Source organism: Cetorhinus maximus, chromosome 1 (assembly GCF_964194155.1).
Source record: "Cetorhinus maximus chromosome 1, sCetMax3.hap1.1, whole genome shotgun sequence".
Lineage (NCBI taxonomy): Eukaryota > Metazoa > Chordata > Chondrichthyes > Lamniformes > Cetorhinidae > Cetorhinus > Cetorhinus maximus.
Genome location: NC_135879.1, coordinates 205,567,742 through 205,639,830, shown reverse-complemented (window position 1 = coordinate 205,639,830; position 72,089 = coordinate 205,567,742).

Here is a 72,089-nt window from a genome sequence, read left to right as displayed (position 1 = left end):
TTTCGCGAAGAACTTTGGAGATGGGCCTAAATGGCTGTCAGGTGAAGTCAGTGCAGTGACAGTACCCCTGTCCAACCATATATCAGCTGGAGGTCGGATAATCAAGAGACATGTAGATCACCTCAGGAAACAGGAAACAGATCCACAAGAAAAGGTGCGCCAAGTGTGGAGTTTACACCACAGGTAGAAGGAACTCAACTTGCTTTGGAAATACCTGCAGAACCCGTTAAGCCTGAGAGAGTTAAAGAGGCGAATTTACAGGTTCCTACTGGGGAGCCAAGTAGACAGATAACTCCTGAGAGGGAGGCCTCAGATAGACCATCCAAAGCCGTAGAACTACGACTGTTCACGTTTGAAAAAGCCTCCTAAGAGACTACATTTGTAAATAGTTCATTTTTGTAAATGGTTAATATATTGTAAAATGTGCTTTCAAGTAAAGGGAGAGGGATGTGGTAATCTGAGGTGTAATACATCTTTAAGAGACTATGAGCAGATTGACCACATGACTGTGAGACTTAATAGTTGAAATCCCCTCAATCACCTTTGTTCTTATATAACGTGGTGATGTTTGTGTCACACATAGGCTGTGGGACAGAGCCTTCCCTCCAGTAGAGGAGGAGGTGGTCATGAAGGTATGGCAGCAGGTGGGGCTTTCCATAATTGAGTAGTTCAGCTGGTAGTCTGTCCTTTCCAGGTACTTTTGTTGCTGCAATGGAGCCAGTGGCCTTTTCAAGATCAAGGAATGAGGGTTCTGCATCCTTTCGATGTTCACCTTGTCAAGGCTGTTAAGGATCTTGTATGTTTCAATCAAATCACCCCTCACTCTCCTAAACTCCCAGTGGAAACAAGCCCAGTCTGTCCAACCCTTCCTCATAAGACAGCATATGGCCCACAAAACTTTGAGCACATGGGGCAGGATGTTCCAGGAGGCAGTGGGATCCTGAGTGCAGGGTTTGCTGCCTTTTCTTTCCTTCTCTGCCTCATCATTAAGACATTTTGACTCAAGGCAGCTTGTCACCATTTTGAATGATTAATAGCAAGCTCCTCCCAGTCGTTATTGTCAATTCTGCCACACTTCAAGGAGAGCTTCAAAGTGTTTTCTTTGTCCTCCCCTGAAACATTGAAAGTTGAAAGAACAGGCCCTGGTGAGGAAGATACTTCTCAGCCATCCAAAGAGTGTCCAATCCATTGAAGCTGATTTTGCAGGAGTTTTGCCTGAATACTTATGGAGCCCACTTCATGAGGAACACTATTGTTTGGTCAATGTTTATTCCATTGAATCCAGAGGATGTGGCAAAGGCTGATGGAATTTCTTTAGCATTCTTACATGTCACCAATATATAGTTCAAGTCTTGCTACAGTATAGGAGTGTGGTAATGCAACAGTTTTTTTTTATTCATGGGGGTCACTGGTTAGGTCAGCATTTATTGCCCATCCCTAATTGCCCTTGAGAAACTGAGTGGCTTCCTAGGCCATTTAAGAGTCAGAAGCATTGCAGTGGATCTGGAATCACATAAGAGCCCAGACCAGATAAGGACATTAGTGAACCAGATGAGTTTTTACAACAATGGTCATCATTAGACTTTTAATTCCAGATTTTTATTGAATTCAAATTCTACCATCTGCTGCGGTGAGATCTGAACCCAAGTCCCCAGATCATTACTCTGGGATCTCTAGATTACTAGCCCAATGACAATACCACGAGGCCACAGCACTAGGACTTTTGCTGACTTGTGGGAGTCTTTATTGTCAAACAGTCACTGCCATAGTTTATAGAAGGCACAGCTGATCCAGTGTTGAATCTCCTTGTTCATGGTGGCCTTCTGAGATAGGTGGCTGCCAAGGTATAGGAAGTACTCAATACATTTCAGAGTCTCTCCTTTAATATTTATGAGAAGTGGAATATTTTGATGACTAGGTCTGGGTTGATATAGGAGTTTTGCTTTGGCAACATTAAAAGACAGGCATAGTCTCTCATGTGCAGCATTAAAGGGATCAAGAGTGGCCTGCAAATCTGGTGCAACAACACTGTAGTCATCCGCAAACTATAGATCATGTATGTCTATGTTGGTCAGTTTAGTTTTGGCATGGAGGTGAATGAGGTTAAAGAGTTCTCCATCTGGTGGTATTTACTGCTGACAGCAGAGGGCAGTTGAATTTTGTAAGGTGAATAGCCACTGCCAGATAGCCCCCCATTATTTACAATCTATCACACAGATTTGCTTGAACGCAGACCAGGTTTTAAAGGCATCTGTTTTAGATCTCTCATTCAAGACAGTTGCAGTCATATCATCATGAAGCAATTGCAAGATTGTGATGAAGTTTCTTGAACATCCAAATCTTTGGAACACAATGAGCAGAGCCTTAGAGATTTACTGAGTCAAATACTTTAGTCAGGTCGATGGTGTTGCTCTTGGACTTGTCTGGCAACAAAGGCCATTTCAGAGGTTCCTCTGAGGCCTAAAGCCACTCCACGGGCAGAATCTTTAGGTCGGCAGGCCCGTGCCTGACCCAATTGGACACAAAATTAAGCAAGATGACATCAGGCGAGTGTCTTGACGTCATCCCGTGCTCGCATGTTATTTCAGTCAGCGGGTGAGTGCAAAAGTTGGAAGAGCACCCACCGACAATTAAAAGGCCAACTAGTGCAATTGAAGTTGCAATTGTCTCCAATTTTTCATGGTCTGTCCAACCTTATGTGGATGGGCAGTTTGGCCAGGCGAAGTTTCCATTTTTCATGAAACCTCATCCAAGGGCAGGATGAGGTTTCGGTTAATAACTTTTTAAAAAATCTATGGAGAGCATTTTTATCATGTATATGTTCAGGTGACTGATCGTGATGCTTGGACACTTTTTTCCTGATTTTAAAAACTTTATTTAATTGTTTTCAAGTCTTCAGGTCCCTGAGGCAGCTCTCTGCCTTCATGGAGCTTTCATTCAGCGCTCGCCCGCGCTTACGTCAGCACCCGCCATCTTCCAGCCCTCCTCCCGCCCCCACCCCGAGCATTTCAGCACACGCTTCATGCTGGCTGGTCGTTAATTAGTCAGCCCGGATGAAATCATGGTCGGGGGCCAATCATGCTCGGCGATTCATCCCCCAGCCAATCCCGGATCTGCCCATCGCGCCCAGCTGCTGACCTAAAACTTCTGCCCTATGTCTCTGGGAGGGTTTCCTCAGCCACAGGAAGTAGGTGAGGAGAATGCTTGTTAGGATTTTCCCTGCTTTGGACTTCAATAGTTTCTACAGCATGACTTAATCTCCCTTCTTGAAGATAGCTACAATTGTCACATTCCTGAAGTTGGATGGGGTTGATGGGGCGTTGGTGGGGCAGTGGGAGAGCGGGGCAATAGTTCTTTTTATTCCCAAATCTGTAGGATGAGTCTTGACGTGAGAAAAAACCCACCAGCTTTGAAGAGCTCAGCTGGAATACCATCTGGGCCACAGGCTTTGCTGTGTTTCATCCATTAGTTTGCTTGTCCAAGCTCTCACAAATATGGTGGTTCACCCATGGATTCTACAACAGGATGCTGGGGAATAGCCTGGAGAGGATCAGCTGCTGTTGTGGATTCACAGTTGAGGATTTGTTGTTCTTCTTCTTTGAGTGTTGACGGACAGCACTGTCATCCTTAAGAAGAGAAACGTCGTCATATGAGCAAAGAGGATCTTGTCCATTTGACCTTGGTCTATAGATGGTGCTGGCGGCTTCAAAAAACTTCGGCTCTCATGATGATCAGCATATTGTTGGATCTCTCTGGCTTCCTCTTCCCACCAAATGTCCTTTGTCTTCTGGATTTCTCTTTTGGATGGCAGCTTTGAGCTGTTGGAATGCTGCTTTCTTGACTTGTGACCTTGGGTTGTTCTGCCAGGCAATGAAGGCTATTCATTTCTGTTCTAGGAGGTCACACACTTCAACGTCAATTTCATGGAACCAGTCCTGGTGACAGCGATGCTCAAACCCAATGGTCTGGAATCTAGTACAGCAGATTTTATTTGATCCCACTGTTCTAGAATTGATTTGGATGTGTGAAGGTTTTCCAGATTTACACAGGGAAAAACAGATAGGAAAAACTATTGAGTCCACTCCAGACATTGGTGTCATGGCCAACCCTGGCATTAACACCCCCCAGAAGGATGATTGCTTCTTCTTTTGTGATGCCAGCGAGGACTTCATCAAGGTCAGAATAGAACTTTTCCTTTAAATCTCCAAGTCAAGGGTCAGGGCACAAACACGATGACAGTGGCATGCTGGGTTAAGGCTGAGCTGTAAATGAAGTGTCATGAGTTATACAACTGGGGAGTTCTGGCAGTGCATCCAAGATCCTATTCCGGAAGGCAAAACCGTTGCTTGAATCAGCACCCTTGGATTGGAGAGAGGAAAAAAATTACTGATTCTGGGTTCCAACCCAGAATTTTGTTGAAGTTTGGACAAAAGATAATTATGAACAGTCTCTAGGTTTATAATACTGATGAGACAACATCCTGCTTTTTGTCACTTTTGAGTTTGACACTAGCTGGCACATCACTGACAAGGTTGTAATAGCATCGCTCCCTTATCTGTAATAACTTGTCATGGAGCTGTCATGTTTGGTATGAATTAGGCTATTTTCCATTCTGTTGAATGTATCAGTGATTAGTTTTGTAACTTTTTCAGTCATTATCTTTCTTAAATGCAAAAACCTAAAAATGTTGTCTTTGATTAAGCTGTCTGCAGCAATTACCCTTAATTTCTCACCTTCACACCTTTTGAATGAGTCAATTAATCATGCGTAAGAGAACTAGCAACCTGCTAAGTGCTTTCAATTTGCATTGTTAGCTGCATTATTGGGCATTTGTGACTGCACTAACCCAGGGCTCATGACTGGGACCGTCACAATTACTAATTTACATACCTGACCTGTATTCAGAAACTCGATGCAAAGTGGTCAAAATTTGTGGATGGCACCAAGCTAGGAGCAGCAGTGGAATTGGGAGAAGCAATGCAGAGCACAGAATGAGTTGGACATGATATATAGGTGGACAAATTGAATTTGTAATTTTATGCAGGCAAATATAAAATGCTGCGCACAGGAAGAACAAGCAGATAACATGAACAGGATGACCAACTCTTATGGAGAAAATTAAGGGGCAGCAGGAGGCAGGTACAGGAGGAGACCAGGTACTGTGTATCTGCGAAATTCAATGGTCCAAATTACAGGTCAAACAATGACCAGGCATCATGCAACCTGAGACACAGGGCAGTGGACTCAAGTACAAGACGATCCCATGATATAAGGGATGGCTGGTCACCATGGATATGAATGGCATTGAAATAGCTGAGGATGAAGCTGAAAAAGGGTAATTGGCTCAATGGATTTGACACTAAACATGCCTGATCAATACAGAGTGGCAACAATAAAGCCAAGAACGTGTTGAATTACATAACCAAAATAATAGAAAATAAGTCAGAGGAAGTGATCATCAAACTGTATGTGGTCTGCTCAGCTCACACCTTGAATATTGAAAGTCTGTTCAACATGTTGACAATTCTTTTGGTGAAAATGCATTTTCACAGAAAGGGTCTGAAAAGCATTCCAGCATCTGCAGTCTTTTGCTTTTTTTCTTCTCTAATTTGAACCTGTTTCCCTATCCCCAGTTCTAGTTGACAAACAATGAATGACTTCAAGCTCTGAAGACATTGCAGTGAGGAGCAAAGAGGCTGATCCTCAGAGTCAGGGGCTTGAATTATGTGGAAAGTTTGGTCTTTTAAGCCTAAGAGTTAATCTTATAGAGATGCATAAGATTGCTGCAGACAACCCAAAACGTTTTAAATTAAATTACAGGAGTAGAGCTAGAGACAAAGGAAGTTGAGTAACACAGATGTAGTAACGTATCTGTGCCTGTGGGAAATAACAGAATAGAAGTGAAGGAACTCAACTTGAGCAGTAAAATTATGTGGAATCCACTCACATGCATACTTTGGCTGTCGCTCTGGACTCAAGCCTATGACTTCAATTTCCTTTCTCCTCTAATTTTTACACTCCTACGTCCCTCTTTCCTGTTATCATGCCCCTTTTAATTTCTCCCCTCTTGGGTACTCTGCCTTGCCTGGAATCCTAATCCCTATGCTTCAGATCCAGAATTCCCTGCCTAAGACTCTCCACCACTCTTCTCTCTCTCTGTCTTCTCCTTTAAGACATTCCTTAAAACATTCTCCTTTGATCAAGTTTGTGATCACCTGTCCTAATATCTCACATGTCTCTGTGTCAAATGTAGTTTGATAATGCTCTTGTGAAGCACCTTGGGACATTTTGCTACACTAAAAGTGCTATATAAAAACAAGTTGTTGTTGTTGTTGAGTTTGCATTCAAACCAGAAAGAATATAAATAAATACATTTACTGCAAACAAGAAATAAAGAAAATGCTCCAAATACAAATTAATGCATTTATTAGATATTAATGCAAATAATAAATTGGTAGTAAATACCCCTAATAAACTTTTCTCATCTTACTTCTGCAAAGAATTAATGCAAATTGATGCTGAGGGAGACGGATAAAAGTTCAATTGAATTGATTTTGCCACACCCAAATTGCTTGCAATTCCTTTTAAGGTTCTATCCATTTTAATCAGTTTTTTCAGGATTTCTATACTGAGGATTGGAACATGCTTGCAGCATTGTTTGCTCTTAAGTTTTTCCAGATCAGTTGTAGCACAGAATAGCTATGCAGCAAAGGTCCCTCTACATGAGGGCAGCATGTGACCAAGGATGGCATCAAGGAGCCCTAGCAAAACTGGAATCAATGGGAATAAGGAGGGAAACTTTCCAATGGTTGGAGTCATACCTAACACAAAGAAAGATGGCTGTAGTTGTTGGAGGTCAATCATCTCTGTCCCAAGACATCACTGCAGGAATTCCTCAAGATAGTGTCCGAGGCCCAAACATTTGCAGCTGATTCATCAATGACCTTCTTGTTGTAAGGTTGTTTAGTGTCTCACTAAGAGATCTGGAGACTTGTGTGGTTCAACATAACAATAAGCAGTTTAACACAATTATATACATATCTCCAAAGTATAGCCCTATCTAGGTGCTATCTTCACACTGACTTTCTCTCAGACTCTTCCAAGTACAGTCCACAATCATGTGACCTCTATGTCACAATATGGGCAGTACTGTCCTCCAGTCCCACATTAACCTTTGCTATGCCAAGCACCCTTATATTACACCTCCCCCGAAGTCGTTACCCAACATATTTACAATACAATCTTTCTATACATTCTACCCCTTCCTCCCCCTGCCCCCAAGTCTCTGACCTTATAAATTCAGGTGGCCTGAAGACTTGACTGTTCTTCCAGATCTCGTTCTTGTCATGTTTGGAGGAGCGGTGGGCTAAGCTGTTTTGGGCAAACCTTGTTGGTTCAGATTTGAAATCGTAGTGTTCTGTATTTCTAGCACGTGGTTGTCTCCATCTGATTCACTTTTTGTGCACCTTGGAGTTGAATTTCTCTTTGCCCACGGAACAGCTGCAGGACGTTCTTGTGGGGGAGGGCGAACAGCCAGAGATCGTGGTCCACATCGGTACTAACGGCATAGGTAGGAAAGGGGATGTGGTCCTGCAATCGGAATTTAGGGAGCTAAGTAGAAAATCAGCAAGCAGGACCTCTAAGTAGTAACCTCTGGATTACTCCCAGTGCCACATGCAAGTGGGTACAGAAGTAGGAAGATAAGACAGATGAACGCATGGCTGGAAAGATGGTGCAGGAAGGAGGGCTTTAGATTCCTAGGACCCTGGGACTGGCTCTGGGGAAGGTGGTACCTGTGCAAGCCGGACCGGCTGCATCTGAACAGAACTGGGCCTGAGTTCCTTGTGGGTCACTTTGTACTGCTGGGGAGGGTTTAAACTAACTCAGCAGGGGTGTGGGAACCAGGAGAGAATATAAGAAAGTAATGCCAGGATGCATGGAATGTTGGGAGAGGCAGATAGCACTAAAATAGAAAATAGTAAGTTAGTAGATGGAGTCTGAGTAAGGGAGCAAGTAATGAAATCGAAATCAAGGTTACACTGCATGTATGTGAATACACGGAGTATAGTTAATAAAACTGGGGAGTTACAGGCATTTGCTTCGCAATAACCTGCTCACTGATGCCCAGTTTGGGTTTTGCCAGGGCCACTCAGCTCCTGACCTCATTACAGCCTTGGTTAAACATGGACAAAAGAGCTGAACACCCAAGGTTAAGTGAGAGTGACTGCCCTTCACATCAAGGCAGCATTTGACAGAGTGTGGCATCAAGGAGCCCTAGCAAAACTGGAGTCAATGGGAATCTGGGGGAAAATTCTCTGCTGGTTGGAGTCATACCTAACACAAAGGAAGGTGGTTGTGATTGTTGGAGGTCAGTCATCTCAACTCCAGGACATCACCGCAGGAGTTCCTCAGGGTAGTGTCCTCGGCCCAACCATCTTCAGCTGCTTCATCAATGGCCTTCTTTCCAACATAAGGTCAGAAGTGGGGATGTTTGCTGATGATTGTACAATGTTCAGTACCATTCGTGACTCCTCAGGTACTGAAGCAGTCTATGTCAAAATGCAGCAACTGGACAATATCCAGGCTTGGGCTGACAAGTTTCAAGTAACATACGCACCACACAAATGTCAGTCGATGACTATCTCCAACAAGAGAGAATCCAACCATCGCCCTTTGATGTTCAACGGCATTACCATCACTGAATCCTCCATTATCCACATCCTGGGGATTACCATTGACCAGAAACTGAACTGAACTAACCATAGAAATACTGTGGCTACAAGAGCAGATCAGAGGCTGGGAATCGTGCAACAAGTAACCCACCTCCTGACTCCCCAAAACCTGCCCATCATCGACAAGGCACAAGTCAGGAGTGTGATGGAATACTCCCCACTTGCCTGGATGAGTGCAGCTCCCACAACATTCAAGAAGCTTGACTCCATCCAGGATAAAGCAGCCCACTTGATTGGCATCCCATCCACAAACATTCACTCCCTCCACCACCGACACACAGTAGCAGCAGTGTGTACCATCTACAAGATGCACTGCAGGAATTCACCAAGGCTCCATCGACAGCACCTTCCAAGCCCAAGACCATTACCATCTAGAAGGACAAGGGCAGCAGATAGGTGGGAACACCACCACCTGGAAGTTCCCCTCCAAGTCACTCACCATCCTGACTTGGAAATATATCACTGTTCCTTCACTGTCACTGGGTCAAAATCCTGAAACTCCCTTTCTAAACAGCACTTCCTAACTACACCACATGGACTGCAGCAGTTCAAGAAGACAACTCACCACCACCTTTTCAAGGGCAACTCCCGATAAATGCTGGCCCAGACAGCGAAACCCACATCCCATGATTGAATTTTTTAAAAAATTGCCTTGTAGGATTATGATATTGTGGTGATAACGGAGATCTGGCTTAACGAAAGGCAAATCTGGGTGTTAAATATTCCTGGCTATAAAGTGTTCAGAAAAGATAGGAAAGTGAAAAAAGGAGGAAGGGTGGCATTTTTGATTAAGGAGAGTATTACAGTACTGGATAAAGAGGATGTGTCGGAAGATTCAAGGGGAGAATCGATTTGGCAAGAGTTAAGGAATAAGAAGGGTGCAATTACATTTGTCGGTTTAGTATATAGGCCACCAGCTAGAGGGAAGGATATAGAGGAACAAATCAGCAAGGAAATTACAGGGAGGTATAAACATCGTAGAGTAGTTATAATGGGTGGACGCTCGTTGGAAACCGTGCACAGACCTGCAGGACGCATTTCAGGTGGTCGCACACCTGCTTCACATTCAGTAAATGGAATCACTTGTGGTTGATGTAGTTGACAGCGTGTTGTGACGCAGACCTGAGCGCCACGTGAGTGTAGTTGATGGCACCCTGCACCTGTGGGGAAACCCGAGATCTGGGCAAATCCAATCGCTTTTGCATCTTGGCTGTCCTGGACCCGGATGAAATGTACAAAGTTCTGTGCCCTCGCAAAGATGGCATCCTTGACCTCATGGATATATTTGCGGGTGGAGTCTTGTGATATCCCACAGAGGTCACCCATGGAGACCTGAAAGGAGCCACTGCGGTAGAAATTGAGTCACTTTCACGGCCACTGGCAGTGGATGCCCTCCATGTCCTCATGGCGCCAAATCCTGCAACAAGCGGCAGATGTGCTGGACAGTTCCCATGCGCAGCCTTTGGCGACACTGGTTCTCAGTCATCTGCAGGAATAAAAGGTGGCATCTATAGACCCTGGGTCTAGCTAGGTGCCGACCAGCAATGGCTCACTGTGGCTCTTCGGCAGTGTGTGCGGGAGCCCCAGCCACCCCATCTTCCTGAGGGTGCTGCTCCTCCCTCTGCGCAGTCTGCTCTCTCCTCGGTTGTCTTCACTCTCTGTAAGCCATGAGGCATACAGCTAGGTCACCTGGCTCCATGTTCCTGATGTATTCCTCCTGCAAGATGAAAGAAAGAGACACGTGGGTTAGCATGGGTGTACTAAGAACCTGTCTTGCTTAAGTCTGAAGACCCTTTAACGGATCCCGGAGAATGCTGGCAACCACTTGGATGGCTAGAGATTAATGCGCTGCATGGTTGCCCGAAACACCACCCACCTCTGCCCCACTCCACCTAACCGAGTGGCAGCTGCCTTGCCCACTGGACTGCATGCTGTTCTCTCAGCTCAGGCACAGGTATTCTCCTAACCTGCACTGCAAATCTGCACTGTTAGCTTGAGCCATGGGGGAGACTAGTCCAAACTGGGATGATAATATTGCAAGGGGCTGTGAGCGCCTCCACCAGTGACTGCTCCATGGCCAGCTTTAGCAAAAAGATTGTACAATATGCCCAGTCGTCCAACTGTTCTGCAGTCCACTAAAATGCTCATTAGTTTGCAGTCTGTGCCTGAGGGATGACATGCTCTGGAGCACTTGGTGGCACTTTCAGGCCTCAGTATTGCTTGAGTGGGCAGATAAGCTAGAGGCCCGACTCCAATCGTGTCAATGTGGCTGCATCTGAACTGTCTCAGCTGCAGAAGAATGGTCACTTTATACAAGGTTTTTCTAATGCGTGGCCGCTTCCCTTGCACTACCAGCAACCACAGGGCAGCCCTTGCCACCTCCCCAATGTGCCTCAACCTTGAAGTGCAACAGGCGACCCGAGAAAGCATTCCGCAACGTTACTGTGTAACCTCCAAATTCCCCTCAAAATGCAGTCTGCCAAGTGCAAGCCTTTTATATGCTGTTATGAAACACATCGGCTTGGGCAGATGATCCAACCAGTGGGGGGCACTGCGAGCTTGGCTTATAATAAAACGCAGATGTTTTACAATGAGGTTCCCAACGTCTGACGGCGGGAAACGCAGCCCACCTTCGGCAGGTGGAGTGGACGATCGCAAACTGGTTTCACAACGTTGTGAAAATGATTTTTAGCCTTCTCTCCATATTGTCCACTCACTCCACTGAACATGCCAATGTCAGTGGGCACAGAAATCCCGGCCATGGAGTGGACTTGAGCTTTCTTTCTCCATGGTGTCCACCATGATCTTCCTGGGAGCTGCAGGTATATCTCCCTCATGTCTGAATGTTCCTCATCCATGAGATCAACCTGCAGTTTGGCTTCCATTGCCACACCATGTTCATTTCTGCACCCTTGTGGCTCGCTGAGGTGTGCTCTGATGAGTTGGTGGTTGCTGCTCTCATGCTCCAGCATGGCCTTGCTGCTGTGTGTTTCAGGTGAAAACTGCAGCTTCATTGCCTTGGCTTTTGTTGGTTGTGAGGCAGCAACCATTGGACTGTGACGTTGGGGCTCATCGTTCTCCTGTGCATCTTGCCTGTTGGTGCTCATCTGAAGGTTTGACAGGTCCAACTGAAGGGGAGCTTCTGCCACTGTCTGCAAAAAGTTGGACTAATCGGCTCTGCAAAGAGTGAAGACAATTCAGAGCTCAAGTCCCAGTCGAGAGTCTCTGTACTGGTGGACCTTGTGGGAGCCTGTCATTCCATGTAGTTCATGAGAGACATCTTCTACCATTTTGAGGAGGTTAAGGGCAGCAAAGGTATCCCTGCCCAAGAGAGAAAAGGATTGGCTTCAGATGACATACAAAATCTTGAATATTTGCTTGTTGCCATACCAGAGCGGTTCTAGAATCATGCCTATGACCGGAAGTCGGATTCCTCCAGGGTCATAGAATGTTGTGTCTGACAGTCATAGCCACAAGTCTTTCAGCCATGGTTCCTTACCCAAGAAAACCATAACACTGGCCCCCATGTCTAATTCGAAATTGGTGAGGTGACCGTTTACAAAGATGTCAGCATTCCAAAAGGAGAATTCAGGATCCTTGATCTTATACAAGAAGCACGGCTGGGTTTCTTCTTGGTGTGGTACCTCAACCTCGTGGGCTGTTTTAGGATCATCTGCATGACTCGAGGTCCTAGACTTTCACAGTTTTCCAAAGTGTCCCAGCCGGTTACAGTTGAAGCACTGCGCAGAGATTGCTAGACGTTGCTCTCACCTGTGAGGTCTTTTGTCTCCATAACACTGACATGGTCTCCACCACCTTGTGGCCTGTTTGGGTATTGCTTTCCTTGGCCTGGAGTCTCCCTGCCCTTTTGTTGCTTAATGAGCTGGCCAGTCAGGGTTGCTCTATACCATGGTTTAACGTCGCCACATCAAATGGACTGGCGTTGTTGGCGGATTTCAGGCTGCCTGACTATTTTGCTGGCCTTTCCTAGGGTCAGATTTTCTTTTGCTTGTAGTCAGTCCAAATGGGCATCATCAGCCACCCTGACTACTATTTGATTTCTTATGAGCTCTGATTCAACATCGCTATAGTCACAACCTTCAGCCAACCTGTATAACTCATTTATGAAAGAGTCAGTGCGTTTTCCAGGCTGCTGGACTCGCTTGCTCGCTCTAAAATCTTATTACTTCTTAACTTAAATAGGTATCGAAGGGCTTCAGAACATCTTCAAACTTATCTGAAGATTCATTTATTCCTTGCCTCAAAATGATGTCATCAGCTATCAGACCTACTGAGCATAGTATTGTTGCGTATTCATTTGCTCAGCCTCTGTCTTCTTATCTAATCCTGAAGATAACATGGGCAGAATCTTTGGCTTGGCGAGTGGGGGCGGGGCCCGCTCGCCGAGGCATAAAATGACTTGCGGGGACGTCAGGCATGCGTCCCAACGTCACAGCGCATCGTTTAGATATTGCGTTAGGCGGACGCGTGCTGGAGGCAGCTGCGCACCCGCCGAACTGTCAAAGGCCTATTAAGGCCATTAAAAAACCAATTAAACTTGTTAGCAATGCAGCCCATTCAACCTTAAGGTTGACGGGCAGGCGACGAGCCCAGGCAGCCTTTACATTTTTCATGGAACCTCATCCACAGGTGAGATGAGGTTTCATGAACGTTTTTAAAGTGTTTTAAAAGTTTTTAATAAAATGAATGGACATTATCCATGGCTGTTTTTCAGCACAGAGGAATACAACTTTAAATGTTGTTTCGCTTTTAAGGATGGCACTGCAGCAGCCATTATTACAAGGCTTCTTCCCAAGCTTGTCGAGTTTTGGAGGGCTCCTGCTGCAATTGCGGGCCCAATTTCAAAGGGGTCAATTTTTTGCAGCAAATTTTTAAATTGAAGGTTTGAGCCCTTTAGGATGCTTTCAAAGTTAGCTGCACAGTGGATTTCCTTCTGCCCTTCAGCCTCCACATCTGCAATGGAGCTTCTTTTAAGGGGATCTCCAGTTGTGCCTTCAGTTCAGGTGCACATCAGTCAGGTCAGGATGCTGTTCCTTTAATTTTTCAGAATCTGGGGTCCTTCACCAGCTCCTCTGGGTTCTGGGTTTGTTCATTAGCTACCACCATGTTGTGAGATTGTTAGGTGTATCATTAAGAGGTCTGGAGGCTTGTGTGGTTGAATATATATAACATATATATAACATATAATATATATCTAAGTTATAGCCCTATCTAGGTGCTATCGTCATCCTGACTTCTCTCAGACTCCTCTACACACAGGCTACTATCATGTGATTCTCATAAGCTCTGAAGTGGGGCTGTTCACTGATGATTGTACAATGTTCAGCACCATTTGCAACTCCTCAGATACTGAAGCATCCATGTCCTCACCAAGATTCCTTAGACAGCACCTCCCAAACCCACGACTGCTACCATCTAGAAGGACAAGGGCAGCACACACATGGGACCACCGCCACCAGGAAGTTCACTTCCCAGCCACTCACCATCCTGCCTTGGAAATATATCACCGTTCCTTCACTGTTGCTTGGTCAAAATACTGGAACTCCCTCCCTAACAGTACTGTAGGTAGGTGGACTGTAGTGGTTCAAGAAGGCAGTTCACCACTACCTTCTCAAGGGAAATTAGGGATGGGCAATAAATGCTGGCCTAGCCAGAAATGCCCACATCCCACAAATGAATAAAAAAAATTATGCAGCAAGACCTGGATAACATTCAGGCTTGGGCTGGTAAGTGGCAACTATTTAAGTGGCAAGTATCATTAGCATCACACAAGTGCCAGGCAATGACTATCTCCAACAAGAGAAAGCCTAACCATATACCTTTGATACTCAATGACATTGCCATCGCTGAATCCCCCACTATCAACATCTTGGGGGTTACCATTGACCAGAAACTTAACTGGACCAGCCATATAAATACTGTGGCTACAAGAGCAGGTCAGAGGCCTCTTGACTCCCCAAAGCCTGTCCACCATCTACAAGGCACAAGTCAGGAGTGTAATGGAATCCTCTCCGCTTGCCTGGATGAGTGCAGCTCCAACAACACTCAAGAAGCTCGACACCATCCAGGACAAAGCAGCCCGCTTGATTGGCACCACGTTCACCACCTTCAACATTCACTCCCTCCACCGCCGACTGTAAGTGGCAGCACGGCAGCAACTCACCAAGGCTCCTTTGACAGCGCCTTCCAATTCCACGACCTCTACCACCTTGAAGGACAAGGGCAGCAGGAATACCACCACCTGCAAATTCCCCCAAGCCACACACTATCCTGCCTTGGAACTACATTGCTGTTCCTTCACTGTCAGCGGGTCAAAATCCTGGAGCTCACTGTGAGTGTACTGACACCACATGGACTGCAGCCGTTCAAGAATGCAGTTCAACATCACCTTCTCAAGGGCAATTAGTGATGGGCAATAAATGCTGGCCTAGCCAGCGACACCCACATCTTGTGAAAGAATAAAAAATATCCCATTAAGTCGCCATACTTAACTCAAAAGAAGAATACCTCCTACCACACAACTTTGATATTTTCAGTTCCTATAACCCATTATCTTAGGGAAACCTTTAGTTTTGTGCTGAATTATGCCCGACCTTGTGTCATAGACTCATTCATGCTTGGAATTAGATTATGATCACCCAAACTAATTTTGGTGAAGCAACTTTCAACTAAGAATGAGGAAAATTCATCCTAGTCAATTTGAACTAGATACAAGCTGAGATTGTTGAAGCAAAAGAATAGTATCTAACCAGTTTCTTCATAATTCTATTTTATGATACACCCAAGCTTTTGAAACATGTAAGGACGAAATTAGCCAAGGAACGTAGAGATAGTGTAAATGTATTTTGAAGCAATACTATGTGAACATAGAGAACTACACCTACGTACATGCTGGTTGATGTAATGGAAGAGTGAAGTGTGCCAACACTAGATTATAACTATTGTCACACCATTTAATTGAATCTTATATAGAAGAAAGGTCCAAACAAGGCAATACAGATATCTATTCAAAGAAAAGCAATGGTTTCTCGTCTCTAACCATAGGAAGAGAGCACAATAAATATTAGTAAGGTTTTCTATCTGAAATTGTGTAAATAGTTCTAATAGCAGGAACACATGTGAAGCCCATACAAACAGCATAGAGTAGACCCTGCCAGGCCTTCCAGGGTTGGCAATAATTATACATTATATAAACACAGCGAGCTCTTGGCCTGGATTGAGCCTGCCACTGTGAGCTCATTCAATTTATTTCTGTTTGCCAAAAATTCACCAGAACATGGAAATACCCTCAATGCAACACTGTAAAAAGCACCAAGCCATTCAATAGTCCAGCAACTTCAGCGGAGCCATAAAATCCCGCCAGTTTTAAATTCCAGTTCACGCACCATAGACTCAGCTGTAAAGTTGCTCCTTGATAAAGTGGGTGACACCCCTCCCACAGAAAAACAATGAAGACTATGTGGCAGGAGGTGGCACAAAGGGGGAATGCTGTGCCCAATACTCAGCTCACCTAGGTGAGAACCAAGCTTTTCAACTGAGAAAATCTGCCAAGGGAAATACACCCAATATTTCTGTATTTCAAATTAAAAAATACACACCACAAAATGTTTCCCCCCAACCTGCTATGCTACGACTATGGTCACATGCAAAGTACTCATAACTTCACTTAATCACTTTGCATAATCTGCACAAACCATAAGGTGCATGTTTGTTTACTCACAAACACCTGATTGCAAATGGGCCCTAGGGTGTTGCTCACCCAACTTCCGGTATCACAACAGTACTTATCTGCTTTCAGTAAAAACATCGCAACAGGAGAGAGCAAAACCAGACATGTGGAAACCTTGGGAACATCAAGGCCCCAAGTTCCTTTGAGGGAACTACTCTCAAAATGATAGGGGCAAAGGGATATTTTTAAATTCATTCACAGGATGTGGGCATCACTGGCTGGGCCAGCATTTATAGCCCACCCCTACTTGCCCTACTTCAGAAGGTGGCGGTGAGCTGCCTTCTTGAACCGCTGCAGTCCATGTGGTGTAGGTACACCCACAGTGCTGTTAGGAAGGGAGTTCCAGGATTTTGACCCAGCGACAGTGAAGGAACGGCGATATATTTCCAAGTCAGGATGGTGAGTGACTTGGAGGGGAACTTCCAGGCGGTGGTGCTCCCATCTATCTGCTGCCCTTATCCTTCTAGACGGTAGTGGTCATGGGTTTGGAAGATGCTGTCTAAGGAGCCTTGGTGAATTTCTACAGTGCATCTTGTAGATGGTACACACTGCTGCTACTGTGCTTCGGTGGTGGAGGGAGTGAACATTTGTGGATGTGGTGCCAATCAAGCGGGCTGCTTTGTCCTGGACAGTGTCAAGCTTCTTGAGTGTTGTGGGAGCTGCACTCATCAAGGCAAGTGGGGAATATTCCATCACACTCCTGACTTATAGATGGTGGACAGGCCTTGGGGAGTCAGGAGGGAGTCAGGCGGTGAGGACATTTAGTTTTTATCTTTTGTTTATGACTCAGCTAACATCACTAAAACAAATTACCTGACCATTTACTTTGTTGCTAATTACATAACCTTGCTGGGTGCCCAAGTTGACTACCACATTACAACAATGATTTCATCCAGAAAGACTTTTTTGACTATGAGGAGTTTGGGACACCTTGAAGTCATGAAAGGAGATATCTAAATGTAACCCTGTTCATCCTTTCCTTTTTCTTTCTCTAGGCTACCAGCAAGAATCATCCTGAGCTCGCAATTAAATGAAAGAAACTCATACCTCACATACAAATTCCATCTATCACAAAGGAATTGGAATAAATGGGTCATTTTCACGATGGGAGGGTGTTACTAGTGGAGTGTCACAAGGATCAGTGCTTGGGCCTCAGTTATTTACAATGGATATCAATGGCTTAGATTAAGGGAACCTTAATATGTCCAAGTCTGCTGATGATATAAAGCCAGGTGGAAAAGTAGGCTTTGAGGGGGACACAAAGAGATTACAAAAAGATGTAGGGGCAGAAATTTGTTCACGTAGCACTGCTTTAAGTGGCACTTTGCAAACTATATCAATTCCCCAAGGACAGATAGCTTTGCAGGTGGTTACCTGCATGACATATGTGGGTTTCCTCATTGATATTATTGAAGAAAGCCACATGGTCTGTGCAGCGACTTTGTGGCAGTGTCTGTCCCTCCTCGAGAATTGACTGCTACAGGAACAAATTCCTCTCTCATGGTTAAGTGAGTGGGCAAAAAGATAGCAGATAAAGTACAATGTGGAGATGCATAAAATTATCACCCTTGGGAGATATAGAAAAGCAATTTTTTTTTTTAAAGGGGTGAGAAACTAGGGTATGTTCATTTTCAGAGGGGCCTGACTTTCCTTATACATGCTTCATGGAAAATGAACATAGAGTGAAGCTATTTTATTCTGGGCATTTGAGGAAGCAAATAAATTACTTTTGGAAATCCTGCAAAATGGAAAACTATAATATCATATATTTTTCATGGGCAAATTGATAAAGGCGTTTGATCTGGTGAATAACACTCAGTGACCTGCTTTATACATTCATGCATTATAAATTGGATGATATTGCAGATGTCCCTTGTAATAGCTTTAAAAGAGGCTTAGGTGTCAACGATGGCTGTTTCTAATGGCCTTTCCCACCATTGCATTGCTGTTGCTGTGTTAACATTACTTGCAGGTAACACTCCAATGGATGCCATAATACAGTCACTATCATCCTGGTGAAACAGAGTCTGTGAAGATCATTCCCTGCTAGGTGCGACTAGGTCTATAAATATGGCTATCTGAGTAAGGGAAAATAGGACTAGTCTAATGTTGGTGCAAGTAAATGTGCCTCACATAATCCCCGCCCTCACCCTTTATCTTTTTTTTGCCTCCAAAATCCTCAACCAAGTGGAACATTTACAGCAATTTCCAAATTCAGAACAATGCTTTGCCTCAATTTTCTAGCTTAGCAGGGCTGACCTTGCTTGATTTATAGGTCCATCTTCTTGCCCACCTGCATACTGTCTCTTGGCAACATCATCTAAAGACACGGGGGGGTCAGTTTCCACATGTACGTTAATGACACCCAGTAGGTTCCCAAGGGTCAACTATTTAGGCACCAAAGAGTTAATTTAGCTAAAGGGTCCCTTCAGAATAGATAGGTACAGTACAGTTCATGTAAAGGCTGGGAAACAAAGTGGTGGCCTGAGCTGTCACATAGCAGTGATAAGGAAAGGTGTAAATAGAAAGGGTCTGCACCTAGGCGGTGAACCCTGTGAATCCTCTACAGGACCTAGACTGGCAAAGCCCCCAGGAAGCGTATCAATGGTCTTGATAGGTAGAGCTGCCCAGTGTTTTCCACTCTTGCTGCTACAGTAATGTTGCTGTTTTGCTGGAATACTTGAAGTCTATTATAAATAAAGATTTATACATCCAATGGATTCATCAGGCCTGTACTCAAATTGTATTTGGAGACACAATTCACTGACAATGCTTTGCTAGGTACAAAGATTCCTCCTGTGCTCTAGGTGCAGCAGGAGTGTAAATATGTTTAGAAAGAAATAGGTTTAGGATTTTGGTACACAAAATGCACAGAGGAAAACTTTTCATCCCAAATTCAGATCAGCACCTACTGCACTTGTCTGAAACTTTCCACTTCCCACATCAGTCATTGCTGGGTGAACTAAATAAATAGGTTTCAATTTGCGAGAAGCTTTGTGCTGTGGCCCAAGCCCACAGAGAATGGACACAAGGTCACACTTTTCCATTTTTTGTCTTAACTCTTCTACTCCCCTAGCACAGGCTGATGCCTCAGACACTAAAATATATATTCGTCCCATAGGGTTACACTGCACTTCTTTCTGGCAGCCATCGTTGCAGTCAGCACAAAGCAAGGCAGGTTGGATGGTGTTTTTCTCTTCCCCACCTCCACCATGAAATACAATTGAAGACAATCACAGGAAATACAATTAATATAAGTATGTATCTAAGCTTCTGGACATTTCAGTTTTAAGAATGGTGTCTCTACCAGCAGGTCAAATAATGTAAGAAACTATTCCAAACTTGCTAACTGGTCCTCATCTGAACATTCATGCCATGCCTCCACAGACAGCTTTCCTTATGCGAGAAGTCAATTCATGTCCCCTGCCTTGCTGACAGTGGCTGTCAGGTGAGTTTGGGAGGAGGACTGAAGCAGGCGAAGGTGGGGTGGGGACACTCTGATAGAATGCTGTAATCCTATTCCTTCTGGCTCCACAGAAAGGGTTGTTTTTAAATACCAAAAACACTTACCTTTAGTTGGCCTGCTTTAGCAGAGACCATTGAAGAATCCTGAGAAGTGGGACTGTCACCTTCCCCACTCTATTGTAACTATTTTGTGGATGGGGCCTTCTACATGTGTTAATTCCTTCATGAACAAATTCGGAGTCCACATTTGTTTTATGAGACCATCGAGATACTTTAAAAATGGGTTCCCTGCATTTAGCAGTGGGTCTGACAAACGTGCAGATTAGGTGCAGGCCATCCCACCATTGGATCGATATGATTTACACCATTTGATGCTCAAAAAAATGGGCACAACACATGTTAATTTGCACCCCTTGGTCTCCCAAACGAAGCAGTGAAATTAGCCTAACATCATAGTAACTCATTCTTTAAAATTTCAGTCATTGAATTTTACATTGCCTTGCACAGTTTCTTGTCTCCAGAACCATGACAACATCAGAGCCAGAGTAAAGGATTGTACAATCTAGTCCCTTTGTGTTTTGATGGACAGGTCCCAGAATGCTTTGTAATGAGGACTTCAGTGATGACTTTATTTTTCTCATTCAAGCTGCCAAGTGGAGCTGTGTTCCCAGGGTTTTGACACCTTGTAAAGTCATTTCACTGCATTCAGATACATTGAGACAGATGGTGTGAAGAGATGCAGAGGATGATAGAGGAGCAACTTGCCAGCTTCCAAAGTGTGTTAGGTACCTTGATGTTCCAGGAAAGAGAACAGGAAATTATTTTTACAAGTCTGCTTCAAACCTGTACACTGCAGGACACTGCCACCAAGAACCCAACCTTTATAACTCCAGTAGATGCTTTCTAGCCACATAATAACACATTTAAAGGCATTTTGCTCAGAGCGCAGCAGCCTCTCATGAGTGTTCTGCTGTGGGCAGCAATCCAGGCACTAACTAACCTGTGCACCAATATCTATTTATTTAAAACTTTAATGATGTTTTCAATCGGGCAATCACCTGACAGCTGTCACAATTCTCTTTTTTTATTTAGAACTGGTTGGCATGTCCAGCTACACGGGTGCTCCTCTGCTTTGCTTTCTTTAATAAATTCCACAATTAATTAACCCCTCTCATTCAGTCTTAGATTGATAAAGATTGAATGAGAGAGCTTTCACTTGAAAGGTATATACACTTTCATGTGGTAAAACACTAAAAGGCATATTTTTCAGTTTAGTCAAAAAAGCAATGGGCTGAATTTTTGTGTCGGGCCTGGGGAATGCGAGTTGGGCCATTTCCCAACTTCAGCTTTTGTCGCCAAAGGTTGGGGGGTGGGGGTGGGGGGGGGGATGTTGGTTAAATCCAGTTTTCCCACCACCTACCCATCCAGCCCCTGCCCTCACTGCAATTATACCAGCAACGAGGGAGGGCATTAGGCAGTCTGCCTGTCAGTGGGCCAATATGCATCCAAGGGTCCTGAGGGAAATGAGAGTGGAAATTGCAGAGGCACTGGTGATAACCTTCCAGTCTTCCTTAGACACAGGGGTGGTGCCGAAGGACTGGAGAATTGTGAATGTTACACCCTTGTTCAAAAAGGGGGCAAGGATAAAGCCGGCAGCTACAGGCCAGTCAGTTTGACTTCAGTGGTAGAGAAACTTCTGGAAATTTTCTCCCCGTCCGGGGGGGGGGGGGCGGGGGGGGTGTTGGACAGGTGCGGGCGCGGGCGTGCGCGCAGTCCATCAGTCCATCGCCGCCTGCGATGGGCTGCGCGCCGCCATTTTACATGGGTGGGACAATTAAGGCCCACCCAGCATGATGCGTACCCGGAAGCGCTGTGCGCTCCCTGTGCGGGCGGGGGGGATTCCCTGAGTCGGAGCCTGTGCTCTTTCGCATATTCGCACAAAGGAGCGCAGAAATCTCCCTGAGGCCCAGAGCTGCCTCAGGGAAATTAGTTTAAGTTCAAAAAAATTTAATAAGGGAAAGAAAAAATTTAAGACATGTCCCCTCATGTGAAACTGTCACATGAGTTGGGACATGTCTATTAATTTTATTAAAAATTTTTACAAGACTTTAAAAACCTACATGAAACCTCATCCCGCCTGTGGATGAGGTTCCATGAAAAATGCGAAGGCCGCCTGGGCTCTTCTCCTGCCCGCCAGCCTTAAGGTTGGATGGGCAGCTCAGTTTAATGATTTAATTGATAGTTAACTGGCCTTAATAGGCCTTTGACAGTTCAGCGGGTGCACAGTTAACTCAGGTGAACGCCCGCCGAACTGAAAATCTGAATGGCGCGCGGTGACGTCAGGACGCACGCCCGATGTCACCGGGTGCCATTTTACACCTTGGCAAGCGGGCCCCACCCCCGCTCGCCGAGCCGAAGATTCTGCTCTATATTTCGGGACAAAATCAATTTAGTCATTTAGTCAAAAGTCATTTAGACAAGTGCAGGATAATTAAGGAAAGCCAGTATGGATTCATTAAGGGAAAATCATGTTTAAATGCCTTGCTGAAGTTTTTTGAGGAGGTAACAGAAAAGGTTGATAGGGCAATGCTGTTGATGTAGTGTATATGGATTTTCAAAAGGCATTTGATGCAGTGCCACACAACAGACTTGTGAGCAAAATTCTAGCTCAAGGAATAAAAGGGAAAGTCGGCACTTGGATAAGAAATTAGCTGAGTGACAGGAAACAGAGCATAGTGATAAATGGTTGTTTTTCAGATTGGAGGAAGGTCTGTAGTGGAGTTTCCCAGGGGTCAGTTTTGGGGCCCTTGCCCTTCTTGATATATATTAATGACCTAGACTATGGTGTGCAAGGCAGGATGTCAAAATTTGCAGATGATACAAATATTGAAAATGTCAACTGTGATGAGGATAGTCTTGAGCTTCAAAAGGACAGAGACATGTTGATATATTGGGCAGACAAGAGGTAGATGAAGCTCAATGCAGAGAAGTGTGAGGTTATTCATTTTGGCAGGAAGAATGTGGAAAGACAGAAAAAATAAAGGGATAAACTCTAAAGGAGGTGCAAGAACAGAGGGACTTCTGTGTATATGTGCTTAATCATTGAAGATGGCAAGCAGGTTGAGAGAGCAATTAATAAAGCATATAGTATCTTAGGCTTTATCAATAGGAGCATTGAGCACAAGGGGAAGGAGGTAATATTGAACTTGTATAAGACACTACTTAGGCCTCATCTGGAGTTATGCAACCAGTCTTGGGCACCATACTTGAGGAAGAATGTGAAGGCATTGGAGAGAGCACAGAGGAAATTCACAAGAATGGTTCCCGGAATGAAGAGTTGTGAGAGTAAATTGGAGAGGTTAGGACTGTTTTCCTTGGAGAAAAGAAAGCTGAGAGGAGACTTGATAAAGGCATTCAAGATCCTGAAGGGCATGGACAGGGTAAAGTGAGAAACTGTTCCCACTCAAAAGACCATCAAGAACTAAGAGGGCACAGATTCAAAATAATTGGCAAAAGTGGTAAAAGTGATGTGAGGAAAAGATTTTCACCCAGAGGGTGATTGGAGACTGGAACAAACCTTCTGAGAGGATGGTGGAGGTAGGTTCGATCGAGGTGTTCAAAAGGGAATTGGATTTCTATCTGAAAAGAAAGAATGTACAAGGTTACGGGGATAAGGCAGAGGAGTGGGATTAGGTAAAATGCTCTTTCCAGTGCAGATTCGATGGGCCAAATGGCCTCCTTTTGCACTGTAAAGATTCTGTGATTCTGTGAATTGAGCCCTTCAACTGGGCAATTAATGCCCACTTAAGGTTCTCATCCCACCACTGCCAGGATTTAACAGGCGGCAGGAGAGGTCTACACCAAGCATCCAATCTGTCATGTTTCCATGTGGCTTGCAGAGGGGAGGCTGGACCCTCCAGGTTTAACCTCCACCAAATTGCTCTCCTGCCATAACCTCTCAAATCCAAGCCCCACACCCCCCTTGCCAGGGCCTCCCAGCTTGGCACCCAGTGTGAACCACAATCATACCCAAACGATACAGGGCAACTTGCCTGAAGTTCTGAAGAGCTGCCGGCCTCTTTTTCTTTGGTCTGAACTTCTCTAAGGCAGGACTTTCTGATTCAAAAATGCAGCAGCCCCACCACCAGCCTATTCGCAGCTAATTGGAATCCAACGGCTCCTATAATTCCCCACCCGGACATGTGGACAGGTAGGGTTTGTGTTTCCTGAATCCTGAGGAAGCTGTGGAAGAGTGCGGGTGCCAAGGTGGGCTGGTTAGAAGGCCTGACTTGGTTAGCTGGGTCATCAGCCCAGTTGTACAACATCTTTTCACCCCCTCACCGACTCCTCTCACACGGCATGCCCCCTCCATGCCCCTTCACATTCCCCAAACCCCATGCCCCCTCATATCCCCACATGCCCCCTCAATGCCCCCTCATATCCCCATGCCTTCCATGGCCCTTCATAATCTCGATACTCCCTCTATGTGCCCATGTACCAATGTCCCCTCCATGCCAGAGATTAGTGAGCTGCACAGCTGCCCAAAACCCCACCACCTCCGCCCCACTCCACCGGACCGATTAGCGGTAGTTTTGCCCATTGGACTGCATGCTGTTCTCTCAGCTCAGGCGCAGGCATTCTCCTAACCCACACTGCAAGGCTGCACTGTTAGCTTGAACCATGGGGGAGATTGGTCCAAACCAGGATGCAAGGGTCCACGAGTGCCTCCAGCAGAGGTTGCTCCATTAACAGAGAGATTGTGCAATGTAGTCATCCATCTGTTATGTAGTCCACTAAAATGGTCATGACTTTGCAGACTGTGCCAGGGCCAGCGGGGGGGAGGGTTTGGAGGGTGTTGGTGGGGGTGGGGGGAGTGATGAAAAGCTTTGGAGCACCTGGTGGCACTATGATGCCTATGCATTGCTTGAGTGGGCAGATAAGCTAGAAGCCCGACTCCAATCATGTCAATGTGGCTGCGCCTGACCTGTCTCAGCTGCAGAGGAATGGTCACTTTATACAGGTTTCCCTAATGCCACCTCCCTTTCCCACCCTACCCTCCACCCCGAATGCTTGTGTGCTATATTCAACAGCAGGATTGCCCTTGCCCCACCCAACCCACAAGTCGCCTCAGTGGCTGGGCTACCCTTAACCCCAACCCCCCCAACGCCCCTCAAGTTTGAAGTCCAACAGTTGACCCTGGCAAGCGCTGCACAACGTTACTGTGTACCTCCGAGTTCCCCTCAAATTGCAGCCCACCAAGTGCACGCCTTTTATGTGCTGTTGTGAAACACGTCAGTGTACTTTCCCACTGATATGGATGGACAATCCAGCAAGGGGAGCAATTCCGGCGGGCTAGCCTAGTAATGATATGGTGATGTTTTACAATGAGGATCCCGATGTCTAATGGCGGGAAACGCGGACCGCCATTGGCGGGTTGAGTGGACAATCGCAAACTGACGTGAAACCGACCGCACCATATTGCCCGCTCACACCACCGAACACAACCAACACTGGCGGGCATGGAAAAGTCCGCCCAACATCTCTTATGTGTCAAATGTTGTTTCATAATGATCTTGTGAAGCACCATGGGACATTTTACTATGTTAAAGGAGCTATATAAATATAAAGTTGTTGTTGCTGAAGATGTAAGGGTAAGTCTCCTTTCTTCTTTTCAGAGCCTGTTCCTTATAGAACGTTTACAGGCAATTAGGGCTGATAGTTGTTGATCTCCAGCAACAACTAGCAAGTGTCAATATTGAATATGCAACAAGCAACTGAAACCATAGCAACTACATCCCACAAAGTTGCCTGTAAAGCACTTTGGGACATGCTGAGGTTGTGAAAGGCGCTATATTAATAAAAATACTTTCTTTCTTTTCATTGAGCAGAGTGTGCACTATTTACACATTCCTGTCATTTGTATTCCAACACAAAGTAAAGGCAAATTATGGTATGAGTTGAAATCAGCAGGTGACAATGCCAGGGAACCAGTAATGCAAACAACAGGCCAAATAACAAATTTGAAACCCACCAAAAAATAATCCAGCTAAATCTTAGACTCAATATTAAATCAAACTTCATACAGATCAGCCATGAAGTAACTGAATGGTAGAACAGGCTTGAGGGATTGGATGGGCTTTCTCCTGTCCTATGTTCCTATCTGGATTGCTAATTGCTGCAGTCCTCTCAGCTTTGGATATGCTTTGCTAGGTTCAGCACTTATGGCATCAAGCGGTGGCCAAATTTCCATGCATTCCCATCTGTCCATTCACCAATGACACCCCCTCCCCCTCATCCTTATGCATTGACACACCTCTCCCTCACAGTTACCCTCAACAACTGTTCTCCACCCATCCATTCAACAATTTCCATTACTCTCACCTGCAAGTTCCCCTCCAAGCCACGCACCACGTTGACTTGGAACTATATCGCCGTTCCTTCACTGCGGCTGAATTAAAAACCTGGAAATACATTCCTAACAGCACTGTGGGTGTACCTACAACAGGTGGAATGCAGTAATTCAAGGACACAGCTCACCACCACCTTCTCAAGGGCAATTAGGGATGGGTGATAAATGTTGGCCGTGTCAGCGTCACTCACATCCCATCAAAGAATAAAAAAAGATTAGCGACTTGGAGCCTACATCCCAACTTGCTTGTGTTTTTTCTGGATTTCATTCCCCCATCCACACCCAAACCCACGTGCTCACTACATTAAAATCCCGCCTTATATTCAGAAGTGAATTTGCAACTTTAAAACCCCACAATAATTCAAACAATATGTGGACATCCTTACTCTAAAATCAGTTGTTGCCCACTGTGTGTTTATGGCCATTTACAATGATGAATTGGTAACCTGAGTATGCTGGACTCGAGATAAGGCTGCAGTAGTATCACTCTGGCTATGTACTTTGCAACAATAGTTCTTCATTCTGGATAGCTAATTAAGCATCCAAGTTCAACCCAATTAATTTACAACCCACCATTACTAAAATAAACTGTACAATAACCATGTGTTTATGAAGATAATTCAATTTGCTAATAAATTAATTTAACAATAAACGATCTAATTAGAAAACCTAGAAAGCTCATATTAAATACAACTCAATTTACATTTAAAATAACATTGTGAGTATTTCATTGTGATTTGAATATGCACAATCATTTGAATAAACTGCAGCAATTTTATTCAGGCAGTTGGATATAAAGAGACTTTAGACCATTCTTTGCTCGTAACCGTACACATTACTGTGAAGCCATTAACACCACATATTCCAATGCTCTGAATTTTAGATCACTGCTAGCTGATGGATGAATGTGGATTATTACATTAGTGACAGAAAATGGAGTCAGTAGGATTTCCCACAAGAGACGACACCTCAACAAAGCCGAAGCTGTTTATATTAGTAAAGCATTACATCAAATTTCCACTTACACTTTTCTTCATGTCACAACAAACCTTTGTCAAAGGCCTGAGTCACCATGCAGGCCAGAAGGTTTCAGCTTCAATCCAAAGAGTCTATGTTGAGATAACAGGTCTCACCCTCAGCAGGAGTGAGGTCACTGCAATTTGCAACAATGACCCTGGCTTGGAAACAACAAATGTCAGTCAGAGCTCTTCCCAGTGAAGTCGATTGGAAAGGTAAGTGAGGTAAGTGGGGACAGGATTAAGCTCAGTTGTGAATTCTCCAAAGAGGGGTTGTTGCCACAACTCACTGCCTATACTCGCAATTTTAAAATAGCCACTTGCACGATTTACCATTGTGCCTGTCAGCACATATATACTCCAGCCAAAGTCAGAAAGTTTTAGGAAAGGAGGTGAAAAATTTGGTACAATAAACGGAAAGTGGGAGAAAATTGAGCAAAACTGTGAAGCTCTGTCTAAGTTTAAAGTTGCATTACATCAGAGTGAGTAACTGACAGTATTCATCAATTTTTTTTTGAGCAGTTGGAAGTATTTTATTGTGTTCAGCCTAGTTTTCATTTTGCATGATAACAGGTTCATTCTAGGCCAGGCCTAGGATGCAGATGATATAAACGGGTCCAAAAGAGAGAGAGGAGGTCGAGGGATGTGGCTATAATGTTGGAAGGTGTTGTTGGTCTATCGGAAAAGGACAGGTTTATCAATCTACTGCCATTTTATTTTCCTTAAAAACGTTTTGAGCCTGTGGGTGCAAAGCCATGTTTCCTGGATGGCTGGGGGTGAAATTGGAGACCAGACTCACTTGTGGCGTCTCTCTACCCATTTATGCGTCAGAACTCCTGTAGGTTTTGGGGGACTGAGCAAGAATAGATGCATGTGTTTCTCTGCCATCTAATATTGCTACAGCAATTAATTGGTGATATAAATCAGCCATTCAGTAAAACTGACGTTTTTTCCTTGGAATGTTTTGGACTGGCACTACAATGCTGCAGCTGGATCCGATGGTAATTTCCTGAGGCAGATGCCCAAGTTGTGCCCTTAAGAAAAAGCACCCACCTGATGCAGGCAAATAGTCATCATCCCAGAGGGCACCAATACTGAATGGTCAGATGTTCCATTCCACCCTAGATCTTCACTCAAAAGGCCTCTCAAAGAGTTTCAAGGGCTTTATATTAATGAGGTGAAATGAAACCAGATAAGCCTGATGCTAGGCATGGCCTGACTTGGCATACGATACGCTGGGGCAGGTTTTCCTAATTTGCACAGAGGCATTAAGTAACTGCCTAGGTGCAGTGAACAGAGAAAATTTGGGTAAGAGGGATTGCACATCCATAATGAATCCTACCTGGTTCTCCAAGAGCAATATTCTCTAGTTTGTCATTAGACAAATGAGAAGTACGGGTCTGAACCTGGGCAATTGATACTTAGATTAAGAACAACATGGTGAGCAGCACAATTCCCCATAAAATGTGCGAGTACATTGCCACCATCCCCCTGGAAGCTGAATGTGGTCTCATAGCCAGTATCCAATTAACGCCCTGGATGTTGAGATATTCACCGCATTATGCATCAGGGTCCTGAGGAAGTCCCAATCCATGCACATGCGTGGTATTTAACTGGGAAGTTTAAGCTTCCGATGGGCAAGTTACATTTCCCAGGCCCCTCCAAGAGTGTCTCCAATACTGACATTAGGTCAAACTCTTGGGCTTAATTCCTGGAACTTACCCAGAAATTTACCCCAGGTTACTCCCACTGTTAATCACAGGTGTTGGACCTGCATCAACAGCAATTAACAATGGGAGTTGCATCAGGAAGACCTAAAAATGTATTTAAAGCTAAACCTGAACATTTAACACCTGGACCCACCCCCACATGCCCAGCACCGACCACCTTCCCCTGCCCCACACAAATGTTTCCAGTGACTGTTATGCAAAATCTCAGAGTTTCCTCGTCATCCAAATGACAGGTATCTGCCTTCAGCACGATGAAAGCATCAAACATGCTTTGACGTGCCAGGCACTTTCTCATTCTGAATGAGTGAGACCTTGATCTTCCTCCCGGTTAGGTTTATATGCGTGGTTCTGAAGCTGGGCAGCAGGAACATCGGTCTGCGGGTATCAGGATCCAGTATTCTGATATATCCGTGGATGTGTTTCTGGTGGCAAGGAGGGGTGGGAGAGATCACATGGTAGACCAGAAGTGATGCAGGCTGTGAGGAAGGATGTGAAAGAGGCAGTTATTGTAGTCTCCATCACCCAAAGAAATGTCACACAATGCAGAATCAGGCTTAATGGCCTCACAGAGTGACCCAGCTAACTCAAGTCACTGATACGAATACACATTCTTTACCATTCATACAGTTCACTCACTTCTTTCACTTGCAACACTTGGGTAGCAAGGAGAATCCAACAAAGTGTAACCATACCAAAAGCTCAAGTACCTTCTTTGCTCAACTTTCACCTCACATTCCCTCGAACAAGGGGTCCTGCTAGTTTTCAAACACTCTTCACTTAAAGGAACAGGTGAACCTTCACTGCTCATCATTCATGGCATGCATGATCTCATAGAGGAAGTCGTCATGACAATCACAGGCATTTTCTCCATTCAAAGGAAAACTATTAGGGTACACTAAATATTACAGAAGGACAAGCAGGGGAGAACAACCATCACTGAAAGCCTTGAATCTGCAGAAAGTGGAGATCATTAGTCTTAATAGACTGATGTACAGAAGAGGCTGTAGGAGGTGAGCTGGCAAGTAAACAAGAGAACATTGAGATTCCAAGTGTTAAATTGTCCAGGCATATCCTGTCAACAGAAAACTGGAAAAATCCAATCTGGCCAATTACTGGTATCAGTCCACTTTCAATCATCATCAAAGTGGTGGAAGGTGCTGTCAACAGTGCTATCAAGTTGCACTTCCTCAGCAATAACTTCTGTCAGCGCAAATCAACTCCAGACTCATTACAACCTTGGTCCAAACATGGACAAAAGAGCTGAACTCCAGAAATGAGGTCAATCCTCTACTGCAGGATATCACTGCAGGAGTCCCTCAGGGTAGTGTCCTAGGCCCATGACCTTCCACAGCCTTCCCTCCATCTTAAAGTCAGAGGTCAGGCTGGTTGCTGAAGATTGCACTGTGTTCAGTACCATTCACAACTCGTCAGATAATAAAACTGTCTGTATCTGCATGCAGCAAGACCTGGACAACTTTCAAGCTGAAGTGATAAATGGCAGCTTTATCACCCATTCATGCCACCAGGTGCCAGGCAAAGACCATCTCCAACAAGACAGAGCCTAGCCATTTCGTCTTGACATTCAATCGCATTATCACCACTGAAACCACCACCATCAACATCATGGTGTCACTATTGACCAGGAACTTAACTGCACCAGTCACCTAAATACTATGACTTAAGAGAAGGACTGAAGTTAGGTATTCTGTGGCAAATGACTAACCTCCTTACTCCCCAAAGCCTGTCCACCATCTGCAAGGAATAAATCAGAAGTGTGATGGAACACTCTCCACTTGCCCGGATGAATGCAGCTCCGATGATTCTCAAGAAGGTCAAAAACATCCAGGACAAATCCACCATCTTAAACATTCACTCCCTCCACCACCAACACACCGTGGCAGCAGTCTGTACCATCTACAAGATGTGCTGCAGCAACTCATCAAGGCTTCTCCAGCAGCACCTCCCAAACCTGCAGCCTCTATCACCTAAGAGTACAAAGGCAACTGACACATGGGAACACACCGTCTTCAAATTCCCCCCCAACCTCACAGCATCTTGACTTGAAAACCTTTGTTGTTTATTTAGATATGTCCCCTTGGAATCTCACCACCCGAGGACCTTCTTCCAACCTTGCCTTGACTATGGCCTGGCTCCAATTGTTGGCAGCCAACTCTAGGCCTTCCTCCTCAATGGCTGTCAGGATGGCCAATTTCAGACCTGTTCCTCTCTCTGGCATTGTGCGCACTCTTCTCCTGCAAATAAAGCGGGAAATTGTAATGAAGAGGATGTGATGCCTTCAAATGTGTGGTCAACATGTATGTTGTCGGCAGAACAAATTTCGCAGTTCTCTTTGTCAACTAACAGGTCAAAATCCTGGAGCCCCCTCCCTAACAGCACTGGACAACAGCAGTTCAAGAAGGCAGCTCACCACCACCTTCTCAAGGCAATTAGGGATGGGCAATAAAAATGCTGGTCTAACCAGCGAGGCCCACATCCCGTAAAAGAATAAAACAAAAAATGTTGCAGTTCCCCCCCCACCTCACCATAACCCTCATTGCCATGCAGAGTGGCATGCCTGCATCATGCCACCTTATATACTTGGGCAACACAAAAGACAATCCCATAATTGACCCAAATCATACCCTTCCGTGCGTGTCTATTTCCAGAAAAGTGAAACACTCACCCTTGCAAATCTTAAAAGGTCATTGAGCCTTTTCCAGTACTACAGCTTTTTCACTAGGATGACCCCAAGGCCAGGCTGCCTTTGTCTGAATGGGAGGTCTCCTCATTCCATCAGTGAGCATGAGGACCTCCAACCTCACCTACATCCTGGAGGAGGATTCACAGGAGGCCACCATCAAACCTTGGAGTCATCCTTGGTCTGAGGCCCTTCCCAAATCCTGACCCTATTCTCATGGCCATCTGTGGAGAGACAGAGCGTTAAAGGGCTGATTTTTATTACCTTCTTAAACACTTGCCATTCATCACGGAAATGGGTCAGCTGCATTCCAATGTTCTTTCTTCCCTGGCAAAGTCCCTGAATGCTTCGAAACTATCAGAATATTCATCCATATTTAAAATGCAATACTTCACAGGAATTTATATTCTTCCACACAAAAACTTATACCTCCAGAGAATGCATTCTGGTGCAGCTGCCTCAATCCCGTGCCAGGGGTGACTTTAAATGGGTGGCTGTGACCAACTTCCAGTTCACGGCATGCTCCCTCAGTCCCTGGACATCCCGCCATGGCAGTTAACTGAGCATTAGCATCTCACCTCCAGGTTTCCCAACCAATGAGAAAGGGCAGATTGGATGACAGACCAAATCTGTCAAAGGAACGATAATTAAAGGCAACCTGGGTCAGAATGGTTGACCTAAACATGGATTCCTGAACCTGCAGCAACCACAGAAGTGGAGTGGAGACCTGGGAAGGCTGTCCCCTGGGTCTCTCACTCTTACCTGGAGGTCCTCCTGTGGGATCTGAGGGTCTGAAATGAGATGATTTTTACCAAGGGGCAGGATGAAAAGTCTAGCCCCTCAAACATGCAGGCTTGCATGGAAGAGGGCAAGGAGGTTAGGAGCAGGAGTGGTCCCTCCAAGACCTCAGGAGAGCAGGGCAGGTGAGTGACATAACATTTTCAGGTGTCAAGCCCCACATTCTGCCTTTCCCAACATTCTGCACAACACTCCTCAGAATAACAGACCTTGAAACTCCATTCATTGCTCTATCCAGGCGCCTCCTCACATTCCCATCTGAACAGCCAATATTCAACACTTGCCCTCATCCTATTTACCTCTCACACCCATGCTTCACAGTCACCATTCACCATGTTGTCCTTCCCGCCTATCCTCGCAAGCCATTACTGACACCCATGATTCTCTGCTTTCTCTCCTTGCAAGCGAAGAGAGTGCACAACTTCAGGGAGAGGCAGAGACCAAGACAGTGGGGTGTAGCCCTCTTGTGCCAATCCCCTTGTTGGCCATTGGCAATACATGGCCACTTGCTCCACTAAGAAGGATGTCTAACTCCAGAAGGCTGCAGATGTCAACAGCAACCTGGCGTGAAAACTTAAGCCTCCTGAGGCATTCATGCTCAGGCTTGTCAAGGGAGCCTGTAGATCCTCTGTTGTGGGTCTCACCTCCTTGAAACTGGATCTCTGTGTCCTTCCCCTCTACACTATGGAGGGACATGTGGCTGTGAAAAGGGCAGCTAGTGCCGGTGTTGCTCTTGCTACAGTTGGTGAAGGTGTTGCTGTTCCTCTTGTTTCTCATCAGAGTTTCAAGGTAGAGCTGCATAAGCCACTGCCATGGTGTGGTGAAGGCTGACAACAGCCAAGAGCAGCACAATGTGAGCAAGCCCAAGACAGGTGAACTGACTTCAAGAAGTTGGAAATCATGTATAAAGCAGTGAAAACACACTCAGAGAAGTGCTTTGAACAGTAGCCTTTCACCTGGCCATGGCTGGAGCTCCTCGGGTTTACTGTTCAAATGTTCCCCAGCCTGTTCAGTTTCACTGAAGAAGCTCTTCCCACTGTGCACTTGCCTGTTGTTCCTGATGAGTTGCCAACGGCTGGGGAAATCTGTGTGTTGTCTGCCAGATTTAGAATGCTGGGTTATAGCAAGCTATTTGCATATGATAATTACTTACCTGACAGCTGCATGGGGGCTCCCTGCTCCTCACAAACTGACCTGGTTCGTACCCTGAAGTAGGCAGGATGATGTCGGGGGACTTTAACTCTCTGCATGCACCTGCACCCGCCTCTTCTTGGGCAGTTGAGATCCTGCCCCATGTTTGTAATAAATCTCTCCCCCAGCTTGAGCTTCACACATTCCAGAGGAAGCTCTTGTGCTCCACACCTAAGAATTCAGAAAAATGAAGAAGAATTCTACAGATACACCTTTTATAGCAGTTTTAACATTAGAACGATGACTGCACTTCAAAAAGTACTTCATTGGCTGAAAAGTGCTTTGGGATGTCAATTGGTTGTGAAAGGCGCTGTATAAATGCAGGTCTTTCTTTTTTTTCTTTCTTTACATTCCACTGGATGTGCCTGCAGTAGAATTTTACTATAATAAACGTGTGAAATATCGAAATGCCTTTTGCATTTCCTAAAAATGTTATGACCTAGATAAAACTGACAATAGGTACATACCTGGAATTTTGTATTCACCATCAGTATTTTTGAGGCCTCCTCTTGAGTCATACGAATGCAAATGTGACACCTCACAAAGCATTTTAGGAACAACATGGAGGGTGAAATTGGACATGGACAGGGACACAAAAGGCAGAATTGCATCAGTAACCTTTTATGCACCCCACTTGTTATTCAGTTCCAATGGCTTCAATAGATCCACATATTAGTTGTGACGGGTGACAAATGCAGTTCTGTCTGTTTTCCATCCCTGGCCATGTCCAGTTTCACACTCACAATCTGACCTCATCTTATGATTGCACTGAATACCGCCCTTCATTTTCACATTAAAATCTCAGGCCACATGTCTGAATGGAAAACCGCTTCTGTATAGTAAAGAATGTCCATATTTTTTAAACTTTTCTTTTGATTGCATCGGAGGGCCATTAGGGATGGAAGGTGGGGAATTGCCCTGATTACAGGTGTCAGGACCCATGATGGTTTCAGTCCTGGACTCCATCAACAGTGGAAAATGTATGTTCTTTGTATTATCAAATGCCTATCGTGGATACTGTTCATAATCGTATTTTGAAAAAGCCTATAATTGGCCACTTCAATGACTTCATTGATCTCATTATTAAGTTTTCCCTAGATTTATACCAGCTACAAACTAACTGCACAGCTCTCTCTCAACTATTTGCAAATACAGGAACATAACATCTGATGTACACATTGTTCAAACCGGTTTCATCATTTTATGGCTTTGACCTTGTTTTTTTTTGACCATCCAAAGTTGACATATTATTATAAAAAACTTATCAGTGGGAAGACAGATATTTGGGAAGAATGCTTGGTAATACTGGTAAACCTGCTAGCAATTAACTTTGTTCACAGCTTGCAGTGCAGCAGAAAGATTTTGATCTTACCTTAACCTTTTCACTGCCTGAAAAGCCAGTACTTTGTTCTAAATATGCTTGATGTAGGTCAGTCAGATGTCTTTAGAATTCAATGCGGAAGTTCCCCTGGTGACTCTATTTGTATATGCATAGCTTAATGTGAAACTAAGTCATAATGGTGCAGAGGGTTTCAGTTTCAGATGTTGGTTTGTGCTGAGAAAGTGAATCTTATTCAGGACAGCGGTAGTGACTACAATTAGCCTCAGCAATCCTGAGTTAGCGAAGAGAGAAAAGTCATATTTTAGTGACACCCACAAGATTGTGTGCATTGGTTTGAATGGTGGGTGATGCCAGAATTGGGCTGGGCTATATGGTGCCCACTCCCTTGTTAAAATAACCCCGCCCACCCCTCCCCAGCACTCAATGTATAGGGTCATATATGAAGAATGGCATGCAACTGTACCCCAGCAGTGTCAGCCATTGCAGGATTTTCACAAAACATAGGCCATTTTTAAAGTTATGCTGAAGTCAGTGGCTATAAGAAATCGGACTAGTGATAGAAAGCAGTACAGTGGGCAGCACACCTGGAATGCATGTTCAAAGAGATCATCCCGAGGCTCACTGAAAATTAGACCTTAGGCCTCATCTATATAAAAGCAGCACGCAGCAGAAACCAATCAAGCTTCCCAACATAGCTCACCAATCAAAATCTCAGCAAAATTCAATGAACTCGAATGCAGAACTGGCCTCCAAGTAAGTGCTGCAGGAGCATTGGCAAGGACAGGAGAGGGATTAGGCTGCTGTGAATGTGGAAAATTAAGCAGAATCTAGAAACAAGCGTAAGGCTGGAAAGGCCTAATGACACTTTTAGGTGGTCACCCTGCACACCAGGAAGTCACCGCCTGTCAATTTGGTATCCAGCGTGCTTAAGGAGCATAAAAACAGAAAATGCTGGAAAAACTCAGCAGGTCTGGCAGTATCTGTAGAGAGAGAAACAGAGCTAACGTTCTCTTGACTCTTCTTCAGCCAAGGCGGTGCAGCAGTGGTCAGCCCCAACGGCCTGCAAAAGAGGACAGACACCCAGTGCCAAAAGAGAATCAATGATCTCCTCCGCTCCTCCAGGATAAGTTATCTTCTCATCACTCTCAACTCACACACTCACAAGTTCACCACACATCCACAGGGATCTCATTCACTGCCAGTTCAAGTGACATCACCATTCACTCTCTCACACACACCTTCATTTTCCCTACGGGTCGTGTCTTTGCCGCATCCATGGCACCACTCACCACCTACATATGCCAGCCAACCTTCTTACCTGGCCTGGCTGGTGACCTGCTTACACTCTCTCCATCTGTATCCATGCAGGACAAGCTGGCACACAACAAAAGGAAGAGGTTTCAGAATGGTGAAGGAATGCCTGAAAGCAAGGTCCTCCCAGACTTTGAAAATAGAGTCACCCAGCTGGCCGGTGACAATCTGAACCATTCCTGTGCTGACGGTGAGATCGGCAGTGCTCAACAGAGTGAGGATCCAGCAGTGCAACACCCGTGCAACAGACAACGATGCTGTGAGTGATGTGCCCTGTTTCATAGCCACTGCCTTTCACTAATGATCTCTCCTTGCTTTCACAGACACACCTGGGAAACAGCTGAATGGATCCAGGAACCAGGCCCTTGACCCAAGCCCCAAAGAAACCTTGGAAGAAAAATCTGATGATACTCTCATTGAAGACCCATCACAGCGCCCATCACTCTCCACTAGTGCAGAGACACACACCTCAGTGGGACCTAGCTTTGGAGTAACTTCGCGATCACAATCTGGTGAGCACATCAAACTGTCTGATCCACAGCAGGCAGCAGCAAGGACTTCCCAACTGTCTGGCACTCAGGACTGCTGAAAACCAGAAACCTGCTGAGTCTGAGTGAGATGACAATCCTCTAGACTCGGTCATATCTCAGTTGCTGGAGCAGCAAAGGCAATCTCGCGAACATCAGGAAGGGTTTTTTTTTTCCTTTATTCATTCACGGCATGTGGGCTTCGCTGGCTGGGCCAGCATTTATTGCCCAACCCTTGTTGCCCTTGAGAAGGTGATGGTGAGCTGCCTTCTTGAACCGCTGCAGTCCATGTGGTGTAGGTACACACACAGTGCTGTTAGGAAGGGAGTTCCAGGGCTTTAACCCAGCGACAGTAAAGGAACAACGATAGATTTCCAAGACAGGATGGTGGAGTGGGCTTGGGGGGGAACTTCCAGGTAGTGGTGTTCCCATCTACCTGCTGCTCTTGTCCTTCTAGATGGTAGTGGTCGTGGGTTTGGAAGGTGCTGTCTAAGGAGCCTTGGTGAATTCTGCTACACTCCTCAGATTGCAAGACACTATGAAGGAGTCCGTCCACCTTCAGTCTGAGGTAATAGCACTGGCATGCAAATGCACCGAGGTCAAACCTGATAGGATGGCAGCCACCATGGAGAGCTTGGTCCAGGACATCGGCATTGCTGCATGGGCTGAACTCCATCACTGATGCCACAGTTGGCTTCCAACAGTGTCAACGTGAGAGGGGTGTGGGGCAGCTTCATCTCACTCCATCTTGTCCTTCTCCTCAAGGAGTCAGCCAGGGGCCCTCGGGCACCCATAGTGAGGAGGATCAGCAGGTGCACACACTAAGGCCATCTACCCAGGTGACTCCAGGAATGTCCAGCCCATCTGAATTAATGGCACAAACAGAGGTTAATGGGTATGACCTTATAGCCATTATGGAGACATGGTTACAGGGAGATCAAAGCAGGGAACTAAATATTCAGGGGTATGTGACTTTTCGAAAGGACAGGCAGGAAGGAAAGGATGGTGGGGTAGCTTTGTTAGTACGAGATGGAATAAGTATGATCACAAGAAATGATGTTGGATTGGAAGATGTAAAATCCATATGGGTGGAGGTAAGAAATAACAAGGGGAAGCAGACACAAGCCCCCTAACAATCGCTATACTGTAGGACAGAGAATAAATTAGGTGATAATGAGGGCATGTAAAAAAGGCAGATTATTAATCATGGGTGACTTTAATCTCCATGGAGATTGGGAGGTTGGGAAAATCAAATTGGCAGAGGTAGCCACAAGCAAGAATCTGTAGAGTGTATTCGGGACAGTTTCCTAGAACAAGATGTTGTGGATCCAACCAGGGATCAGGCTATTTTGGATCTGGTAATGTGTAATGAGGCAGGTTTAATAAATGATCTCAGAGTGAAAGGTCCCCTAGGAAACAGTGACCATAGCATGGTAGAATTTAGCATTCAGTTTGAGAGTGAGAAACATGGGTCAGAAGCAACTGCTAAACTTAAATAAGGGTAATTACAAAGGAATGAGGGCAGAGTTGGCTGGAATGGACTGGGAGAGGAGTTTAGCAGAAAAGACAGTTGATGAAAAATGGCAGACATTTAAGAAAATAGTTCATGACTCACAACAAAGATATATCTTAGTGAGGAGGAAGGACTCCAAGAAGGGGATAAACCAACGATGCATAACCAAGGAAGTTAAGGAAAGTATCAAATTGAAAGAAAAAACATACAATGTGGCAAAGATTAGTGTAAGCCAGATGATTGGGAAAATTTTAAAAACCAACAAATGATGACCAACAAAATAGTAAAGAGGGAGAAAACAAACTTTGAGGGTAAACTAGCAAGTAATATGAAAACGGACAATAAGAGCTTCTTTAAATATATAAAAAGGAAGAGAGAGGCCAAAGTGAACATAGGCCCCTTAGAGAATGAGGCTGGGGAAATAATAATGGGGAACCAGGAAATGGCAGAGGAATTGAACAGATACTTTGCATCAGTCTTCATGGTAGAAGACAGTAATAACATTCCAAAAATACTAAATAATCAAGGGGCACAAGGGCTGGAGGAAATAAATACAATAACTATCACTAGAGAAAAAGTTCTAGGGAAACTAACGGGGCTAAAGGCTGATAAGTCCCAGGACCTGATGGGTTGCATCCTAGGATATTAAAAGAAGTAGCTGCACAAATAGTGGATGCACTGGTAGTAATCTTCCAAGAATCCTTAGATTCTGGAAAAGTCCCAGAAGATTGGAAAACTACCAAAGTAATGCACTTATTCAAAAGGGAGGGAGACAAAAAACAGGAAACTATAGGCCAGTTAGCTTACATCAGTCCTTGGGAAAATTTTAGAGTCTATTATAAAGGATGTAACATCAGAGCATTTAGAAATGCATAATATAATCAAGCAGAGTCAGCATGGCTTCATGAAGGGGAAATCATGCCTGACCAATTTATTAGAATTCTTTGAAGAGATAACAAGCAGGATAGATAAAGGGGAACCAGTGGATGTAATATATTTGGATTTCCAAAAGGTGTTCGATAAGGTACCGCACATAAGGTTATTTAATAAGATAAGAGCCCATGGTATTGGGGATAGTATATTAACTTTGATAGAAGGTTGGCTAACTAATAGAAGACAGAGTTGGGCTAAAGGGGCATTTTCAAGATGGCAACCTGTAACCAGTGGAGTGCCACAGGGATCAGTGCTGGGGCACAATTATTGACAATATGTATTAATGACTTAAATGAGGGAAGTGAATGTACTATCGCCAAGTTTGCAGATGATATAAAAATAGGTGGGATGTAAGTGGTGAGGATGACACAAAGAGTCTACCGAGGGATATAGACAGGTTAAGTGAGTTGGCAAAAACTTGGCAATTAGAATAAAGGCCAGGATTTTCCCCTCGGCAATTTGGGGGCACGGCCCTCTCACCGAGGGGAAAATGACGTGGGATGACGTCGGGAGGAATCCCCGACGTCATCCCAATCCCTTTAAATTTTTAGGACGGCAGGCGGACAGCCATTGACAGGCTAATTAAAGTAATTAAAGGCCTGCCCGGCCAACCTTAAGGCTGGTGGGCAGGCCAGGAGCCCCAGCGGGCTTCTGATAATACATGAAATTTCATCCACTGGTGGAATGAAATTTCATGTCCATTTTGTAAAAAAGTAATAAAGTTTATGTGTTTTTTATTAACATGTCCCATCTCGTGTGACATTGTCACATGAGGGGGACATGTTAATAATTTTTTAATGTTTCTATTTTTACACTTAACTTACCTGTCACAAATCTCCCTGAGGCAGCACATTGCCTCAGGGAGAAGCGCGCTCTTTCGCATGCATGCGCGAAAGAGCGCACTTTGACAGATGGGGAATCCCTCCCCCCTGGAACAGGGAGCGCATAGCCTTAATTGGCCCGCCCAGTTAAAATGTTGGTGGGCCCTGTTTCAATGGCGGTGGGGCCCACACGCCATCCGAGGGCAAAATTCTGCCTTTAATGTGGGAAAATGTGAGGTTATGCATTTTGGCAGGGGGATTAGAGAAGATTAATATTAGTTAAATAGAGAAAGACTGCAGAAAGCTGCAGCACAGAGGTATTTGGGAGCCCTCATGCATGAATCCCAAAAATCGAACATACAAGTTCAGCAGGTAATAGGGAAGGAAATTGGAATGTTGACCTTTCTTTAAAAGGGAATGGAGTATAAAAATAGGGAAGTCTTGATAAAATTATACAAGGCACTCGTTAGATCACACCTAGAATACTGTGAACAGTTTTGGTCCCCTTACCTAAGGAAAGGTATACTGGCATTGGAGGCAGTCCAAGAAGGTTCACTAGGTTGAACCCAGGTATGGAGGGATTTTCTTATGAGTAGAGGTTGAGTAGGTTTGGCCCTGTACTCATTGAGTTTAGAAGAATGAGAGGTGACCTTATTAAAACATAATAGGGTTCTTAGGGGGCTCCTCTCCGCAGATGCTGCCAGACCTGCTGAGTTTTTCCAGGTATTTTTGTTTTTGTTTTGGATTTCCAGCATCCACAGTTTTTTGCGTTTATCTTAGTGTTTAATTGACTGCCACCTCTCTTCAAGGAATGCCTACCTTGAAGAAGTTTTGTTCCTCTCTCCGTCAAGATTTTCGTATCTCTCTTTTGCCTTGTTATCTCTACCTATCACTGGCCCTCTATCCAGCTCTTCTTGTCCCCCCCCCCACCGCCCCCTAAACCAGCTTATATTTCACCTCTCTTCTATTTTTACTTAGTTCTGTTGAAGGGTCATTCGGACTCGAAACGTTAACTGTGTTCCTCTCCGCAGATGCTGCCAGACCTGCTGAGTTTTTCCAGGTATTTTTGTTTTTGTTTTTGTTTTGTTCTTAGGGGGCTTGACAGGGTAGATGCCAAGAGGTTGTTTCCCCTTGTGGGAGAGTCTAGGACCCGAGGGCATAATCTCAGAGTAAGAGGTCGCCCATTTAAGACAGAGATGAGGAGAAATTTCTTCTCTCAGAGGGCAGTGAATCTGTGGGTTTCTTTACCGCGGAGGGCTGTAGAGGCTGGGTTGTTAAGGCTGAGAGAGAGAGATTTTTAATCATTAAGGGAATCAAGGGTTATGGGGAAAAGGCAGGAAAGTGGAATTCAGGAATATCAGATCAGCTATGATCACATTGAATGAAGGAGCAGACTCAATGGGCCGAATGGCCTACTTCTGAGACTCATAGGTGTTTACAGCACAGAAGGAGGCCATTCAGCCCATTGTGTCCGCACTAGTCAACAAAGATCTGACTACACTAATCCCATTTTCCAGTGCTTGGCCCATAGCCCTGGAGGCTATGGCAACGCAAGTGAATATCTAAATACTTCTTAAATGTTACGAGAGTTTCTGACTCAACCACCCTTTCAGGCAGTGAGTTCCAGACTCCCACCACCTCCTGGGTGAAAAAAATTTCTCCTCAACTCCCCTCTTAACTTCCTACCTCTTACCTTAAATCCATGCCTCCTGGTTATTGACCCCTCTACTAATGGAAAAAGTGCCTTTCTATCCATCCTATCTATGCCCTTCATAATCTGATACACCTCTATCAGGTCCCCTCTCAACCTTCACTGCTCCAAGGAAAACAACCCCAGCCTATCCAGTCTTTCTTCATAGCTCAGACCCTCCAACCCAGGCGACATCCTGGTAAATCCCCTTTGCACCCTCTCCAGTGCAATCACATCCTTCCTATAATGTGCTGACCAGGATTGCAGGCAGTATTCCAGTTGTGGCCTAACCTTCCAGCATAACCTCCCTGCTCTTGTATTCTATGCCCGGGCTAATAAAGGCAAGTATCCCATATGCCTTTTTATCCATCTTATCTATCTGCCCTGCTACCTTCAGGGATCTGTGAATATGCACACTGAGGTCTCTCTGATCTTCAGTACTTTCTAGGGTTCTACCATTCATAGTGTAATTCCTTGCCTTGTTAGCCCTCCCCAAGTGTATTACCTCACACTTTTCCAGCTTGAATTCCATTTGCCACTGCTCTGCCCACCTGACCAGTCCATTGATGTCCTCCTGCAGTTTACGGCTATCCTCCTCACTATTTACCACCCTACAAATTTTCATGTCATCCACGAACTTCTTGGTCATACCCCATACATTTAAGTCCTAATTATTTATGTACACCACAAACAGCAAGGGCCCAGTACCAAGCCCTGCGGAACTCCAATGGAAACAGACTTCCGGTCATAAAAACATCCCTCTACCATCACCCTCTGCTTCCTGCCTCTCAGCCAATTTTGGATCCAACATGCCACTTTGCCTTGGATCCCATGGTCTCTTACTTTCTTGACTATTCTTCCATGAGGAACCTTATCAAAAGCCTTGCTAAAGTCCACGTAGACCACATCAAATGCATTACCCTCATCAACACCCCTGGTTACCTCTTCAAAAAATTCGATCAAATTTGTCAAACTTGACCTTCCCTCAGCAAATCTATGCTGACTATCCCTGATTAATCCGTGTCACTCCAAGTGCAGGCTACTTGGATGGCCAAAGTTTAATGCGCTGCATGGCTGCTCGAAACCCCACCCACCTCCGCCCCACTCCACCTATCCAATTGGCGGCAGCCATCGGGCTGCATTCTGTGCTTTCAGCCCAGACGCAGGCATTTTCCCAACCCGCACTGCAAGGCTGCACTGTTGGCTTGAACCATGGGGGAGGCTGGTCCAGACCAGGATGCTAACATTGCAAGGGGCTGTGAGCACCTCCACCAGTGACTGCTCCATGGCCAACTTTAGCAACAAGATTGTGCCACATGCCCAGTTGTCCAACTGTTCTGCAGTCCACTAAAACGCTCATTAGTTTGCAGTCTGTGCCTGAGGGGTGAAAGGCTTTGGAGCAATTGGTGTCGTTTCCATGCCTCTGTGTTGCTTGAGTGGGCAGATAAGCTAGAGACCCGACAGCAATCGTATCAATGTGGCTGCATCTAAACTGTCTCAGCTGCAGAGGAATGGTCCCTTTATACAAGGTTTCCCTAATGCGTGGCCACTTCCCTCCACACCCCCCAACCCCCACATGTGCTTGTACACTACCATCAGACCTGCTCCCTTGCCCCCCCCTGAACTCACCTCACAGTGTGCTGCCTTGACCCCAAAACTCACCTCAGACACAGTGCAGCCCTTACTCCAGCACCGCATTGTCAGCCAGCCGGGAAAAAGCAACCTGCCTGTGCCCTCACCCAAATGCATGGCACCTCAACTTTGAAGTCCAACAGGCGACCCTCACAAGCGCTGTGCAGCGTTAGTGAGCACTCACCTCGAAGTTCAACTGGCCAGGTGCATGCCTTGTAAATGAAGCTGTGAAACACGTTGGCATGTAATCATGCCAACATGCCCAGATGATCCAGCTTGGGGGTGTGATTCCGGTGAGCAGGGCTTACAATGATATGCAGATGTATTGAAATGACATCCCCGATGCCTGGCAGCGCGAAACACAGCCTGCCATAGACAGGTGGAGCAGACGATCGCATACTGGTTTCACGATGTCGTGAAACAGATTTTGGCCTTCCCGCCACATTGCCTACTCACGCCCGCCATGATGCCCACGCCAACAGGGATGGAAATTCCAGATTGATTATCCCCAATTAATCAATACACGAACTGCAGCATTCCATTTGCAATTGTTCAGTGTTTGATTATGTGTGTCTGTCGACTGTTCTCTATGCTATTAGTCAACCTTGGGCGTGATTACTGAGAAAGAAAAACTAAACTGAGAATAAGCTGCTGGAAGCATAAGAGTGCAGACATTTTAAAAGCACTGTAAATAAAGTCCCTGTTTAGACACAGAAACTGTTGTCATCTTTGCGTATCTCCGAAGCATAAAATATAATACCGACAGTTCTGCCGATGTTGTAAAATGTGGCAGCTGAAGAGGAATATCCCCGTTTAAGAAATTCAACTTAACTAGCTAAAATTAATTTGTAAGGAGACAGTTTGGCAACTAAACCAGTTGTATTTACACCGCTGCCAGATGACTATGTAATTGGCATGCAGTTCCACAATGATCCAAAGTATTTACATATTATTTTATTTGTTTCTTCTTGGAATGTGGGTGAGGCAGTTTTATTGTCCTTGATTGCCCTCATTGATTGATCTGAGGGCAGTCAGGTTTAGAACTGAAGTTACAAGCGCTCGACCAGGTAAAGGGTGGCACAGTCCCTTCCTCTGAAGGACTTGAATGAACCCATTCACTTTTTAACCACCATCTGGCAGCTTTCATGGTCATTTTCTGAAACTAGGCCACAAATCACAGGATTTTTTTAGCTCACAATCTCTAGGTTGCAAGTCCAGTACCATATCAACTGGGCTACTGTACCCACTCCACATTTGGAATCAGATTCTGGCACTTCCTGACCTCCGTTGGCTCTGAGAGTGTAGTACTGTATGACAAAAATATAAGTCACAGCTACTAATTTCCCACTTTCAGTGCAGGGTGATCTCAGAGAATTCTGATCACTTCTAGCATTTCCAAATTTATGGATCTTCAACTTTAATTAAATTGATTTTCTCAATATTCTGTCAGTTCATCACTGGCTGTTCAAGAAAGCAGTTCTTTGCCTCCGAACTCTCCCCAGCAGGACAGGCAATCATAAAAAGTGTAATGATGAACAAATAACTCTGACAACCTCCTGAGAACTCACAGCAGGAAGATTAATTATGAAGTTGAATACAACATTAGTGAAAGATTTGAAGTAATAAAAAGATGAACAAACTATCCTCTTTATGAATACCATTCTTTAATTGCATTTGAACTGAATGTTATTGTGCTTATAAAGTTAAGAGAAGACAGTGCTGGGAAATCAATTAATCCTTTTATTTCCTTTGTGGCAAATGAATGCAACAAACAAATTTTGATCAGCTATTGCTCACAGTTTGGATTTAATGTAGACCTTCTCTGACACCAGCTCAACAGCAAGTCTTAACCCCAACCTAAGGAGAGCATCTCCAACTACACGTGTGTGACATTTCCATTTCCCACACCATCTGTCCTTATAGTCTTTCCAAGTGAGATTGGCCAAGTAGTGCTAATTTATGAGCAGATTGTGTTGTGGTCTTGTCGCTACTGGGAACTGGAAAAGCACTGTCCAAACTCATTTTTCACTTAGGACCCTTAAAAGCTACTAGAAAGAGGAGTCTTTGATCCCATCTGTTTGATATGGACTAGAAGCCAGGTCCCAGAGGTGAAGTGATAGTGTTCTAATAAATGTCACCATCTCGTTCAGTAAACTGACAGGATCCAATCCTTATGCTTGTATTTATAATTAGGGATGGAGTTCCATATCAAAATGACAACCCACAGTGCCCTAAATTGGAACTTCTATGTGGTTTATTTGTCCATAACTGAATTTGGCTCAAATCCAACCTCTCTCAGTTCTGCTGCTATTAAACTTTTAAAGGAAATATGTGACAATTCTTCTACGCAATGACAGTTATTAGGCATCCATCCATCTCGGGAGAGTCATGAGGCCCCTTATTTGTATATGCAAATGTCCAAGCACCTGTTTCAGCCATGACCACTGGATGATGACTTCTTGACCTTTCCTAACATGGGGTAGAGTTTTCGGGTCAGCGGGCAGCCACAATCGGCGGGCCCAGGAGTGGCTAGGAAACGGGCCCCTGACTGCGATTTCACGCTGAATGGCCAATTAACAGCCAGCCAGTGTGAAAGGTGCGCTGAAAGGCTCCACGCTGCTGGGGTCGGGGTGGGTAAAGGGCAAGCACTGAAGTCAGCGTGGGCGCTGGGGAGCGCGCAATGAAAGCTCCCTGAAGGCAGAGAGCTGCCTCAGGGAGCTGACGAATTTAAAATCAATAAAGAAAGAATTTAAAATCCAGGAAAATGTCCACACATCAGAATGAGTCACCTGTGCGTGGGCATTATAAAAATTCTGTGCACAGGTTTTTTTTTTAAATTTAATTACAGAAACCTCACCCCGCCCTTGAATAAAGTTTCCTGAAAAATGCAAAGGAAGCCTGGCCGATTCAACGCCCGCCAACTGTAAGGTTGGATAGGCAACGAAAAATCCCTGATAATCAATACTTTAATGGCCTTAATGGGCCTCTTAATTGTTGGCAGGCGCACTGCTGACTCTCGCGTGTACCCGCCGACCGAAATATTGCACGAGGACGCACGCCCGGCATCATCATGCGCTATTTCATGCTCGAATGTGGGGGGGCGTGCGCCCACACGCCAAGCAGAAAATTCTGCCAATGGCGTGTGTGATTTATTGAATTCAAGCGTATATCACTTCTGTATTGAACATCATCTGTTGTGGCTATAGAGGCCGATTCATGAGTAGCAGCCTCTTCTGAAGCTGACACAGATGAATAGTGTTGGCCCGATGTCGAGCGATGTTTTATTCTTCCGGCGAGTGGGCTCTCTTTTGCGCTATCTGGTTATTTGTTTTGACCTCTTCTTTTGCTGAGATAAAAGGGTAGAATTCCAAGCATGTTGGAGGTGTAGGCAAAATCACTATACCTAAATGGGGAGGCCTAAGGTGCCCATGATATTGGGCCTCAGACCTAATTTCCATCAAATAATGGAATGATGACAGTGCTGGGAAATCAATTATTCCTTTTATTTCTTTGCGGCAAATGAATACAACAAACAAATTTCAATCAGCTATTGCCCGCAGTTTGGATTTAATGTAGACCTTCTCTGACACCAGCTCAACAGTAAGTCTTAACCCCAACCTAAGGAGAGCATCTCCAACTACAAGTGTGTGACAGTTCCATTTCCCACACCATCTGTCCTGTGCAATCATCACTGTGTGATGGAATACTCTCCACTTGCCTGGATGATGCAGCTCCCACAACACTCAGGAAGCTTGACACCGTCCAGGATGAAGCAGTCCGCTTGATTGGTACCACATCCACAAACATTCACTCCCTCCACCACCGATGCACAGTAGCAGCAGTGTGCACCACCTACAAGATGCACTGCAGGAATTCACCAAGGTTCCTTCGACAGAACCTTCCAAACCCACGACCACTAATATCTGGACGGACAAAGGCAGCAGATAGATGGGAGCACCACCACCTGGAAATTCCGCTCCAAGACACTCACCATCCTGACTTAGAAATATATTGCCATCCCTTCACTGTCACTGGGTCAAACTCCTGGAACTCCCTTCCTAACCGCACTGTGGGTGTACCTACACCACTGCAGCAGTTCAAGAAAGCAGCTCACCACCACCTTCTCAAGGGCAACTAGGGATGGGCAATAAATGCTGGCTCAGCCAGCGAAGCTCACATCCCATGAATGAATAAAACTAAATAAATAATTAAGGAAGGCAGGATGAGTTGGCGAAAAGTGATTGAAGATCAGACCACTGCTAGTGTCACATTTTTCAGGTAATCAGGGGTCAGGTCTGAGGGATTATAGGCTAGGGGGGATTTGGAGGCCGGGGAAAATGGAGGTCAGGGGAGATCGGACACCAGGGAGATTAGAGGCCAGAGAGATTGGAGGCTAAAAGAGATCAGAGGCAGAGGAAATCAGAGGCCAGGAGAGATCAGAGAACGGGAGAGATCAGAGACCTGGAGAGATCAGGGACCCGAGAGATCAGAGGCCAAGAGAATTCAGAGGATGGGAGCAATCAGGGGCTGGGGAGATTGAAGGCCAGGAGAATTTGGAGGCCAGGAGAGACTGGAGGCCACAGGGATTGAGGGATTGGCAGCTGGGAAGTAGAATTGGCAATCGGGGAAGGCCTGCAGCTCTCTACCTTCTTTAAATTTGGGCCAGAAGGAGTACACCTGCCTCCTCCCAGCCCCACGTTCAGTTAAGTAAATGTCAAAAACTTACTTTGTCGATAGAATGCTGTTCCCAGGTCTTGTTTTCCGAACGGTAATGTCAGTCAGAGTTGGGACCAGCTGCCTCAGAGCAAACCAATCTTGAAGTGGAAGCCTCAAATAGGCATTAGCTCTTTATTTGCATAAGTAAGTGTCATAACGCCTGTTTCAGCCTAAGTACTGGATGCTGATTTCTTGGCCTTTCCCAACATGGTGTGTGATTCATTCAATTCAATGTCATAATTTGCCATGGTAGATATGGAACACTTGGCCATTGCATTACTTGTGCCCAATATCCCAATTCATAAACTAAGATGGCCACTGCTCTATCATTTGTCATTAATCCCAATCAGCCCCTACACACACACTTACACACTATTTTAATTGCCTCTTATTTTGCTGTCAGGCCTATATAGGGCCAATCTTAGGGCCATAGAGTCCTAGGATTATTTGCAGCACAGAAGGATGCCATTCAGTCCATCTAGTCCATGCCATGCAGAGCAATACAATCAGTCCCATTCCCTTGCCCAATCCCTATAGCTCTGCATTTCCTTTCAAAATCGTTGATTGTTTCCACTTCCACCAACCTCGAGAGCAGTGAATTACTTGCTGTGTAAAAAATTTCTTTCTCACATTCCCCCTGCATCTCTTGGCCGAAACCTTAAATCTGTGTTCCCTGGTCTTTGTAACATAAGCTAATGGGAACAGTTTTTTCCTTGTCTACATGATCCAAACCTGTCATAATCTTGTGCAGCTCAATCAAATCCCCCCTCAATCTTTTTTGCTCTAAGGAGAACGATTCCAGCTTTTCCAATCTAACCTTGTAACTAAAATCCCTCATCCCTGGAATGGTTCTGGTAAATCTTTTCTGCACCCTGTCAAGGACCCTCACTTCCTCCTAAAGTGTGGTGACCAGAATTGGATGTAATGGTCCAACTGGAGCCTAACCAGGGCTTTCTAAACGTTCATCATAACTTCCCTGTTTTTCACTGGCCGAGATTTTCCAGTCCCACCTGCGGCGAGCATTGTCGTGGGCAGGGCTGGAAAATTTGGAGAGCGGCCAAAAGTCAATTCCAAATTTTCCCATCCTGCCCACAACAATGCCCGTTGCTGGCGGGGCTGGAAAATTCCAGCCACTGTCTCTATTTATGGAGCCCAGTACCTCCTCCCTCTCAATTTTCAGCCTGACCATTGCCTCAACTATCTCTACTTCTACTGATATTTTGGCAGATTCCTCCTCCTTAATAAATACCGATACAAAGTACTCAATGGGGAGGATTTTCCCCTCGTTGGGCGGGCACGGCAGTGTTAGTCCACATTCTTGAGCCTTAAAGGTATCAGCACCGGTAAAGGGGCAAGGACAGGAGGGCCATAAAGATTTTTTTCTACAATTTGTGAAGAATGATAGACATTTAAATTTACATATGTGTGCCAGAATTTATGATTTGCATATTGATGGCCTTTATGTTTAGTTAGAACATACATCTCCTGCGATTGAGCACATATTGTTGCGCCATGACTGAGTTGGTAGTAGAACCCCAAGAGACAGTCCAGATACCCTGCAGTCTTTTTGGAAGGAGCCATTAAGAGGGTACCATGGTGGCAAGCAGTAAGTGGAGGAATCACAATATGAAGTGTGAGTTCAAAAATGACACCGTAGGAATAGGAGAGTGCACAATTGCCTTTGACGCTTTTCTCTTTATTCCAGCCAGTTTGGGTGAGTTGTATGATCAGGAAGGGCGTTGTTCTGTACCCTGTAATCGAGAAGCTGGCCTCTCTGGCTCAGGAAATGGCCAAGCGAATTACTTCAGCAGCTGTCGAGGAAGGTCAAGCACAGAGGTCTTTTATATTCATTGACATGAAATTTGCATTGCTGCAGCTACTGCAGGTGTTGTCAGGTAAAAAACATGGAAGAAATTCAGGTGCAGCATCACTCAAGGAGTAAAGTGAGTGCAAAACATTAGTAGGCATTCTTTCTCTGCATGACACCCAATTTTTTGATGCTATCTGGGAGCAGGGCAGAGGAAAATTAGCCCTTCCATCTTCATTGTTCATAGAATCATACATCTCAGAAGGAGGCAATTTGACCCATCGTACCTGTGCCAGCTCTTTGAATAGTAGGTAGGTAATTAGCCATTGTTGACAAACGACCATGGGCATCTCCCTCCATTTGAGAGAGAGAGAATGGTTATATAGCTTGAAGGGCACCACACCGCATCAAGTGTGGGGTAAGGCAAGGAAGCAGGCCTCCATGAACTACCCACAGGGATTAAACCTGTGCTGTTGTCATTGTTCTACACCACACTCTAGCCATCTAGCCAAGTGAGCTACCTAGCCCCCACTAGTACTCTGAAAGTGCTAACTAACTAGTCCCACACCCCTGACATTTCCCCATTGCCCTATGTAATTTTTTTATTATTATTTAGTTTTCCTGGGATGTGGGCATCACTGGCTAGGCCAGCATTTGTTGCCCATCCCATTTCAGAGGGCAGTTAAGAATTGCTGTAGACATGGAGTCACATGTAGGCCAGACCAGGTAAGGATAGCAGATTTCCTTCCCTAAAGAACATTAGTGAACCAGATGGGATTTTACAACAATTGATGATAGTTTCACGGTCACCATTATTAAGACTAGCTTTATATTCCAGGTTTTATTAATTGAATTTAAATTTCGCCAACTGCTTTGGTGGGATTCAAAGGCATGTCCCCAGAGCATTAGCCTGGGCCTCTAGATTACTGGTGCAGTGACATTATCATTATGCCACCATCTTCCCCCATCTTGCCTCTATGTCTTTAAATCTGTGTCCTCTGGTTACCAACCCTTCTACCACTGGAAACAGTTCTTACTTATTTGCTTCTTCAAAGCCCCTCAGAATTTTGAATTCTTTTGTCAAATCTTCCCTTAACCTTCTCTGCTCTCAGGAGAACAACTCCAGTTTCTCTGGCCTCTCCATATGACTGAAGTTACGCATCACTGAGTCAAGAATTGGCCCATTTCTGAATCTTCCGGCCAAGCTGGTAACTATTTTAGAAATTCTGATATATTGCGAGTTGGACAGTCTCTCTCAATCTCATTTCAATTCAAACACTAAGGGAGAGAAATAAACAAAGGCTGGAATTTTCCAGCCCCCGACCCCCCCAACTCCCTGCGGTGGGTTCCCCCGCGTAGGGGCCAGCAAAGCATTGAAATCTCTATTCACATCGGCAGGACTAGAAGATCCACCCGGCTTGAGCGGCTGGAAAATTCCGGCCAAAATTTCTTCGCTGTCAGCCTTGGCTGGTGACACTCAAGCGTCTGAGTTAGGGAAAGTTGTGGTTTCAAACACTGCTCCAGAGAACATGACCTCTGCTGCTCCTGCCCCTTCAATACTGAAGGAGTAATGTCGTGTCAGAGGTGCCATCTTTCAGATGAGATGTAAAACCGAAGACCATAGGCTCAGTCACAAAGAAAATTGAGTAAGGTGTATAATGGGCAGCTGATCTGCTACTGTCTGCTTTCTGCTCACGCTGAAAGTAATATCAGCCCTGTTATCTATGCTCACCTATGAAGGATGCGCATTTAGGTGCAGAACTAGAGGAATGTTAGTGACTGCATAATTGCACCAAAGCAAAAGCAGAGGAAGAGAAAAAATGTAAATTTTAAAGAAAAACCTCAACAGCACTGTTCTTCAAAAGGTTTCTTTACAAAATAAATATTTGTGTTTCTGTTGATTTCATTAAATTGCCAGGAAATGTCTTCTGTTTCTTTAGCTAGTGTTATGCATACACGAGAATCTTTGTGCCCCACCAAAAACAGAAATTGTATTTCATTACTTCTTATTCAGATATTATACAGCGGTGAGTAGGTTAATGCCACTCAGGGTGAAAAAAATTATTCAGTACCCAAAGAGTTAAAACAAAAGGCTGCCTTGGAGAAAATGGATTGCCTCCAACTGTTAATAACAGCTGATGAGAGTATTTTAGTTGTTGCAGACATTCTGCAGCAAAATGTATAACTATAGGAGCAGAAAGATGGATATATACATTCAAGAAGAAAATCAGATTGCTAAGAAACCACACAGCTGTTTCCATATTAGTTTTTTTTCATATGCATAATAGTGAATTCAGGAAATTTCACACAGTGCTAATAATGCACGATTACTTTCCCATGATTGATTAGCTGGAGCAGACCCAACATGGCTTCTGTTTTGTTTTTTGCCAAATGCCTCTCGAGGCTGAAGTAATGAGTATGAAAGCGGCAACAAAATGTTACTCCACACAAGTTGTTAGTTAAAGAAATCTATTGTGGCCTTCAGATGTTTAATTTAATGAAGTTTTTTTTTTAGCATTTTAACTTTCATGAATTAATGGAAAAAGTTTCAAGTAAGATTGCATCTCAAGGTTTTATTAGCAGAATATGAACTGCGTAAAAATCACTGCAAGTTGAAAATCATTCAAGATTTCTTACTCCACAATTTTGCTTTATTTATGGCTGTATGTAAAGTTTTGAGATGTGACTATCACAATTCAGGCAACACACTTTGTTAGATGCGCAATATTTTGTATCAAAAAATATTTAATAAGAGCCAATCATTTACAGTTAGTTCCTTTTAACCTTCAGGAGGAGCCATGGATTTACAAGCGCCCTGTCAATCGGCAGAGAAATGTTTGTAAGCAATAGAAATTTTACTCTAATTGACTTTAGGATCTACCCAAGAGCTATTTACCGAAATTCGATCATGTTACTTTAAAGGAACACACCAGCTACATACATGTTTTCAACAAAATGAAAAATGCATCACATCTTGGACAGGATTTTCCGACCCTGTCCTGGTGGAACTCGTTGTGGGAAATTCAACAACCCACCCAAAAGTCCATTGACTTTCAGTGGGAGCGGACAATCCTGGAGGTGGGCGGGGCCAGAAAATCCTGCTCCGTTTAATGTCAATATGAAACAGTGCATCCTGTAATTTACCAAGACAAGCCAGGGAGACCTGCTAGATTATTTAAAATTAAGTGATAGAATTTAACTGCCTGGTAAATGACCATTAATCCCAAATAATTCTTTGTTCCAATACCCTAACTGATAAAGCAGAGCAGCTTTACAATGAGTCTTGAGTTCCTTAGAACTCCAAACCAAGCACAATTCTGGCAGCACACAGTAATGGTGCACCGTAAACGGAGAGGTCCCAGGACTGAACGAGGTTCATCCTCTGGCCTCATCATCATAACTCAGGGGAGTTACAGGCACCAATAAATGCAGCTCACCTGTAAGGCCCTAACCAATTTCAATTGCACTGGGACCCATGGGTGAGCCTGAGTGGGGTTGCTGAGGGAAACAATCAGGAGTTGGGAGGAAGCAGGTCGTCAGCAACCTATCATTTTGTGGAATCAGGAGGAGATGCCTCCGCTGACTCCACGGGAAATAGAATTTTGTCAAGTATTGAGGCCTTTTGAGCAGCCTCTAGTGATTCCTTTCAGGGCCACTGAACAGGCAAAACCCAGAAATACTAGTCTGAACTTATGCTATACCAGAGCCGACTAGCCTGGCTGAAATTTGGAGTCCCAGTTTGAAATGGGCGCAGGAACCTCACTGGAATATCGAATGAGACTTCTTCTCATTTCAGAAGGCTGCCTAAATAAATGCCCTGAGCAAGTTAGCAGTGCCCCAAATGCTTAGATGTGGATCACTGCCCTGCTGAATTAATTATTGTTGCACAACCGTGTGGAATTTACCTCCCAATCAATTCTAATATGCATCACTTGCCATCAGGTTTTCCTTTCTCATAAAAGGTTTAGGTTTTTAAAAGTCAAGACTGGTGTTACTGAATGAGTGCTTGCTGGTTTACCATGCCATTGTTTTTCAAGGGGTGAGCCCACACTCTGAGTGCAACACTGTATTAGTACGGAGTGACATGTGGAATGTTGGATGCATTGTTGAAGCTCTATATCTAACTTGTACTCCCTGCTCACACGGTCTTGCAATGAGAATACAGAACTGTAGCATCATCTCTTTACTGTTTTCAACCTTGGCCATGGCCTGCACAATAGACCCTGGCCCTTCATCTTTATTTCTCTTTTTTTTTAAATGCACTCTAAAGACTACATTTTAAAAGAATCAAACCATTATTGGTAACATCACAGAAATCATTATCTTCTGTGCTGGAGCAAAGCAACTGGAGATGATTAAAGCATAAAGCTATTGCTTTAATCAACTCTTGCCCTCTATTCTGTCACAGAACATGCTAGCTTCTACACTGTAGCCATAATTATATCAAATTCCCAACCTTGATTATCAAGTGAAAACAAACTAATTAGTCATATTTTTCTTTACATTTACTTTTTTCTTAGTTCCTCTTTGTGTTTTTGGAGTATGCTTCGATTCTCTGCAGTAAATTAATTGTATTTCACATTTATTGCTGACTCGTTTTCTACATTGTTCTTGAATCTATTTTTAATTCTGTTTTCTATGTAATTCATCTTTTCTTTCTTTTTGTGGTAGTAAAATAGATGTGAGATTCTATAAACTGCTTGAATAATTTATTTGCAATAGAATAATAAAACAGCGCTTAAATACAATCAAATCAAATGAACTCTTCAGAATTCTTCAAAACAAAACTGAACTGTTAAACAATGAGAAGGGAAGACTGGCCACATATTCTCAGTTAAATTATAGGGATAATTTGACAAAGTTGTGCTCTTGAAGCAGAGCCTCAGCAGCTAGGAATGCATTTTTAGAATTTGGGCCTTTTAGACATCAAGAAAAGTAATGTTAAAAACCTTAGGGATCGCACACCCAAACTGCGATATGAGCTTCTGGTCAGAGTGAGAGTGCAATGTTGTAATATTAACCATACATTCGAGAAAATCATAACAATAGCTTATGCACCAGTGCCAATTTATAATTCAAAAGGGCAAGATCCTTTTTAGTTGGTGACTAAATAAGATACAGCTGTGTGTTTTTAAAAACTTGCATTTTGTGCTCAAGGTGAAGCTTATTAGTGGTAAGGGTTGGAGCACTTGCATTTTTGGGCACCTGGACTCAGATATTCATGCCTCCATCTGTGTCGGAATGAAGCTGGAGGAGATTGAAAAATAGCAGGCAGGACCCAATTCCGAGATTCCTGCCCCCATTCCCGGTCTGTGGGATTTTTATGGTGCCTGTATAAGGTAGCAAACCCACACTGAGAAATCCTGCCTTTGCCTACTCCATTTTAGACCTCCCATTTTCATGGGGTCAGGCCCATGTTGGGAGGAGACATGGTTCATGGCACCTCAGAGAAGTCATGAACCATGGTGTGGTTTCCAGCACTCTTTCACAGGTAGATTTTAAAGGTCATATGAACATACATGTGAGTTAGGAACAGGAGTAGGCCATTCAGCCCCTCATGCCTGTTTTTCCATTCATGGCTGATCTGATTGTGATCAATTCCAAATTCCTGCCTATTCCCAATACCCTTTGGTTCTCTTGTTAGTCAAGAATCTATAGACTTCGCCACCCTCTGTAGAAGAGAGATCCTACCCATGTCTTCTCATATGCAACATGACCCCCATGCACCTTCCATCCCCACACTCTATGCCCACCCATCCAGTATGCATTAAGTACAAAACCAAGAGCCATATAATAACAGTGGCAATTCTTTGAAATACTTATGAGAAAGTACACATTCAAACATCTACTTTGAAAGAAAAGCCACACTTACAACCTTATAAAAATGTCAATCAGACACAATCAAACATTCACTCCCTCCACCACTGATGTACAGTGGCAGCAGTGTGTACCATCTACAAGATGCACTGAAGGAATTCAAGGCTCCTTTCACAGCACTTTCCAAACCCATGACCATTGCCATCTAGAAGGACAAGGGCAGCAGAAAGATTGGAACATCACCACCTAGAAGTTCCCCTCCAAGTCACTCATCATCCTGGCTTGGAAATATATCACTGTTCCTTCATTGTCGCTGGGTCAAAATTCTGGAACTCCCTTCCTTACAGCACTGTGGGTGTACCTACACCACATGGACTGCAGCATTTCAAGAAGGCAGCTCATGCCACCTTCTCAAGGGCAACTAGGGATGGGCAATAAATGCCAGCGAAGCCTACATCCTGTGAATGAATAAAACAGAAGCTTTACCTCATTGCGCATCTCTTAATCTTGTCCAAATAGACATACAGACATTGAAAAAAAGGATCAAAGGAAGAATAGCTTGTTATAACCTCATCTGGATGTCAATCATTCAAAGTAAACACTCCCTTTCCACCTGTGTAAACAGGTGCTAAGCTAAGAGTTCCTCAGAGTAGTGTCCTAGGCCCAACCATCTTCAGCTGCTTCATCAATGACCTTCCTTCCATCATAAGGTCAGAAGTAGGGAAGTTCGCTGATGACTGCACAATGTTCAGCACCATTCGCGACTCCTCAGATACTGAAGCAGTCCATGTCCAAATGCAGCAAGACCTGGACAATATCCAGGATTGGGCTGACAAGTGGCAAGAATAGTTGTGCCATACAAGTGCCAGGCAATGACCATCTTCAACATGAGAGAATCTAACCATCGCCCCTTGACATTCAATGGCATTGCTATCACTGAATCCCCCACTATCAACATCTTAGGGGTTACCATTAACCAGAAACTGAACTGGACTAGCCATATAAATGCTGTGACTACAAGAGCAGGTCAGAGGCTAGGAATCTTGCAGCAAGTAACCCACCTTCTGACTCCCAAAAGCCTGCCCACCACCTACAAGGCACAAGTCAGGAGTGTGACTCTCCACTTGCTTGGATAAGTGCAACTCCAACACTCAAGAAGCTTGACACCATCCAGGACAAAGCAGCCCATTTGATTGGCACCCCTTTCACAAACATTCACTCCCTCCAGCAGCGCTGCACAGTGGCAGCAGTGTGTATCATCTGCAAGATGCAAGATGCACTGCAGGAATTTTCCAAGCCTCCTTAGACAGCACCTTCCAAACCCACGACCAGTACCTCTAGAAGGGCAAGGGCAGCAGACACATGGGAACACCACCAGCTGGAAGTTCCCCTCCAAGCCATTCACCATCCTGACTTGGAAATGTATCACTGCCCCTTCACTGTCGCTGGGTCAAAATCCTGGAACTCCCTCCCTAACAGCACTGTGGGTGTACCTACACCACATGGAATGCAGCGGTTCAAGAAGGCAGCTTACCATTTTCTCAAGAGAAATTAGGGATGGGCAAATAATGCTGGCCTAGCCAGTGATACGCACATGCCATGAACGAATAAAAAAACATTAATCCATTAAAGAGTATTAGAGCTCAGGCAAGCATTCATTCTGGAGAAACAGATTTCTGGCCATCTGTCTTTGTTGATACAGTTGTCAGATGGACTCATTATGAATACTTGGCTGAGCTTCAAGGCTTACCTGTCAAAAATCCAGTACCTAGTGAAAATATCAAGCACTGTAGGTGAAATGTAGCATGTAGATGCAATATAAATATGTTTATACGCGGCCCTAACAATATGCCTCAAGCCCAGCTTCAGAAGAGCACTCTTGGGTGCACCAGAGTTACATTTTCCTACTTTTAACACTAAGCATCCTGTACTGCCTCTGAAGGACATTTAAAATTTAGTCCCAATGGCAGCTTTAAATGGCTATCACACAAAAGTATAGAATATTTATTGGGTTTTCTGATCTCAGCCAAGACAACAATTGCTCATGACAAATATTTTCTGCATCCTTGACTGGAGAAAGAAAAACTCACCAGATTGTAATCACTATCTAACAATTCCTCTGGAAAGTACTCACCTCAAAATGTCGGGTGAGGACAGGATACAGGTTAATGGTAATGCCACTTGTAGGTGAATAACCTTTCAGTCTTCACTGCTAAGGCTTACAGATGAAGAAAACCTATTGTGGTGATGTACTGGATCCTAGTATCATGGAATTCCAGCATTGCATGAGTCAGCAGCTCAGGAAAGTAAAATAAAATTTTTGGAGGTGAAAAAATTATTGAAATACAAGGAAAAAATATATACCAACGTATTTTATATTTGCCCTGGTCATTAGTAAGACAGTGTGTGTTAGTATCTGATCTAGCACCTATGGTAATTACAAAAATACAAGATTTGTCATTATAATGATAACTGAAACTCTGTAACTCACCGCTAGTTATTTCTTGTCATAGTAATTGTACTAATGCCTCTTAATTCAAGGATTTTACCTTGGATTTTAAAACTGAGGTCATTCCATTATTTAAGGAAGGTAGGAGAGATAAACTAGTAAATTAGGTGCCAACTAGGCTGATTAGTCTAATGTCAGTTGTTGGAAAGCTATTAGCATCTATTCTTAGGGACAGAGGCCGGAATTTTCCAACCCTCCCATGGCGGGTTCCCCTGTGGCGGGGCCAGTGACCCATTGAAATCTCCATTCACATCGGCAGGACTGGAAGATCCCACTGGCGTGAGGGGCTGGAAAATTCCGGCCAGAGTGACTGAGCATTTGGACAAACATAACCTGATCGGAGAACTGGAATGATTTCATATAAGATAAGTCATGTCTAACAAACATAGTTAAATTTTTTGAGGAAGTAACAGTCTTGGTAGATAAGGTACTGTCTACTGATGCTATTTATATGGATTTTCAGAAAGCATTCAAAAGCGTTCCACATAAAAGCCTGTTAAGAAAATGAGACTATGTGGAACTGATGACAACCTATTGGCTTGGATAGAGAATTGGTTAGGAGGTAGAAGACAGAAAGTAGGGATAATGGGTATGCACTAAAATTGGAAGTTTGTGACTAGTGGTACAAAGGCAAAATTCTGCAGATGCTGGAAATATGAAATAAAAACAGAAAATTCTGGAAATACTCAGCAGGTCTGGCAGCATCTTTGGAGAGAGAAACAGAATTAACATTGAAGGTCAATGACCTTGTGTCAGAACCGACTAGTAATGTTCCCCAGGGGTTTGTACTCGGGCCTCAGCTTTTCACTGTTTTTGTTATGGACTGAGATGAAGGAATAAAGAGCTGTATGTCTAATTTTACTAATGATACTAAGTTAAGTGACACAGTAAGTAGAGTAGATGGGAGCAGTAAGTTGCAAAGGGACATTGATAGGTTAAGATAGTGGACACAACAGCAATAGATGGAGTTCAATATAGAAAAGTGTGAGGTCACTGGCTTTGAACCTAGGAGCAAAGTGCTTTCTATGACAAGAAGTTAGGAACTTTGAATGATCAAAGAGATTTAGGAGTTCAAGCAAAGAAATTGCTAAAAGCTTGTGGACAAAAAATAATTTAAAAGTTTAATACAATGTTGGCATTTGTCTCAAGACAACTGGGATGCAGAGGGGTGGAAGTTATATTACAGTGCACAGAGCTCTGGTTAGACCCTACATGGAGTACACATTCAATTCTGGGCACTAGGAAGGATATAGCGGCCTCGGAGGGAGTGGAATGCAGATTCGCCATAATGATACAGTGTTAAAAAGGATTAAATTATGAAGATAGGTGGCATAGATTAGGGTTCCATTCCATTGCGTATAAAAGATTAAGGGTGATCTCATTAAGGTGTTTAAGATGATCAAAGAAGGTGATCGAAACTTTTTTCCACTGGTAGGGCAGTCAAGAACAAGATGCATGACCTTAAAATTAAAGCTAGGCTATTCAGGGGTGATGTCAACAAACACTGCCTCACACAAAGGGTAGTGAAAATCTGGAACCCTGTGAGGTTAGGTCAACTGATAGATTTTTGGGCAAAGATATTAAAGATTATGGAATCAAGGAATCATCATGGAATAAAGATACAGATCAGCCATGATCTAATTGAATGCCGGGACAAGTTTGAGGGGCTGAATGACCTGCTCTTGTTCTTATGTTCCTTCCTCAGCTGGTGGGTTCAGCAGTTGGATATTTAACCAGCCTGAATAGAAAGTTATGGATTGCTATTATGCTGTTAAATCTAAAGGTACGGCTGCATGTGGTAAAAGTGATTGGCTTGTATGAAAGCTGTCAAAGACAGTCAATGTGTGTGGGTGTGCGTTGGGATTTGTTCAGCAACATGTTAAGTGGCGGCAACAATGGGGTGCCAAGACACCACAGGGGTGAAAAGAAGAAAATATTACATGAAAATGTATGAAACCTAGTTCCAGGAGTCAACCGACTCAAATGTAATTATATAGAAGACCAATATCATTGCAGGGATGTGTTCTGATATTGGAGACAACAAAAGAAAATTGTCTGATACATTCTATTTAAAGCAGCAAACTGAATCATCAGCCAGATGCAAAACAATACTTGATATTATTGGCACATTAAGAGGGAGAATCACACTGCACTTATCAAAATGAGATTACTGCATTTCAAAGAATTATGTTATTGAATCCAGGAACAAAATTATGAAAGCTAAAGGTAAAAATCAATAAGTTAGGAGTAAGCAAGAAACTTTAAGAACATAGGAACATAAGAACATAAGAAACAGCGGATTCTGTAGGCCATTTGGCCCATTAAGCCTGTTCTGCCATTCAACAAGATCATGGTCGATCTACCGTAACTCCACCTTCCCACACTGTTCTTGTATCCCTTAATTCTCTTTGTACCCAAAAATCTATCGACCTGTCTTGAATATACTCAACAGTTTAGCATCCACAACCCTTTGGGGTCGAGAATCCCAAAGATCTTTGAGTGAGAAAATTTTCCTCCTGTCAGTCCTAAATGGATGACTCCTTATTCTGAGACTGTGGGTGGAATTTAATGCGCCCCTCAGAGGCAAGCTTGGAGGCCATGGGACTATGTAATGGTATGGGTTGGAGACCCCACTCCTGACTCCTCCTCAATTAAGTCTGGGGCAGGAAGGGTCAAGGGTCGCCCTTCTGCCTGGAGATCAATTGAGGCCCTTAAGTGGCCACTTAAGGGCCATGTAAGGGCCTCAGCCCACTACCACTGGTATTCAACCAGCAGTGGGCGGGGTCAAGCCACGTGAGGCATGCCACCAGCTAGACCATGATGAGCATGCCTGTGGCTTGGGAGAGGGCAATCCCTCCCACTTGGGCAGTCCTTGCTCAATAGACAGACCCACTCGTGACAAGGCCACCGATGTGGGAAGAACCCTGCCTGCCTTCTAAACTGACACCCTGCCCCGTTCTGCCCTTGTTGGGGTCTCTCTGACTGGCCCTGGTGATCAAAATTCACCTACCTTTCCTCCAGGGCTCCAGTGATAATCCTGCTCCTGGGCCTATCGCAGTATTGGCACTGGCCACTGCTTCTGGTGGCGCTAATGGCTCTGGAGAGCTGCCAGCCACTGATTGGCTCTAAGAGGCAGGACATCTGCACTAAAGACACCAAGGACCCCGTCACCAACCAGGTAATTGCCTGAGTGGCATTAAATTAGGTCAATGGTCCTGGAATGACCCGGCAGAGTTGCCACCAATTCTTAAGCCCGTGGAAGAGAACATCACAAACATTAAATTCCACCCTAAGACTCTGTGTCCTTGATTCCCCTGCCAAGGGAAACATGTTCTCAACATTTTTCCTGTCATGCCCCTTAAAAGTTTTATATGTTTCAATTAGGTCGCCACTTTTTCTTCTCAATTCCAGGGAATGTAGGTCTAATCTACTCAATCTCTCCTCGTAAGGCCTTCACCTCATTCCAGAAGCCAGTAGAACCTTCATTGCAACTGACTCTAGGGCAAGCATGTTCTTCCTTAGGTAAGGAAGCCAAAATTGCACAATACTCCAGGTGTGGCTTCACCAATATCCGATATTAATTCTTATACTCCTTATTCTTATATTCCAAACCCAAAGCTAGCATTCCATTTGCCTTCCTAATTGCTTGCTGCACCTCCAGGTTAACTTTCTGTCATTCACATACAAGGACACCCAGTTTCCTCTGAGTGCAAGCAGTTCCCAGTCTCTCACCATTCAAAAATATTCTGGTTTTTTTATTTTTCCTCCCCAAGTGGATAGCTTCACACTTCACCTATGAAGCTAAAGGGTAATAGAGTTATGAAAGGTCACTGAGCAGAAGGTATGGATTAGATGCATTTCTGGAGAGATCGAGATTGAGGGGTATGGCGAGAAAGTAGTTGATAGATTTGAGGTGTTGTGGAGATAAAGGGCCTTTTTGCTTCCTCAAACGTTTTCATGTGGTATTAAGAGGGTGATAACAAGCTAGGGATTGTTATCTAATTTCAAAATCTATGATGAGGTTAGGTAAGAAAGTAACATGACTAAGGAGCTAATAACTGCTTCGTTATGAAAATAGATGGAGTAGTGGCTCCCCCAATGGGTAGTTTCCCATATAGCTTAATAAATTTATCTAGTAAATAGCTGAGCCATGCAGGTCAGAATAGTCTGAGATTTGACATCTAGCTGATGCTGGATTAACTGATGGTGACAGTAGAGGTGCTACAATTTACCTTTTTTTTCACCATGGGTTAGGGAAGGAAAGATCAGTCAATAATTTCTCTCCTGTTTGCTATCCGGTTATTGCTGCAGGAAGTGCACAGGCTCAGTTGAAAAGCAGACAGCACATGCTTTTCAGAGGATCGTGAGTGGAATTTTACGGAATGGGATTCTATGACCCCGCCGAAGTTAATGGAGTTTAGAATGGCTTGCCACATTTTACAGACCCACCCCCACCGTGATGCGGCTGTAAAATTCCAACCTATAAGTAAGACAATAGTGGAACAAGAAAGAAGGTGCTTTCCTTTAAATCTAACTGATGTTATAACTAATAGGAGGGTACTTGATGCAGCCACTGCATCGCTGCAATCAGCATATGTTTCATTCCACACGGTTAACATCTCTCACCTTCAAGAAAGAAAAGAAAATGTTTAAAGGGAAATGGTAATGTCTGTAAAAGAAAACCTATTAAATAGAAAATCTGGATTGAAAAGGGAAAATACAAGAAACAATTTTGAAAACAAAGATGAACATCAAGGAAAAATGAAAAGTGAATCTTGGGGGCCTGTTTCTAGGAGGCAAAGTGTTAACAAATCAAGAGGGCACTAAAAGATGAGGGAGGATTGATAGTGAAAGAGGGAATGTTATGGTGAATTTTTTTAAGACTTCTTTTTATTTTGATCTTGCTTTTAAAAAAGTCAGAATACTGTCCTCTTTCTGGTAATTAGAGAGATTGAGATATATCAAAGTTCCTGGAGAAAATGGCTAGCAGTGCCGTTAAAAATTAACTGCTCGAGTATTTACCAGAGCTAAATGGAATGGATCCAAGAATATATCAAGAAATGAGGGTAGAAATAGGGAAGTTGTGGTTGAAAATTTCTCCAGTTCATTGTGCACAAATATGATAGCAGAAGATGAAGAATAAAAACTCTTTCGAATTTTGTCAGGCATCTGTTGGCTCGTCATTTATAGATACCACTAGAGACATCAAAAGCAGTTGCTATATCTGTGTCCTATCTCATCAGAGTATCAATTTTCTCAATTTAAGGAATTCTGTAGTAAGAAGTGTAAACAGTGGGATAATGTGCTGAAGCCGCTACTTTGCATGGGAAAGGGTCCTGCCCAGAATTTTATCATATCTTTCTCTTTCAGACACAGATTAACATATGTAATTATTTATTATATATTATTTGTGCACTGGTACAATAATGCACTGATTATGGTGTTTGACCTTAAGTTTAGGGTCTAAACCACAAAGACTGCCAAAGTCACCTTCCTCCATCGTTACCTCAGCCTATCTGCTGCTGAAGACCACATCTTTTGCTACCCTCAGGCTCGACTATTCCAAAGCTGTCCTGGCCAACCATTCATTCTCCAGACTGAACCAATACTTTGCTGACCATTTCCTATCTCCCACCAAGTCCAACTCACCCATCTCGCCTGCCCTTGCTGACACCAGTTCCACTTTTCCCAATCCCTCTCATTTGATATTATTATCTTCAAGTTTTAAATCCCTTTCCCATTCATGGCCTTTCCCATCCTTATCTCTGTATCCCTCTTCAACCCTACAATCACATTCTGCCCCAAGTCTCACCACTGCTTCAACTCTTGTGCATTCATCCCTTCCCTTCACCTCATGCTGGCCATATAGACTGCTTGGAAGTTCTTTCCAAAGACATAGGGCAGGATTTTCTACCCTCGCCTTCCGCTGGGATTGTCCGGCCTCGCCAAAAGCCAATGGGCTTTCAGCTGGGCTGCCGACTCTACCGCGGCGGGTCCCACCATGACAGGGCCGGAAAATCCCGGCCATTAACATTCCTTTTCAATTTTCAAGATTGAGATTGGTAGATTTTTGTTGGCAAGATTATCAAATCACTTGGAGCAAATTGGGTAAATAGAGTTGCAGCACAGATCGAAATGGCAGAAAAGGATTGAGAGGCTGAATGGCCTGCTCCTGTTCTTACCTTCCCTAAGTTACACCATCAGTAACTATGGGCGGGATTTTCCGGTCACAGGCGGGACGGAAAATTTGACAGACCAGCCAAAGATCCATTGATTTTGGGCAGGAATTTCCAGTCCCACACCAGGCAGAACTGTAAAATCATGGCCTGTATCTTTAGCCAGTTAGACCACATTGAAAAACTGGAAGAAATGGCAGCACATAGAAACATGGAAACTAGGAGCAGGAGTGGGCCATTGGGCTCTTTGAGCCTGCTCCGCCATTCAATATGATCATGGCTGATCCTCAAACTCAACGCCCTATTCCCACTTTCTCTCCATACCCCTTGATGCCCCTAATATCCAAAAATCCACGTCAATCTGTCATATTTTAATGTAGCTACTTAATTATAATATTACTACTGGGTTTGGCATTGAATGCATGACAGCAGGCAAAGTGTGAAACCGTATGACGAGATTGCAACTGGAGAATTTAAAGGGCCAATCGAAAGATGGAATTTAAAGATGTTAGGAGTTTGAACAAAAAGAGGGAGAAGTTTCATCATGGATTCAGGGCAGCAAAGGGCTGTGCTTCAATTTAATGATGCATCACTTGACATACTGCTGGGTTCAGCGAGGAGTCAGAGACAGTTATTCTTCCATAGAAACAAGAGGAAGGAACCATCTTTTGCGACAAATAGGATGTGGCTGGAAGTGGTTGAAAAGTTAAGCAATAGGAACATTATGCCACACTCTTGGATTCAGTGCAGGAAGCATTTTTAAAATTCTTTCATAGGATGTGGGTATCGCTGACTAGGCCAGCATTTATTGCCCATCCCTAATTGCCCTTGAGAAGGTGGTGGTGAGCTGCCTTCTTGAACTGCTGCAGTCCATGCGGTGTAGGTACACCCACAGTGCTGCTAGGGAGGGAGTTCCAGGATTTTGACCCAGCGACAGTGAAGGAACAGCGATATATCTCCAAGTCAGGATGGTGTGTGATTTGGGGGGGAATTTGACTTTAATGACCTAACCAGGTTGGGAAAGGAATATAGAGTTGTGAATTCACCTACAGCTTATTATGTACATCACCACTCTCCACTCTGCCTTGGCAATCCTCCTCCATCATATTACTCCTCACATCTATTTACCTTTCAAGCACTGTCTGCATTTCCCCAAATCCCCATATAACCATCCACCATTGCCACTCACCTTGATCCTTATGCGATTTGATGTCTCTCCTTGATAATCACCCTCGACAGATGCTCTACAACAATAGGTAAACATATTCCTTTACAGTCATTCATAGTCCTGTACGTTATTCTATTGCAGATGGTTCTCCACAGATTTCCCAGCTGACAGCTACAGAGGAGGATGTCCAGGAGATCAGTGGCATTTCGGCATCTCTGACAATTGAAGATGGAAAGATGAGGACCTCCCAGCTACCTGGGTAGCAGAATTGAGTATCAGTGACCCACAACCTGGGGCCAATGAGGGGGTGTGCAATGGGTGGATGGCTCATTACAGGACTGCTTTGTGTCCGTGGGATTGGGAGAGCGGTGGGAGAGTGGCCATTGGATGCGATTGTTAACAGCAGTCCAATGGTAGTTACAACTAAACCTTAGAAGGGATTTCCTGGGATCCTGGGCAGCAAAGTGAATGACCGGTGCTGGGAATCACCACCTTCCTTCTTCAATCTCCTCTATCCTTATCCTCCTCCTCTACTCTTATGCATTTATTTTCAGTCACCTGGGAGATTTTGATATGCCTCCAGAAGTGCTCTGGTAGGATCGGGAAGTAAATAAGATGGGGATGGTGGTCACTTTCACAGTCAATGGTAACTCGTGGATACCAGGTCATGGGTAGGGTCTTCTTAAAGGAAGTTGCAAGTGTATGACAATCACAACGTACAACATGGTGGCAGCAGGTGGAGGACCCCAAAATAGCTGAAAATAAAAACTGAAATATTTGCAGTCTGACCTGAAAAAAATGCTCCAAAATGGAAGACTTCAATGAAACAGTTAGAAATCGCCGGAAAAGCTCCATAACAGATGTGGAGGCTGAGAGGCAGAGAAGCAATCAACTGTGCAGCTCAAGAACAATGCCACCATAGTATGTGGAGGTGTGTTGAAAATTCCGATCAAAAAGCAGATTCCAAGAACCTAGTGATGATTGAGGAAAGGTGAGCAAACTTTAAAAAAAGGCTTCAAAAAGCTTCTAAACAAGGTGCAGCACTGGGAGACAGTTCATTTATAACTGCGCAGCTTGAAACACACTACAGTCCTGGTCCAAAGTCAATGCCATAACACATGGTGAAATAAAAGGGAAGAAGAAAAAATCGGCTACTACATTCGATCCTCCAGTGACAGCAAAATAACTAATTGATCTTAATATTTGTTTTAATGATTTTTTCTGAGATTTGGAGAAGGTTTGAATCAGCCCAGTAACCTCGGCAGGTATCAGCACAGGAAAACTCGATTACTGCAGCACCATTTCAAAGATTTAAGACAAGCCTCTCCTGAGATGAAAGCAGCAATGAATTCAAAATTAACTTTGCTAAGAATGAATTGGGCAGCTGGAAGGACCAGACCAGACACAGAACTGGGCACTATAGAGGAGGATAATTTTTAGACAGAGAATTGTATTAGGGTTAAGTAATAAATCAGAGGCTGAGCAAGTTAATACATTATTGTATTCAGTTGGTGCAATCGCTGATGATGTGGTAGCCAGTCAAGGCATTAGTGAATCATCTGACAAATTTGAAGAGGTCATAAAATCCTTTGACAGTTACCTTAACCTATGGAGTAGCAAAAAATTTGGAAAGAGCGAAGTTTAATAGAAGGGTCCAAAAGCCTGGAGAACCTGTGGACACCTGCATCAATGATTTGTATCGGTTGGCTGAAGGCTGTGAATATGGTGATCTTAAGTCTGAGCTGATAGGAGACTGCATAATAGTTGGGGTAACTGATGATACCCTTTCTGACCTGCTTAGGTCCAAAGAATATTTAACTGGAGAACGTGACACAGGTTGTCAGACCATCTGAGGTCTGTCAGCCAAATAAATCCATATTAAAAGGGGAAAATAAACCATGGTACAGACGACCCCCAATGATGGTACGGCTCATTAAAAAACGAAATGCGGAAGACACTCAAGCGCTAACAAGACCATATGCAGTTAAAACTCAAGATGGCGGTAAACCATGCCAGTCCTGTGGCACCAAAAAGCCTCACAGGTACAAACAGTGTTCTGCAAGCATGGCAGAATGCTTCCACTGTGAAAAGCTGGGCCACTTTGGGAAAATGTGCAGATCAATAAGTTCTAAACACACAGAGGATAGCCAGCCAATCTTCACACAGAAAGCCACCAATGAAATAAGAGAGTCACAGCAAGACGAAGAACAATAATGCTTCCTACGAGATTAAAGATCCCAGATATACTTTCTGGAATGCTGACATATGCGTCAATAGGCACATCACTAATTTTAAATTAGGCACAGGAATAAGTGTACATTCCTGTCCAATAGAGAACTGTGGCTAGCCAACCTCTGGCTGTGGACAAAAGACACACCATTATATGGCCTGGGAGGGAGAAGACCACCAGTTATAGGTATGATTCTAGAACAGCTCCAATATGGGAACAAGCAGGTACGAGAGACATTTGTGATTTGCAGTTAGGAATTTTCTCTCCTGAGCTGAGACGCCTGAGTTGCCCTAAACCTCATCAAAACAGCAGAAGACATCAAAGAACAGACAGTCATTGTGTATACCAAGTTTCAGACCCTCAAACTATCCAAGAGCGCTGATGACCTCGACAGGGGCTTCAGTGCTGAACTTTTGACACTCTTTGCTGAGGCTGATAATCCAACTCCTTCCCAAACAGATGAAGGTAACCTTCTTCACCCTGAAGAGGAAACTAGCCAGCTTCATCAACGAGTACCTGAGTGCGACCATGACCCTTCATCACTTGGCGAACTGTCAGAGAGGATCAAAGTTGAAACCCAGGTGATAGGAGATGCTGGTACAACCTTGCATTCATCTGCCTATATTGACTCCTTAGTAAGTGTGACCACATCGAACCATCCACCAGAACTGGTGCCCTGGGATGCAAATGACCAAATGGTTTCAGTACTAGAAACAAAACCGAATCAGATGAGGTCCACCTCTTCCATGTTAGAGGATACTGACCTTCCTACCATATCAGGGTTACTGCAATTTGAGAGACAGAAAGAAGTTAATTAAATGCCTTCCTCACGTCAGGAGACCACAGTCCAAGATTCCCCAAAACTTCGGAAACCAGGAGCTACACGGAGTCATCAATCTAAAGGCAAAGCATGGCAGCGAAATCTTTAAAAACAGCCAGCGTCAATTCAATGAACAAGGATGAGGAACATGGTCAACGTAAAGAAAGGGATAAACCCATTACATCCAACCATGAAAGGGAACCTACTGATAGGAAAAAGTACAACAGCAGGGAGAGGAAGTAAAAGGTCAAGTGTTGAACCAAAAACAACAAATACTGCAGCTTCTACTGAAGGTCAGCCAAGTCAGAACAAAGAAATCCAAGTTGAGACTACCAATCCTTCAAGCTTCAAAATAACATGATCAGGGAGAGTCATGAAACCTCCAGACCGTTTAAACCTGTGAAGTCAGAAACTTCGGGGTGAAGGGGTAGCATGTAAATATATTTGGATAAAGACTTGGGGGAGGTGTAGTATTTGGGTGTTCAGGATTGAAAGGGTTCATGTGGCACTGGGGAAACAGTACTGCCGACATGATGATGTAAACATGTACATAACGAGTAGTAGTCTGGTGGTAGTCTGCTTCGAGATACCTTATGGCTTGGTCTGAAGAAGCCTACTGTCTTGTATATCTGTACATAGATATGTTCCACAATAAATAGTTACTCTTCAGAGTCTAAGGGCAGAATTTTCCATGCCCGTTGGCTTCGAGCGAGAAATATGGCGAGAAGGCCAAAAATCAGTTTCACGATGTCATGAAACCAGTTTGGAATTGTCCACTCTGGCCATCAATTTCAGACCGCGCTTCCCACCATCAGACATCAGGAACCTCGTTGTAATACATCTGCATATTTTTTTTTATTCATTCACAGGATGTGCACTTTGCTGGCTGGGTCAGCATTTATTGCTCATCCCTAGCTGCCTTTGAGAAGGTGGTGGTGAGCTGCCTTCTTGAGCCGCTACAGTCCATGTGGTGTAGGTACACCCACAATGCTGTTAGGGAGGGAGTTCCAGGATTTTGACCCAGTGACAGCGAAGGAACGGCGATATATTTCCAAGTCAGGATGGTGAGTGACTTGGAGGGGAACTTGGAGGTTAAAAAGAACAGCCTACCAGAGTCATCCCACCACACTGGATCTTCCGAGGGCAATCACACTGACGTGTTTCACAACAATGTACTTAAGGCGTGCACTTGGCGGGCTGCACTTTGAAGGGAACTCAGTAGTGATTGCGCAGTAACACTGCACAGCACTCACGAGGATTGCCTGTTGGACTTCAAAGTTGAGGCCAGTTGGCGGGGGAAGCGGGGATGGTGGGGCGGGGTGCAAGGGCTGCCCTGAAGTTGATGGTAGTGCACAAGCACATGCAGCCATGGGAACCAGCCATGCATTAGGGAAACCTTGTATATAGTGACCATTCCTCCACAGCTGAGACAGTTCAGGCACAGCCACATTGACTTGCCTGGAGTCAGGCCTCTAGCTTATCTGCTCACTCAAGCAACGCAGAGGCATGAAAGTGACACCAAATAATCCAGAACTTTTCACCCCTCGGGCACAGAATACAAATTAATGAGCATTTTAATGGACTGCAGAACTGTAGGTCTAATTGTACAAGTTGCACAATCTCCTTGCTAAAGCTGGCCATGGAGCAGTCAATGGTGGAGGCGCTCACAGCCCCTTGCAGTGGCGTCATTCCGGTTTGGACCAGTCTCCCCCATGGTTCAAACTAGCAGTGCAGCCTTGCAGCACGCATTAGGAGAATGCCTGCGCCTGAGCTGAGAGCACAGCATGCAGTCCAGTGGGCAAAGCTGCCGCCAATTGGTCAGGTGAAGTGGGGGGGAGGTGGGTGGGGTTTCAGGCAGCCATGCAGCGCACTAAACTCTGGCCATCCAAGTGGTGGCTAGTACCCTCGGGGTGCATAAAGGGGCCTTCTGACTTAACCAAGAGAGGTTCTAAGAGCACCCAATCTAACCCAAGCGTCTCCCTTTCATCCTGCAAGGGGAGTACATCAGGAGCATGGATTCTGGTGACTTAGCGTAGAGAGAATGGAGATGACGGAGGAGAGAGTGACAGAGGTGCCTGGCTGTGCAGAGGGAAGAGCAGCAGCCTTATGTGGGCTCCCACACATGCTGCTGAAAAGCCACAGTGAGCCATCGCTGGTCGGTGCCTAGCTAGACCCAGGGTCTATACACAGCACCTTTCATTCCTGCAGATGACCAAGAACCAGTGTCGCTGAAGGCTGCGCATGCCTAGGGAATTGGTTGGTCACATCTGCCAGCTACTGCAGGATTTAGCACCACAGGGAAATGGAGGGCTTCCACAGCCGGTGGCCGTGAAAGTGACCACGGTGCCCAATTTTTACAAAGTGACTTCTGTGTGATATCACAAGCCTTGCCAGGGCACACAACTTTGTGCATTTCACCGGGATCAGGAAAGCCAGGATGCAAGAGTGATTGGATTTGCCCAGATCTCAGGTTTCCCACAGGAGCAGGGTGCCATTGACTGCACTCAAGTGGCGCTCAGATCTCCATGGCAACAAGCGGTCAACTATGTCAACTGCAAGGGCTTCCACTCTCTGAATGTGCAGCTGGTGTGCGACTACCACAAACACATCCTGCAGGTCTCCGCTCGGTTTCCAGGGAGAGTCCATGACTCCCTCATTTTCAGTCAGTCACAGATCCCTGACATCTTCTAGGGTCCACAGAGGCTGCAGGGATGGCTCCTTGGGGACAAGGGCTGCCCGCAGAGGCCGTGGCTGATGACACCCATGTGGCGGCCTCAGACTGCAGCAGAGAGAAGGTATAACGAGACTCATGCTGCAACTCGCACCTTGGAGGAGCAGACCATCGGGATGCTGAAAATGAGGTTTTGGTGTCTGGACCAGTCTGGTGGAGCCCTGCAGAGTGTGTCACGCATCATCTTCATTTGCTATACCCTTTACAAACTGGCACTGCAACGGGGAAAGGAGCTGGCTGAGGAGGAGATGAAGGAGCTGGAGGTCTCCTCTGATGAGGAGGAAGTCGACAGGAATAAGGGTAAGGAGATCCTCGAAGGCGAGGATGACGGCGATCAGGCCATCGCACTGGCCAGACGAAGCGGGCGCACTCGGGAGGTCCTCATAGCTGTTAGATTTGTGGAGAATGATGACAACATGCAGTGTGGAGATGCCTAGATCCCGACATTACATCTGTGAACATTTGACTCCAGTTTGGCTTATGCCAGCGCACATACCCTCTGTGATAAGGCTCCTGACATAGAGACGCAGCGGAGGGCCTAATAGCCACTTGATTCC